At 31.7% G+C, this 72,089-nt stretch overlaps 3 protein-coding genes and 3 long non-coding RNA genes across 6 annotated transcripts; 5 read left to right on the top strand and 1 right to left on the bottom strand.

The window, feature by feature from the left end:
• Positions 1 to 22,730: 22,730 nt before the first annotated feature.
• LOC114195492 lies at positions 22,731 to 23,055 on the top strand. Its single transcript, XR_003606506.1, has 2 exons — positions 22,731 to 22,836; positions 22,972 to 23,055. It is a non-coding gene; the product is annotated as an uncharacterized LOC114195492 (long non-coding RNA).
• A 7,080-nt stretch (positions 23,056 to 30,135) lies between these two features.
• On the top strand, positions 30,136 to 30,605 carry LOC114191971. The gene is made up of 2 exons (XR_003606050.1): positions 30,136 to 30,241; positions 30,375 to 30,605. It is a non-coding gene; the product is annotated as an uncharacterized LOC114191971 (long non-coding RNA).
• A 4,639-nt stretch (positions 30,606 to 35,244) lies between these two features.
• LOC114181983 (uncharacterized mitochondrial protein AtMg00810-like) lies at positions 35,245 to 36,427 on the bottom strand. Its single transcript, XM_028068713.1, has 2 exons — positions 35,970 to 36,427; positions 35,245 to 35,449 (listed from the first exon to the last, which is right to left on the bottom strand). Exons 1-2 carry the CDS (start codon positions 36,425 to 36,427, stop codon positions 35,245 to 35,247), a joined length of 663 nt encoding a protein of 220 aa, XP_027924514.1.
• A 5,885-nt stretch (positions 36,428 to 42,312) lies between these two features.
• On the top strand, positions 42,313 to 42,763 carry LOC114171263. Its single transcript, XR_003601433.1, has 2 exons — positions 42,313 to 42,402; positions 42,534 to 42,763. It is a non-coding gene; the product is annotated as an uncharacterized LOC114171263 (long non-coding RNA).
• A 14,923-nt stretch (positions 42,764 to 57,686) lies between these two features.
• LOC114181970 lies at positions 57,687 to 58,181 on the top strand. Its single transcript, XM_028068687.1, has one exon. The coding sequence runs from the start codon at positions 57,687 to 57,689 to the stop codon at positions 58,179 to 58,181; it is 495 nt and encodes a 164-aa protein (XP_027924488.1).
• Positions 58,182 to 68,621: 10,440 nt separating this feature from the next.
• Positions 68,622 to 69,620, top strand: LOC114181941. Its single transcript, XM_028068630.1, has 2 exons — positions 68,622 to 69,259; positions 69,392 to 69,620. The coding sequence occupies exons 1-2, from the start codon at positions 68,622 to 68,624 to the stop codon at positions 69,618 to 69,620; spliced, it is 867 nt and encodes a 288-aa protein (XP_027924431.1).
• The last annotated feature ends 2,469 nt before the right edge of the window (positions 69,621 to 72,089 follow it).

Here is a 72,089-nt window from a genome sequence, read left to right as displayed (position 1 = left end):
CAATTATAATTTTTCATTCATAATAGTGACTATTTTAGTAAACAATAATTTTTATTCTATAAATTGGTAATTAAATTGGTCACTATAGTGGGTAACAACTTTTGGATACTAAAATGGGTTGCTAATAAAACATTTTCTTGTAATGAATATCGTTTAGAAGGTGTCATCATTTACTTATAAATAGGGATTCCAAAATCATGTTTTTCAACAAGATGGATAGCACAAAGAGGTGTAGTGTGGCACTACTTGCATTCTCATTAGCTTTCCTCATCATTGCATCAGGTTAGGAATCATCTTTTGACATGAACATGTATTTTCAAAAATTCTTTTATGTATGTCATTAATGTATTATTAACTCTTAATTTGTGTACACAGATATGAGTATGAAATCTGAAGCAAGGGGACCCGTTGTGCAAACTCCATGTGATAACGATCAAGATTGTGCACGTCGTCCTTGTGCATCATGTGGTTGCAAATGTATCAAGAATTGTTGTCATTGTCCCACAAAACCTTATTTTTCTGATTTTTGGTGTTGAGTAATAAGGTTTTCTCATGCGATCCCAATAAAGAATCACAACAATAAAGTATTGCAATTTCTTCTTAATTGTGTTTGAAAACAAAGGTCTGAATTTTGGCTTGTATATATTTTGTAAGATTTATGCTTTATGCACTTTTCTTAATTTTTTTTAATGCACAACAAAATTATAGTAAAAGAAGCATTACTGTTATGTTGTAATATAAAAATATGAATGGTGATAAAAATATTGGTACTAGGATATAAAACAATATTTTCATTTATTTAATACATGATACTGAACAAAATGAATCTTTGTTAAAAATATATATAATAATTCAAGAGCAAATCAAAGGTGGATTTCAAATTATGAATTCGATTATGACATGCAGTACAAGAAAATGGTAGTTGCAAAATAGTTAGCCACCAATTTAGAATTCAAGATCATGAGTTCTTGTAAATGTGTTGCTTAAACATTGGTTGCATGTAACGTGATTTTTTTCTCCAATCTTTACTTTCTCTCCTTAAAGTAATAGACGTTTCAAAGTTTTTATTTCTAAACAAAGAAAAATATTTAGTTCTTTTGTTTTCAATACAATATTAAATGAATTATTTATTATACTTCTTTTAAGTTTCTTTCTTCAAAATACTAAAAGGGAAAACAGGGGTATAATTACAAAAAGCAATATTATATATTATCTAAAAATTAAAAAAAAATAAATGAAAAGGAATAAATTTACCTCCAAAACGTATCCACATATAAGAAAGAGGAAATAAGATTAGTTTACAAATATGTATTTGTTATAATATAAAAATTTAAGTGAAAAAGCTTTATAAATATTTCATTAAAACCTAGGAGACGTTAGTTTTTCTGGATTCCTAAAAAAGGCAAGTAATATGTATTTAATAAGGTTGTACGAAATCACATGTATATTTATTAATAATTTACTAACTTTTAAAAATAAACTACATTTTAACAATACAATGTTTAATAATACTATTAATTTTATCACTCATTTATATTTATAATCAATTCATTTAATATTATTATTAATTACAGATTTATATAAAATTTAAATATAAAATTCAATGCGTATTAATTATTTATTAATTATTAAACACACTGATGAAAAAGACTCATTCATTTTGCACCAATCACACGTGCTTTTGCAATCCACCACCTACCTGATCATACTCCAACATTCTGAGTATGCTGTGATTGTGATGTAATCAATTTTAATCATTATAATGAAGGATTATGAATCTTATTTATAAACACAACTTTTTATTTATCTTTCTCCATTGATACTTACAATTTATTTTCGTTATACAAGAAAAGAAAAGAGTTAGAAATTTAAATATGAGTTTAAGTATCATATTGATTAAAAATAAAAAAAGTGAAATATTATATAAAGATAAAGACCCATAAATTGATTGTTTTAAGATTTTGGATTGAGAGTGGTCACAATTTCTTATGTAGTTGAACTCAAGTTTTATCCCGTAAAACTTCCTCTTTAGAACCTGACAGTAATAATAACACAGAAGAAAAAACTTAATTGTATATATTTTATTAGAAAAGGTTCTAATATCATCTTAATAAAAAAGATTTATATATTTAACTTAATTTTATAGAACTATCTCTTAAAATTATAAACATTATATACATTTATTTATATAATATAATTTAGTCAAAATTTATCTGGTGGACGTTGAGAGCTCTAAAGCATCTAATAAAATTGCATTTCAAAATAATAGAATCGTGGATAATTTTGCTATCTGAAACAAATTTCATGCATTTTTTTGTGTGGTAACTATGATTATTCTTGCATCAAGATGGAAAAAATTGGTGTGTTTTATGAAACTATCTCATTTCATATATATAAAGAAATCGAGGGTAATTTTCTTGTTGAAGTGATCATGAAGATGAACTTGCAAGTTTTTTTTTTTTTTTAATCTTGTATGGAAAATATGGCTGGTAAATTCATACATAAATTTTCTAAAACAGAAATTATTTATATATTTTTTAATTTAAGATTATTACCAAAAAATTGGCTATGATTAAATAATTAATAAATATACTACTATTTATCTATAATATTATATAATGAAATTTCCATCTCATATATTACTTTACCTTAATTTTATTTTAAAATTATAAAAATTGTAATATATAATATCTATAACAATATATATTAAAACAATTTAACATTTCTGTTTTACTCTTAATTATATTTTAAAATTAAAAAAATAAATATAAAAATAAAATACTCTATAATAATATATAAAAGAATTCTTCCTTTTAATGTATATATTTTAAATTTCTAATTATTATATTTTAAAATAAAAAAAGTCCATAACAATATAAACGAACATGTTTTATATTTTTCATTTTACTTTTAATTATATTTTAAAATAAAATATAAAAAAACCCATTGAGATATTGATTAACTACCCATTATTTATTCATATAACCATCATTATTAATATTGTTTTTTAAAATTATATAGAGACTAACAGTGTGTAAGGATGATAACTATTGTAAGAACTTGAAAAATACTAAGAGTCGGAATATATAATATAAAAGTAAATGATATGAATAGACGAAATGAATAGATAATATAAGTTAAACTCGATTAATTTATTATTAAAAAGTTTAAGCAATAAATAAAAAAAAGTAACTAATCAAAATGTATTTTATAGAAGTTATTGTTTCTCTAAACTGACTCATTTTTTCTGTTTTTAAATCATTTTTAAATGTTTAACCAATTTATTCATCCTTTGAAGATTTGTGTGTATTAATTTATTGGAGTTGTAATGAATTCGTACTAAATTAATTTAGTGGATACTTTATTGTTTTTCAACTATTAACTAATAATTTTTTCTTATTCTTTCAAAAGAAAGACGTTAAAATAAAATTATAAAGAAATAGGAAAACAAAACTTGGTAACACATTTCTAAGAAGTTGGAAATTGATAAAAATGTTGACTGCTCATAAGTGTTTCATCAAGAATAAAATAAGATAAGAAGAGATTGGGCTTACCATTTTCTTTTTTAGTTTAAACAACAAATTACAAAAGTTTTGTCTTAAATGAAAATAATAAACTACACTTTTCAACCAATGTTTAAGCAACACATTTACAAGAACTAATGATCTTGACTTTCATACCAATTATTAGATCAAACGTTTAATTTTAGACCAAAAGCTATAGTTAATAGTCAAGGTACAACTCTTTCCAAGTACCATGATTCAATTGTGACTTGACTATCAATACTCCTTACAACAATTTAATTATTATTGGATAATATGCTATTTTAAAGATAAAGTACCCACAATTTTGTAGTATAAACTTTCCACACTTTAATAATTGTTGCCTTTAACTATCTATATTTTCTAACACATTGCTTAAAACAAATTGGCCAACGCTTTATCTATGCACTATGTATTAAAAGAAAATAAAACTTAGTATATAATTAACAAAAAAAAAATTGTGGCTTATTCCTGTTTTAGAAATCGATTTTTGAGTCGTTGCCATGTAAGTGTTGCCTAATCTATGTACGTGTTGCCTAATCTATAGGTGTTAAGAATATTCAAAGTGTTAGTGTATATGAGAAGGATATAACACAATGAAGATGTCATTATTTTATTGTTTAGCCTACATTTTCCAAGGGTAACATTGAAGAAAATGTTGTCTATTTAATGAACAATTTATAAAATGTGGTTTTTAGTTTTTTTTAAGCCACACCTATATCATCTTGACCTTTCGTATATGGGTTAAATATGTTTTTGGTCCTTCAAGTTTCAGTGAATTTTGGAATTAATCAATCTTCGAAACTTTATACCAATTTAGTCATTCATCTTTAGAAATACGTGGATTTAGTCATTCTTACCAAATTTTATTAAGTTTATTTGACATTTTAAACGCATTTTATGATAATACTTGAGTTAACATTAAAGCGAAAATGTGTCAAACAGTGTAAACAATTCAAATATTATTATGAAATGCACTTAAAATATCAGATAAACTTAATAAAATTTGGTTAAGATGACTAAATTAACGTATTTTTAAAGATGAAGGACTAAATTGGTTGAAAGATTTGAAGAAGGACTAATTCCAAATTTCACTGAAACTTGAGGGACCAAAAACTTATTTAACCCTTCCTATATTTAGGCAATAATTTTATACATGTGGGCTAGTTAAGTGTGGCCTAAAGTAAAAAATAGTGTCATACCTGTGATTTCATTTTATTTAATAAACACTTAGTTAAAGACATTCCATATATCTCCAATGTGTTGGTGTATAAATATATTTGCAGTCACACAATAAATTATTATTTACCCTATTATTAGGAAGACCATTTCTTTTATACCTTCTTTTTTTCTTCATGCACTCCCACAAAACTCTTAATCCTCAAAATACCTTTTAACTCTATCACGCTCCCCTCGTCAGCCCCTCACAAAGTTTTCATTTCTCTTATGCCTCACCCCTCATCGCTCCAACATCACAATCTCCATTCAATTTCCAAAGTTCCACAAAACCAATGAAAAAAAAGGAAATTGCAACATAGAAAAAGAGGGAGAAGGTGGTTAGTAAGAATCGAAACCCCTCTCTCGTCATTTCTAAACCCTTATCCCAACACTCAGAAGTTCAACAACTTATGATGATTCTAACACTCGATCCTAGGAGAAGTTGTACATTCCTCATGTCTCCTCTGACTTAACATATTACAATAGAAATTAAAGAAAGAAACTCTAGAGAGAGAAACTAAGTCTCTAGATATAATTTTAAACGAAATCCGGATGAAATACATGTGGACTGCCCCTTAATTTATAGAAAAATGTGGGTTAGTTGTAGCTCCAATCATGGTGGTCAAGCTTGTGAGCTTTCCTTCCATGGAGGATTTCCTTGAAGCTTGAGTGTTGGTTCTGACATTTGATCACAAATTTTTCTTCAATGGTAAGTTTCCTCCATGGTTGAGCTCCAAAGTTGGTGCTTGAAGTTACTTCATGGTAAAGTTTTCTTTGTATGGCTTAAGCAACAAATCCTCTGCTTGAGTTATGGAGGCAAAATTTTGAATTTTCTTGAAACCGCCTTAAAGTTGCTCAAGCCATTATACTCTCTTTCTTTAAATACTGTAAAAATTTCATCTAAAATACATTAATTTGCTAGACATGATCATATCCAAATGCTTTAAGTTAAATCTAGAAAAAAAGGAGTAAAGTTTTCAAGATATTCAATGAATGCAATCAAGATAAGTGCTAAAATGCATGCGTCAAATAGGTAAAATGAGCCCTTATCAAGTTACTTCCCTCATACATGATGAGATCCTCCTTCTTCCCAGGACACAAAATTTTTTGTGATGCCATGCTTGGATAAGCTCCTCAATCTTGTCTTTAAGGGTTAATCATTCATCAGTTGTGTGACCGAAAATTTGATGGTATCGACATTGAGTGTTGAGATTTGCATTAGGTAGAATCCGCGTTTTCCTTAATGCCACTACAATGTTGGAATTAAGAGTCTCCTCTAAGACACATGATCTCGTGACATTAAGAGGTGTATACCACGTAAATTTGGCAGCCCTTTGTTCCTGTAGTCAAGGTCCCACTTTCAGGAAACTATCTCAGTCAGGTAGAATCTTCTATATCTAAGGTTCTTGTATCTTAGGTCCCCATTTGCTTTTAAAGTCTTCTAGCTCTTCAAGTTGCATGATATTGGTTGTCTTTTGCCCTAAATCATCCAAATCTACGACCAACATCTTACACAAGTTGTCGATAAAAACCTATGGGCGCAAGTCTGTGACCATGTGACACAAAGAAACTTTGGGATTGAAATTTCAGACGTTGAGCCTTATCTTGTCGAAACATTTCATAAACGTTCGTACATACTCTCTCTTCTCCTGCTATATGTTGACAAGGGTTATCAATGTGAGATGTTGTGGTCGACTTGTAGCAAACTGAGTGCAAAACTGTGTTACCAACATGTTAAAGCAATCGATGGTGTACATCAATGGTGTACAAGATAACTGGGTGACATCGTACCTATCCACTATCATAGCCTTCTAGTTACTAGGAAAAGGGGTTTCCATGATACTATCCAAAAAAAGATCATTCTTGCTTCCCAATAATGTAGTGTCGGCCATGTGTTGACGATGTGGTAGGATGTGTTTCAGTAGGCCTATGTTGGACTTTCTCCAGGTCATCCTCCTCGAGTTTTATTTTCATACTAGCATTTTCCTTCCTTAAGGAATCCATTTCCTTAGCATTCCATTTTTTTCAAATTAGCTAACTCCTTCTTTAACTCCATCAATAAAGCAATCTCGCTAGAGCTATTAACCAGTAACTCCATCTATAGTTGTCTGTCGTTATTAATCAAGTGGACACCATGCATTCTTTTGAAAAGTACCTCGATCCAACGGTGAGTGTCAAATGTTCTTGCGGGAATGTCTCCCTTTAATCCAATTGTAAGACCCAGGGAATTTAAATAATTAAATAAATAATTATTTAATAAATGCGGGTAGTGGGAGCCTTTATGGCATTTAATGCAGACTTTTATGATGTGGAATAATACTAGCTCAAATGGTTGAGAGTACTTGGTTATGTTGAAAGGACTTGGATTAAAATGTTGTGTATGCCAAATTGAGTGTTATTTTAATTATGTATTATTTTTATAATATGATTGATCATGATGAGTGATAATATAATCCTAGATTTAGAAGAATTATCACGAAACTTGCTTTGGAATTGCATAGTTGTGTGTTGAAACCTTGCTAAACAAGAATTAAGCTTTCTTTTTGCGAAAATTTCTTTTTGGCATGAATGCGAAGAACCAGAAACCCTAGCTATTTGGGGGGAAGCCAAGAGGGCTGAAAAAAACCCACTAATGAATCTTGAATGGCAATTAAACCCATTTTAATGTCAATTTTCGTTTTATGGCCATTAACCTTAATTAAGACATGATTAAGAGACCAATTGAGAAAGAAAGAGAAGGTTTTGAGACTGCCAAGAATGAGTGTTGTGAGGAGAGTGTGTTCTGGACTAATTAGAGAGGATAGCAAGACTGAGAATAAACTTAGAAAGGAGACAAGGCCTGGAATTATTATGGTACACAAGGACTTGAGAATTCCAAGACTTAAGCAAGCAATCCAGGTTAGGGGAGTTGTGATTGTTTGTTTTAATCTACTGTCATTGAACTGTGCATTATATAATGTGTATGTGAACTTTGATATTTGAGAGTTCTAATTTCTATACAATTTTTTGGATTTTTCCAGAAACCGCTTAGCGACGTTGAAGGCTCGCCAAGCTACACATGGGAATTACACTGGATTTCTAGATTTTCTAGAAACTGCCTGGCGGTACGAACTAACCGCCAGGCGACACAACCTTTCTAACATATTTTTTGGGTTTCTGTATGATCCGTCTGATGGGGATGAACAACTGTCAGGCGACACGAGCTATGTTGGTGATATCTGGATGGTTCTAAGGGAAAATGGGAACTTTATATATGGATTAATTTTTGGATACCAATATTTGTGGAATTACACTGGGATTGGAAGTAATTGGGGAAAATGCTTTGAACCTTGACTTAGGGTTTGGGAATTGGGGGTTTGGTGTTTTGAGATTAATTGTCAGTTGAATTGGAGTGGAAAAGTTACTGGAATGGTTGGGCTGAGAGATTGCACAATAGTAAGTGGAATTTCTTGCAGGGCTGGGAGAACAGGCTGAGAAATGAAATTGGGAGTTTTTGGGAACCTTCGCAGGTGCAGAAAAATACTTGGTTTACCCAAAATTATATGCACCGCCTAGCGGAACCTAAATTACCACCAGGCGCCAACTAGAGAAGATGATTCTGCGTGACTGTGAGGTGCGATCTTGGGTCTGGAAATCATTTTGGGAAAATTTTAGTGAGTAAGGTGGATGTATGAATTTTCTGGACAATGGGCTGAGGGCTAGAGGAATAAGAAAGGTATGAATTATTGATGTAAATGAATTTATGGGTTCACTTATGAGCTGGATACTGTGGAATCAAATGAAACATGAGAAGTGGATTGGCGATATACTAGCTAGAGTTGAATAGTAACAAATAATGCGTGAATTAAGGTCATTGTAAAATCCTTAGTTTGATAGGAATTTTGGGAGGAATTTTGGTGAGAAAATACACATTTAACTTGAGTGCTTTCTTTCATAATTGATTGTCTTGTGAATTCAAAAGATTAACTCATGTGTGAAAAATAGAACCTTTCCGTTTGTATATACATGATAATTTTATTTCTAGAAGATTGATTTGTCTCCAATGATGTTCATTCCTTTGATCCAGTGTTGATGTGAAATAAAATACCTCAGAACAAGTTTTGAAATTACTCAATTTTGCCCAGGAGTGCAAAAGGATAAGTGTGTGGGTATGATAAGTGCATATTTTTTCCCTCATTCAGTGTTTAATTCTGGGTATTTAATTGAATTTGTGTGTTTAAAGATTGATTTAATTGGGATTTCCTATAATTGGGTTTATTGAGCATGAGATACAAAAACATGTTAAAAATAGCTTTTTAGTTGCATAAATGTTCTTTGGATATTTTGAGGTGTGTTAGTGCAGCTGCAGCTAAGTTGAGCTCATGGAGGTGTGGAAATAAATTGATTAAAGTTTCATGACACCTTAAAGATAAATCTAAGAATAAGAAATTATCAAAAGCACAAAACTTCAAGCCAAGCATTGCATGAAGACGACAAGAAAAACTTGAAAAAGTGAAGAAGTTTGGCTAAACCAAGAAGAGAGGAACAAAAAAATTGGACCTTGCAGTTTTCTTCATCTTTATGATAGAAGATAATTTGGGAAAAATATATCTTTAGATATTTTATTTGATATTTTTAAATAATTATCTTATTTAATTATATCATAAAATATTAAAAGATAATAACTACCAAATTTTTTTAAATATGACAAGATCTTTTTGAATCTTTTTAGTTCCACAACTAACAAATATATCTTGAAGATATTGGATTATTTAGAAGATAATTTAAGGAGATTGCAAAGGGTTGATTTGGAAAATTAATACAAATACTAATTGGTGATAATTTATCATATATCTTTAATTAATTAATTAATTTAATTATATTAGATATTGATATTATCAACCAATTATATTTGTCAAATAGTCTATATCTCTCCAAATATTTTTAAATATTTATCTTTATCTTTATTTTAAAGATATTTGAGAGATTTTAGCAACAAAAAAGCCTAGTCCAATTCCTATATAAAGAGACCAAGGGAGAAGTAGAAAGAACAAATTCGGGACTTCGGAGTTCAGGAACCCTTAGGGGGCCTAATTTTGTTTCCTTTCTCTCTCTCCATTCTTCTATTTTTATTTTGTATTCATGGAGTTCTAAACTTTTTGGGTTGATTCCATTGTAATTTCTTAATTGGATTCTGAAGTTAGATCAATTAATTTCTTTGTTCTTTTTATTATTGTTGAGGTTTTAATTCATCTATGTCTTTTATCTTTGAATCACGTAAAAAGTAATGATTTTAAATCTATATGCATGTTGATCATATGAGTTCATGTGATTGAACGAGTTTTTACCAATAATTGAGACTTTACTTTGATTAAAGGTATTTACTCTAACTAAAATTAATTGAGACTTTACTTTGGTTAATTAAGCTTTTTATTTGGTGAGGAGATAAAAGACTAGACATGATTAGGCATAGTAAATTTGATTGAGACTGTACTTTGGTTGAATTTACCGTGGATAATCTAAAAGTTCTCACTTTTAATTGAGACTGTACTTTGGTTAAAAGTGAGAACGCCAACAAATTAATTGAGACTTTACATTGATTAATTTGTAAATCTACAATAATAATTAATCGAGCAATAATCTTTAGATAACCAATGATGAATCTATTTTGAAAAAAGTAATGGAATCAATCTATTTTCTTACTATTGTTTTTATTTCTTTTTATCTTTTAAATTTTATTTCTATCTTTGTTTATCTTAATCCCCTATATTTTTTATTTTATTTGACTAACTCATTTGTATAGATTTTATAAGAACTAACTTGTGAAAAATCAATTCCGTGTTCGTTGGGAGACGACTTTGGGTTACTTTACCCTTTCTATTTTGTTGACTACTTTCTTAACAATACTGAAGTTGTTATGGATAAGTAGTATTAATTTGATCGCGTCAATAGGAGATGAGATTTGATGATTTGGAAGTAGTATGGATAGTAACCAGCTAAACTTGTGGTATCTGGGATGAGTGTAGTGGCTAGCGATGAGGTTGGAACCGCCAAGGGATAGCTACAATTCCAAGGAAATGTTGGGATGCGTGGCACTTGGCAGTGAGTGTCATCATGCCAAAAGATATCTGTATAGGCAGAGGCATAAGAGGCGTGAGGTGCCTGGCGGTAGAGAAGTTCTGTCAGGCGATCTGGAACTGAATTTTGCCTAGCGACTCTAGAGAAACAACAGGCGATATTGCAGGTGCAGAATGTTGTATGCTTTGGATGTGTGTGGTCTACAATGCTTAGGATGATATCTTGAAGATCGACTTGCTGGAGTGTTCCTTGAGTTGTGGCTCAGAACGGTATCCCTTGATTTGTGGCACAGGATAGAGGGTAAATACGTGGCATTCCTTGAGTTGTGGCTCGGAATAACATCTCTTGAGTTGTGGCTCAGGATGACGGATGAACATGAGCATTCCTTGAGTTATGGCTCAGATTCGCGAGTATTGTCGATGTGAGTGTGCAAGTTGTGGCTCGTACGAATGGGTCCAGAGAGATTTCCCTCTTTGACCTTAGTCGACGAGTTTGGTAGTTTTGGGACATTACGAACTATGGCTCATATCGGGAACTCCACCTGACGTTACGAAATGTAGTCCGTAGCATGTTTCCCGCACGTGTTCTACAAGTTTTTGCAGCAAAGGGGATCTTGAGGTATTCATCTAAAGATGTAGAACATGGATAACATGGTGGTGGTCATGTGGTAGTGAATCAAAGGATAGAGTTCCTTTGATGAGTGTATGCTTATATCTATTTGAATGGTTATATGTGTTATCTCTTAGCTCACCTTATTTGCTTGTGTTTGTTGGTGATTGTGTAATTTGTTACACGGGAGCAAATGATGTTGTAGGTGGTTCGAGTGAGGCATAACATTAGATAGGGGCTAGCTAGGAAAAGCTTTATCAGAGTTTTTATTATTTAGGGATTTTGGATATTTTGTAAACAATTACTTTTATCTAACTTGGAAATTGTGATTGATATTATGTTGTGTGGATTTTGAATTAACGGAGATGTAATAATGATTTAATTTTCCCACGTTTTGGGAAAAGGCATTATATTAAATGAGATTTTATTAATATGTTTTATTTTATTTTATTAAAATTAGTAATATCTGACCAGGATGTTACACCAAGTACCTCTAGGTCTGAAGCATATGGGTAACTGCAATGACACTCGAAAGCCCAACTTAGATATATGCGTAAGTATGCGATAAATGCAGTATTGAATGCGTAAATATTATCTCGTGAACAATGTTATTTATAGTGTTATTACAGAGTTTTCCCTGAATGAGCCTAAATTACCTAAATCAAGTCATCTTCCCGTTAATCTTAAGATTTTATTGACCTAGCTTGCTTACTTAACCTTTGATTACCTAAAACGACATGATCTAGCTATATGGCTAAAATGTTTTCAGCTGAAACAATGTCATATGAGACTGGTGAGATCATTTCACACAATACACTCATCAAAGTTACCAACTTCATGGACCACTCTTCATTTATTGCCATTAATAATCACAAATTTTTTCTTTTATATGTACAATTAATGGAGTTTAACTTGTATTAAGAATATGTACAAGAATATCATTTAAAAGGTGTCACCATTTACTTATAAATATGCATTCCAGAATCATGTTTTCCAACCAGATGGATACCACAAAGAGGTGCAGTGTGGCACTACTTGCATTCTCAATGACTCTCTTCATCATTGCATCAGGTTAGGAATCATCTTTAAACAAGAACATGTTATTTTCAAAAACTTCATTTATGTATGACATTAATGTATTATTAACTCTTAATTTGTGTATACAAATATGAGTATGAAATCTGAAGCAAGGGGACCAATTGAGCGCACTCATTGTGCTAGAGATTCAGATTGTGCAAAACGTCCTTGTGCATCGTGTGGTTGCAAATGTATCGACACTTGTTGTGAATGTCACTCAAAACCTTATTTTTCTGAAAATTTTTGTATTCATGCACCCACAAGTTAAGTAATAAGGTTTTCTCATGCAATCCTAAGAGAGAATCACAACAATAAAGGATTGTAATTTCTCCTTAATTGTGTTTGCAAATAAAGGTCAAGATTTTGGTTTGTATATGTTTTATAAGATTTATGCTTTATGCCATTTTCTTAATTTTTATTATTACCCAACAAAATTATGGTAAAAGAAGCATAATTGTTGTAATGTAAAGAAAAGAAAACTGATCAAAAATATCGATATTGAGGTATAAAATAATAATATATTTTTTTTTATTTATACGTGATGTTGAACAAAAAGAATTTGTTAAAAATATATATAAGAATTCAAGTGCAAATCGAAGGTGGTTTTAAACTTATGAATTCAATTATGGTATGAATAAGAAAATATAATTGAAGAATATTAATTTTAGCTATTTAAAAGTGATGAAAGTGAAGCTTAAAATGAGAAAAAGATTATCAAAAGTGGTGAAAGGTGACATTTGAAAAAAAAGTGCCAAGTATTTGATATGCACATTGTTAAGAAAAAACGCATCATCAATTAAGAACATTACTGTCTTTATCCTCAAGAATCACCCTATTAACATAAAAATAAGATAAAAAATAAGAAATACAAGAATATAACGTGGAAACTCCAAAATCGGAGAAAAACCACAACCACCAGAGAATAATCACTATGTGCAAATTTATACAACAGACATAAAACACTCATAACCCTTTGACCCCAAGCACACTCACACCCTCTAGAACAAAAATTTAGCTACACCTCACAACATTTTATTACAAGAGAATAAAAAAGTCAAACACTAGCTCAAAGTGTCTTTGACCTGGGGCAAGAAACATCATGGACTTAGAGCCCATTATATAGTCACTAATACTCACCCCTAGGTTATCCTAGGCGAAGTGGGACTTTTCAAGACGTATTATTTTTGTCAGCCCAACATTTCCACCCTAATTAAAATAAACACGTCTTCATTGCATATACCAGCAACCATACTCCCATTAAGAGCAACACTTAGAATCAAATCGTTCCTAGAATTTTCTCTTGGAATAAAACTATCCCAAGAATTTCACTTGGAATCAAACCATCCCAAGGATATCCACTCAAAATGAAACCATCCCAAGAATTTTCACTTGGAATTAAACCATTCAAAGAATTTTTACTTGGAATCAAATTATCCCAAGAATTTGCACTTGGAATCAAACCATCCAAAGAATTTTCACTTAGAATCAAATCATCCCAAAAATTTTCACTTCGAATTAAGTCATCCCAAGAATTTCCATTCACCCTACACCAATGCTAACTAATGCCCGTGTAAAATCACCACACACCTTGCATAAATATTAGTCAATGCCCGCGCATAAACATCATACACCCTTCATTAGAACAATGTTGCAACCCATGATGCAAAACCATTGAACCTTGCGAAAAGCCATAGATTGAACATTCGCACTTCGTAGCCACCGTGCCATTTGACTCCCTCGCCGGAGATGCAATACCTGTCGACATAACACCTACTGACGTAGAACCACCATGATTCTCGTCAAAGTAGATCTGTAAACCGTAGAACACTTCCTCCACTCACGTGTTGCAAATCGTGATTCTACAGATAACATCTCGATCGTACATAGTCTCGAGCCATGCGAGCACCAACTATGATGTCCTCCGCAGATCCAAGAGCATCTCACCACACACGAACTCCATTATAGATCCAGCATGACTCACAACCCTTGCACATCCACGAACCCAACTGCAGATTCACTGCGTCAACATAACATTCACAATGATCTTTCCATCAAATTTTCTCATTACAACTTCAACAACCAAAAATGATTCTCCAATAACAAGGAATTAATCTTTTCTAATGTGGAAGATCAGACTACGCTTCAACCACATAGCATACTAAGAAAAAATCCTACCGAACCATAACTCTCCATACCATTTTTTCGGAAAAATGCATCATGAATTAAGAACATTACTGTCTTTACCCCCAAGAATAATCCTATTATTAGAGAAATAAGATAAAAATAAGAAATACAAGAATATAATGTGAAAATCCCAAAATCGGAGAAAAACCACGATCACCAGAGAATAATCACTATGTACAAATTTGTACAACACATAGAAAATACTCTCAACCTTTTGACTCTAAACACACCCACACCCTTCAGAGCAAGAATTTAGCTACAACTCACAACACTATATTACAAAAGAATAAGAAAAACCAAACTAGCTCAAAGTATTTTTTGTGTTGGGGCAAGGAACATCATGGACTTAGAGTCCATTATATAGTCACTAACACCCACCCTTAAATTATTCTAAACGATATATGACTTTTCAAGACATATTATTTTTATCAGCCCAACACACACCAACACATGTGGGAAGAAGGAAGGTGCGTTATGGGGATGGTGTCATTTCAAAACTAATTGTAAGAGAATTAATTTTTCTCTTAATTATTTGTTTATTTGAAATATAGTAATTCTAATGAATTAGTAATTGCAATTTTAAAGAAATGACGATAAAAATATAAAGTAATCGGCGTTAATTTTATATATATATATATATATATATATATATATATATATATATATATATTAATAAATAAAATAAGTTACAAGAAGTAGTGGAATTTGGATAAAAATTTCAAGGTGTCAAATTAGATTTTTTTATTTATAAATTATTTCTTAAGTTTAGTTGACGTCAGTGGCGGATCTTGACAAAAAGTGTTGGAGGGGCCAAAGTAATATAATTTTGAGATCATTAGATTCGATAATTAGTATAATGCTTCAAAAAATGACTTCTCTAACTGAACATTTTTTATGATTAGTATAATACTTCAACATATGTGAAGAAGTAGAATCTATCTTGGTTTAGTCAATAATTTCCTTTTCATCACTCTTAAACGATTCATTTATTCTTCCATTCTTTATCAACATACCGTTTTTGTAAGCAATACTAAAAAATAATTGATCATAATCTAATAAAAAATTAAGACATGTAATTATTAAAACAAATATATATTCATTATTATTAATACATAATACATTATTATTTTTTCTATATTCATAAAAAAATGAATATACAATAAAAATTATGTCAATAAATATTTGGTTTAATTACTCTTTTGATTCATGCTTTCCTTTAAAAATGTTAAATTGGTCCTCTAATATTTTTTTAATCTCAATTTGGTTCCGATTTTTGAAAAACTGATGTAATTCGGTCTTTTACGATAAATTTCGTTAAATTCCTCGAAACAAATCAATGATCTTTTCATTAAAATTGAGATTCTTAATATGAATAATTTACTTTATTGGTGTAATTAACCTAATCCTAGTATCAATTTTTAAATAAAAACAGGAACCAAAAGAAAAATTAAACCTGAATATTTTTATTTTTTATTATATTTAATTTTATGTTTTATTATGTATTTATATTAAATGTTATGTTTAAATAAAAGAAATAAAAAATAAAAAATTTAATTTTTATTAATTTCTAATATGCATTACCTACAATTTAAAAAAAAATTATATTTTTATATTATATATATATATATAAACTAAAAAAAATGAAAATTTTGGGGGGGCCAGGCCCCTCCCTACCCCATGTAGATCCGCCATTGGTTGACGTAGATATATTTTTTCCATCTTCTTCCCAAATATTCTTCTTGAAAAAAGAATAAATTATTTTACTCTTTATCATAATTTTTTTAATACAAAATTTATCACTTTTTACCTATTTAGAAAATAAAATTATTCATAAGAAGAAATTGATGGGTCTAAAATATTCCTTAATCACGTATACTTGTATAAAATTTAATATCATCATAAAAAAATATCTTGAATCACGTATACTTTTCAAAGATTTATATATACCTTATGCGCATTTCTAAATTTTCTTCCACTTATATTATTTCAATTTCAGTTCTCGCAACATTTATCCGCATAGTATTTCTCTCAACCTCTTCTTCCATTAAATCAATCAAAAATACACTACATAATTAAAAAATATCTAATACTACAAAAAAAATGATTTTTTTTTCATAGACAAAATTTGTATACAATGCATAAAGTTCGTTGGTAATTGAATATTATCCACGGATTATATACACACTTACATATTGAAAAAGATTCGTTAATAATATTATATGTAGATTTTATTCGTAGATAATGAAATTTGTAGAAAATTACATACGTATTTCATATGTAATGCTAGATAAATTAAAACGAAATAATTCATAAGTAAGTTATATATGTTTTAATCTGTAGGTAATGTTAGATGAATAGATAGTGTACAAATTACATATGGAATAATCCATAGGAAATGTTGGATGAATTATTTGGCATTTAAATTTGTGTCATATGTATTGTTCAAATTAAAAATTATATTTTGTTTTTTTTTTCCAAATTTTTTATTATTTACTATCAATTGCAATGAAATTTAAATTAAACGAAATAAAATTTTGCCAACACAGCGTTGACACTAAAATTGGATACCATAAAAGTGCTAACAAAATTTAGAAGTGCAAAATTTTATATACTTAATATTTAGAATAGTTATGTTTATGTTGGTGTTGATCTTTGATAACTTTGTTGTTGGTTATTTTGTTACGATTGCTCTCGGTTTTTGTTGAACTTGGCCTATTATAAATATTCGATTAATATTTTTCTATATAAAGACAATTTCAAGAAAAATGTTAAAGTTTTATATATTATATTCAAGAAAAGTTGTGATTACCTAATTCTAAATTCCATCTATATGTTATTAAATATGTACTTAATCCGAATGATCTTGAATCTGAAAAAAGAAATCCAATTCCAACCATTAAAATCCACATTCAACACATTCTAGGATTGTATGTATAAAATTTGTACGTAATTTACAATTTATCTACATATTTTAATATACATGGTTAGTTAATCATCAAAATTTTTAGAGCAACATAAGGTTCAAACTAACAATAGATTTCAACTTTTTCCATCTTTTACATATTTGTTAATTCAAAAATAAACTTAACAAATTAAGTTAGCTTTTCTTATTTTAAATCTCTTATTCTTCATAGCAATAACTATGTATCCAAAAGAAGAAAATCCAAAGATTTGTGGAAATAAAAAAATACCAAAACAATTTGTTTATACAAAAATGTGATTTTATTTTGAAAAGGATGGAACAATTTAAAAAAAAAAATACAGAGAAGGTTCGATCATTTCACTATTTTTGAAAAACAAAATAACATACGCATCCATTATGCAACATTCTCAACAATGTATACATTTTAAAAATTTAACAAGAAATGACAGTAGAAATCTACTGCACCAGATTTAAGTGTTAAAAAAATCGAAAAAGAAAAGTAAGAAAATGAAATCATATTCGATATGGCAAAAATATAAAAATTAAAATCACATGAAGTTATTTTTAGTAAAGTATTCACAATTTTCCGTCACATTCTAATAGAGGCTAATTTTGGAGCTACAAAACAACTTATTTGACCTTTGAATTATTACTATGAGTTTATTTAAATTAGATATTTTTAATGAGTTTTTTAAAATATATTAATAATTAATTATTGAAGTTTTAGTTGTTTTTTATGGTTATTTATTTTAAAATACTATGCATATTTTCTTTGCAAATGACCGGTAAGTTACGTATTAAAAGTGTTAGTATTTGAAATTAAGAGAAAATAAAAAATTTAGTTAATATTATATTATAAATTATAATAATAAAACAGAGAGGTGTTTACAAACATTTAATATAATATATTTAATAAAGATAATAAACAACGCCTATTTAAATATCAGACATACCACTGCTATTTTGTAATCAATAGTTAAATTTTATTTAACATTTTCTCTGTATCTTTCTAATCGTTGGATTTCTGTAAATAAGAAAAAAAATGCTTCCGTTTAATATTTTCCTTTTATGATAAGGCCATCGTAGGCCTCAACGTGTACTCTGACATCTAGCTGTCATTCCAAAGTCCCACATGAAAATTTATTAAAAATTAAAATTAAAATAGAATATACAAAGCCTTAAAAAATCAGACTAAAGTTATGATAAAATATATATTTCGCGGAACATGGATATACTGTAAATTTTATGAAAAAATATCTAAATAAATAGAGATAAAATATCAAATTATTTATATTATTTTTTATAAATAAAAACTAAATTAGTTAATTTATCAACACAATTATTTTTTTCATAAAAAACATAAACTTTTTAACTTACATATATGGATAAAAAATGTAATTATTATCCTCTTCTACGATTCTATTCTAAAAAATTGTTCATTGATCCAAAAAATATGATGGACTAAATAAAATCACTTTCTGATCAAATCCTCAACCCTCTCCCACCAAATTCAAAATAAATAATGTATCCTTATAAAACAGAAAAATTACCTACAAATTCATTTTAATATTCTCTAAAAATCCAAAGTTAAATCAGGATAATTTTTAGTTACATAATGAATATTCACTTTAAATCAATCAATATATGAAACTTGTTACATTACATCCATACTCTATCCGATTTAAATATTAAAAAAACTCAACAAAAAAAATCAAAGACATTTTTTCCAAATTCAAAATAACAGTAATTGCTTTTAATCTATTTTTCTTTTCGCTAATCCTTACTTTCTCTACCTAAATAAGAGTTGGTTCAAAGTTCTCTTTTCTAAATAAAGAAAAATATTTAAATCTTTTGTTTGCAGTACAAATTACAATATTCAAAAAATTATTTATTATTCCTCTTTTAGGTTTCTTTCTTCAAAATACTAAAAGTGAAAACAAGGTATACTTACAAAAGGGAATATTATATATTATCAAAAAATTTAAAAAAGATAAATGAAACGGGACAATTTCACCTCTAAAACGTATCCATATATAATAAAGAGAAAATAAGATTACTTTACATAAATATAAAAAAGTAAAAGAAAAAGCTTTATAAATATTTTATTAAAATCTAGAAGACGTTTGTCTTTCTGGGTTTCTAAAAGAAAAAACATTTAAACAAATCCTAAAAAACCAAGTAATATGTATTTAATAAGGTTGTACGAAATCACATGCATATTCTTTAATAATTTACCGACTTCAAAAAATAAATGCTACATTTTAACAATACAACGTTAATAATACTATTTGTTTTTATCACTGATTTAAATTTATAATCAATGCATCAATCAGTTAAGAGGCATGATAGTCGAAGTTTTGAACATACTATCATCATTTACTTATAAATATTCATCTCAGAATCATGTTTTCAGGAGTCGATCAATCCGGTTTACACGAGTTGATTCATCATGATTTTAACTCATCACGGTTAGTGGATTAAGTAGGTAAGCTCACCAACTCACTTGAAAAAATATTTATTTATTTATTTTGAAGTATTCAAATACTTAAATATTTTTTTAGCAACTCATGAGATGACAATCACAGTAAAATCAATAACCAATGTCTTCATCATGCTCACCACTAATATATGATGAATTGTTTTCAAGAAAGTATCATATAATTCAAGAAAACATGATTAATATTACACATTTTCTGTCATGCTATTCAACAAAATATAAATAAAAAAACCACACATTTTGTCATGCTAATATAGAAAAAAAAATGTTTATAAGACAATTGCTTGTGTATTTACTATGAAGATTATAGTTAAAGATTAAAGTATCACAGTATATAACTTGACAATCAAATTAATTAAACATTCAAAGTATCTAATATTATTGAGCAACATTCTAATATTTAAAAATATGAAATTATGAACCTATATAATTAGGAGTAGTAAATAATTATTAAAAAAATTAAAAAAAATTGTAAAAAAATGTTGTGGGTTAAGTGGGCCAACCCACCTCCAACCCAACTTGAACCCGTTTAACCTGTGGGTTAAGTGAGTCAGGTTGAATTCAATCCACTTTTGAAAAAATTGATTTTTTTCTCAACCCAACCCGGCTCGAACCTGTGATGAGCTGGGTTGGCTCACGGGTTGAAATTCATTTTGACATCTTTAGATACCACGAAGAGGTGTAGTATGGCACTACTTGCATTCTCAATGGTTCTCTTTGTTATTGTATCAGGTTAGGAATCATCTTTTGACGCAAACACGTTATTTTCAAAAAACTTTTTTTATGTAATGTATTATTATCTCTTAATTTGTATACATAGATATGAGTATGAAATCTGAAGCAAGGGAACCTATTGAGGGCACTCATTGTATTAGCGATCCAGATTGTGTACATCGTCCTTGTGCATCATGTGCTTGCAAAGGTATCAACAATTGTTGTGTATGTGAATCAAAACCTTTTTTTTTATGATTTTTGTATTAATGCACCCGCAAATTGAGTAGTAAGGTTTTCTCATACAATCCCAAGAGAGAATCACAACAATAAAGGATTGTAGTTTCTTTTTAATTGAGTTTGCAAATAAAAGTTCGGACTTTGGCTTGTATATCTTTGGTAAGATTTATGCTTTATGCACTTTTCTTAATCTTTCTTATTATCCAACAAAATTATTTTAAAAGAAGCACGACTGTTGTAATATAAGGAACGAAAATGCTGATAAAAAATATTAGTACCGAGTAGAGATATCAAAACGAATTTCAACCCGTGAGTCAACCCGACTCGCCATGGGTTCGAACGGGTTGGGTTGAGAAAAATTTAATTTTTTCAAAAGTGAGTAGAACTCAATTCGGCTTACTTAACCCACGGGTTGACCCACTTAACCCCCTAACATTTTTTTACAATTTTTTTTTAATTTTTTTTAATAATTATTTACTACTCCTAAATATATAGGTTCACAATTTCATATTTTTAAAGACTAAAATGTTGCTTAATAATATTTGAATAGTTTTAATGTTTAATTAATTTAATTGTTGAGTTATATACGTCAATACTTCAATCTTTAACTATAATCTTCACCGTAAATTACTCAAGCAACCATCTTATAAACATTTTTTTCTAAATTAGCATGATAAAAATGTGTAGTTTTTTTATTTATATTTTGTTGAATAACATGACAAAAAATGTGTAATATTAGTCATATTTTTTTTTGACTATTTGGAGACTTTTTTGGAAACAATTCATTATATATTGGTGATGAGCATGGTGAAGACATTGATTCTTGATTTTATTGTGATTATCATCTCATAGCTAGGTTTCTTAAAGAATTATTTAAATATTTGAATATTTAAAAATAAATAAATAAATAATTTTTTTATGTCGGTTGGTGATTCAACCCAATTAACCTACAAATTCGTGGTGGATTAAGCTGGATTGCAAAATTTTTGGCTCACTTGGGTTCATTCATTTTCAACCCGACTCATGATAAGTCAATCCGTGTGAGCTGGATTGGTTCACTTCAACATGTCAGGTACTAGAATACGAAACAATATTTTTATGTATTTAACACATGATGCTGAACAAAAAGAATCTTTGTTATATATATATATATATATATATATATATATATATATATATATATATATATGAATTAAAGTGCAAATCGAGAGTGAGTTTAAAATTATGAATTCGACTAATTTTAAGAGAATTACTTTTTCTCTTGATAATTCGTTTATTTGAAATATAATAATTGTAATAAATAAGTAATTACACTTTTAAACAATTGGCGATTAGTTTACACATATGTATTTATTATAATATAAAATGTAAATGAAAAAGCTTTATAAATATTTCATTAAAATCCAGAAGATGTTTGCCTTTCTGGATTTCTAAAAAAGACATTTAAAAACTCCTAAAAAAGGCAAGTAACATGTATTTAATAAGGTCATACGAAATTACATGCATATTTATTAATAATTTACTACCTTCTAAAAATAAACTACATTATAACAATACAATGTTTAATAATACAATTAATTTTATCACTGATTTATATTTATAATCAATGCATCAATCATTAAGAAGCGTGATAGTCAAAGTTTTGAACATACTATATATGATCATTCATTTTGTATATAAAGCAAGGTTGAAGATGATGTTCTATACCAAAATGGATTCTTCAAGAAAATATTCTCTGACATTGGCATTCTTATTGGCTTTTTTCATCATTTCTTCAGGTCACAAATCACACTTTCTTTCCATTCTATGTTTCACCATGATTTATTTTTTATAATGTTTAGTATTTTTTTTTCTCTGGAATCAATTTATTTTGGCTTATATTTTGATTTGTTGTATTATATATTTGCATGCAGATATGATGATGAAATCTGAGGCAGAATTGTCAGAGATTACAGATGCGCGTTGTAGCAAAGACTCAGATTGTAAAAAATATTGTCCAAAATGTGTTTCATGTAATTGTATGAAAAACGTATGTTTCTGCGAAAATCCACCTTTACCTGATGATACTCCACCATTCTGAGTACGCTGAGATTGTGATGTAATCAATTTTAATTAGAATAATGAAGGATTCTGAATCTTATAAACACAACTTTTTATTAGAAATTTCCGTCTCATGTATTTTACTTTACTCTATCCCCTAACATTTCATCCTCACAAATTGAACCAAAATTTTGATAATAATTAATTCGAATTTTCACTAAAATTTAAAAAGCCAAAAATATATTTAATCTATGACGTAAAAAAATCTGAATTGAATGGAAAGGAAAATGGTAAAATAGAAAAATCATAAAAAAAAATATGACTTACTATGACGTAGTTTGCACCGCCTATCATAGTAATTTGGACTTATTATGACGTACTTTGCATTACCTGTCATAGTAAGTTGGACTTACTATGATAGGTTTAACAAAAAATTGTTATAGTAAGTTCATTGATTATCCCATCATCGTCAACTTGTACAGTGGTAAGTTAGACTTATTATGATTGTTAATCGGACACCTATCATAGTAAGTCTGACTTACTATGACAAGTTTCTGCAGTGTCATAAAAAGCGTGCATTTTCTATGACTTATGAAACTATGACACCAGAATAGGTGTCATAGTAAGCTTGTTTTACCTATCATTATAAGCCCATTTTCCAGTAGTGAATAATAAAGGAGAGAAGCGTTTACAAATATTTAATGTAATATAACTAATAAAGATAATAAACAACTCCTATTTAAACATCAAAGACATACTACTTACTGCCATCTTGTAATCAATAATAATACTTAATTTAAAATTTTCCCTATATCTTTTTAATTGTTGAATTTATGTAAAAAAGAATTGCTTCTCTTTAATATTTTTTTTTTCAAATAAATTCATTATAGACATCAATGTGAACTTTGATATCTTAGCTAACACTCCAAAGTCTATCAATCATTTGTTATCATATAAAAATTTATTAAAAATAAAAAATAAAATAAAAGCATACAAAACATGTGGGACCACACTAAACTTATAATAAAAATTATACTTCATAAAACATAGACAAACTATAACTATTATGAAGAAAAAATATAAATAAATATATGAAGGTAAAATATAAAACCATTTATGTTCTTCTTTGTGAAAGAAAGCTAAATTAGCTAACTTATGAGCACAATGATCTCTTTTACAAAAGAATATGATAAACTTTAACTTGCATATGCATACAAAATTGAAACATAAATGACCCCGTAAATACAACATAAATAGAAGTTTGTGCCCTTAAAAATACTGAAAAAATTACCTACATATTCACCTATACTTTCTCTAGAAATACCCACTTAGAGTCAAACCATGACAACTTCTGTCTGCATTATTAATATTTACCTTAAGTCAATTAACACATAAAACTTGTCATATTACGTTCATAAATGGAATCATGCTATCAATGGCAGATCTTCACCAAAATTTTTTGGGGAGCCAAAATAATATACTTAAAATTTATATATTTAATATTATTGTGACTAATTCAATAAAAATGAATACATAATCTAGTATATTTATAATTATCAAAAAAATTACACATATCTAAAGGAATGTCTATCTTTTTTCATATTTTTGAACTCATGGTAATTGAATCATAATAAAAATTTTCAGTTAACTTTTTTCGATGTAAATAACCATATTATCTGCAAAATATTCATCTTCCATTTTATTAACGTGCATTTGATTCAAAAAGTATTCACAAGCTTTCATTTCATTGTTATGCAATAAGCAACCATATTATCATATTTTCATCTTCACTAGTAGTTTCTCTATCAATTTAAAAAAAATAAATTTATTCTTTTGTTTTTCATCAATATACCTATTTAAAAAATAAGTTTAAGACTAAAAAATAATTTATCATAATCTAATCAAAAGTTGAGAGACATAATTACTAAAAAAAACCTATGATAATTAAGTTACAATTAAAAATCGACTATGAAAAATCACATAGTACATTAATTCTTCTTCTATATTAATAAAAATGAATATACAAAGAGGTCATGAGATTAAAAATAATGCTAAATGTTAAACAAATAGTTCACTATCAAGTGAGACAAAAAACCATTACCTTATTTATTTATTTATTTAATAATGGAAGAGAAAATATGAAAAATAAAGATAGAAATACTGAGTTTATGTCTAACTTTTTTAGTAACAAAAGAAAATAAATAAGATGAGAGAAAAATACAACATATGAAAAACTCAAAAGACAATGGAAGAGAAAATAAAAAATATCTTAATAATTTTTGTTTCTTTATATATTTGATTTTATGTTTTATTATTTATTATTGTACTTTATAAAATAAAAAAAATACTTAATTTAATTTTTACTAATTTTTAATATAATATTATTTATTTTAAAAAAGTGCATACAACTTAAAAAAATTAAAAAATATATATAATTTTAAAAAAATTAAATATAAAATAAAAATAAAAAAATTGGGGAGGGAAGCCATGGCCCTGTAAGGCCCAATATTTTATGCCCTTATGTTTAAGGGCTACCCCAAATCTAATTGGGCCTAAGGACTGGCCCATAGGTAGGGATGACAATTAGGGTCTGGCCCGCAGAAAAAATGCGGGGCGAGCCAACATAGTGAGCCTGCAGACCTGCGGCCCGCAAGCCCGCATAAAATTAAAAAAAAAACTTGCACTTGTGTATATTAATTACTTCTTTTATGGACTCTTGCATTAACATTTCAAATTCTTATATAACTGGAAAAGACAAGTATTATGTAATTTTAATGTGCTAAAATTTAAAGAATACATTGTGTATGTCATAGTATGAATATGATGAAAATGTTGAATTATCAATTTATCATCTAATTCCCCAAAGTCTTTACTTAATTTTGTGAACTTCTTAAAGTTTCCCAATTTTTAAACATTGAAAGTTTTATCATAAAAATTTAAAAAAAATTAAAAAAATTAAAAGAAAAAAAAGCGGGCCGACCCGCGGGCCAAGGAGTATGCGGAGCGGGTCAGTGTTTTCAGCTCGCATAAAGTATGCAGGGCGGGGCGGGCCAGCCCGCGTTGTGCAGGCCTTATGCGAGCCCGGCCTAAATGGGTCGGGCCGACCCGCATTGCCGCCCCTACCCATAGGGTGTCAAAGGCTCCTAAGGCAGCCAAACCCCTATCTTTCTTGCCATACTTGCAAAAACAACTCCCTCACACTCTTTTTTTCCTTTAGAGCTCTGCTAGGGTTTTGAAGTTCAGCCAGATCCAAGTTTAGCTCGACCTCGTTCCTGCTCACGTAAGTTATTCGTCAAGCCATACTTTTTCTCTCTGGTTGGGTTCTTCATGTTTTCTGTTGGGGTTTTGTGTAGTAATCTCGTGTCTCATATGCATTAGGGTTTTCAGCTCCTAAATCTGCTTCGGGAACTCTCGTACTCATTCGCTTCAGTGTTGGAGTCGTTGGCTAGATCTATCCAGGTAAGGGGAGCTAGGGTCTACAGGTTTACCTTGATTTTTGTTTACCTTGCTTTGTTTTTGTGATTGTATGGCTGAAGTGCTACTGTTTATGTATGAATGATGTTGTATGGCTATTTGGGTATGAATGTGTGGCTGCTGCAGGTACGAACAATGGCGAGAACTGATAATCTCACCCAAGCGAGCTTGTTTCGCCTAAGCGAGACTGGCAGAGACTCGCCTAAGTGAGACCAGAGACTCGCCCAGGTCTTTTGCATGAGCTGTCGCTCAAACGACCAAGCTTTGTTTTGAGCGAGAGAATGCCTCGCTCAGGCGAGGAGATCTCGCCTAAGCGGGCTAGTGCAGAGGGCCATTGTTCCTGATTGTCGAGCTCTCGCCTAGGCGAAAGGAGCTCACTTAAGCGAGAGTCCCTCTCACCTGAGTGAAACCTTTCTGCCCGAGCGAGAAGTTGGGCGAGAATGCGACCTGTTTTGTTGTTTCTCTATTCTCAAATGTCGGCTATATGTTTGGATTGATCTTGATTTTAAACTATGAATTGGGTGATTATGTATGAATGAGTTGATCTATAGTCTATGATGAATGAGTTAATCTATATTATGTGATGAATGAGTTTAACATGATTTGGGCCTGTCGCATGTATGAATTGATTCATGGATTGAATATGACAAGTTTGGTATGGATTGAATGTGGGATATGAATGAAGAGTGGTTATAAAGTTTGGCATGAGTTTGGTATGCTTGATAAATGTTGATTTGGTTGTTGAAGTATGAATGGCATGAGGTTAGGACGTAATTCCACAAAGGTGTCGTGGTGGTGCCTCATTGGTTAGGATGTAATTCCATGAGTCTCTATGTGAGACTTCATGGTGATGCCTCAGTTGGTTGGGACGTAATTCCATGGCCCCTGTTAGTGGGAGTTCATGGTGGTACCCCATCTATATAATTTAGTAAGGATTCAAGGTAAGGTTGCATCCTGACACTCTAAGGAGTTAGTTAGTCTCACATAGAGCGGACTGACTCTTGTGATGAGAGTAGTAGGAGGCCTGAAACCCATTAAGGGCTAACTTTGTGTGTGGGAGTTGAGACATTGTAACACTTAGCTCGGGGGAGAGCAGCTTGGTAGAGCAGGGAAATCCACCACAAGTGCAAGCATCCGCTGAATCTGACTAATTATATGTATCCGGATGAGACGTGTCTCGAGTCTTAGTGTATTGTTTGGAAGGTCATAACATGCTTGGATGATGTATGTATATTTGATTGTGAAAGTGTATATGATTGTATGATAAATCTCTTTTTCGCTCTAGCTTACCCCTTTGTTGGTTTGGTTGTTATGTGTGTGGTTTTCTCTTTTGCGATGATCATCAACTTGTTGATGTGAGCAGAGGTGAGAAACACCCATGGTCATCAGGGTGATGGAGGTTCCGCTGCGTAGCTTACCCAGGCTGGATTCTACTGTTTTGGGTTTACTTTAGGGCTATGACCCATCTATTGGCTTATCTTTTAAAATATCTTTTTGATTACTGTTGAACCTTGTATCTTGTCTTGTTTTGGCATCATAAAGTGCCTTATATATCGTAAGGAGTAGTGTTTATACTCTAGGACTGCACTACTATATTATTCAGTGTGACACCTCTTTAATTAGGATTATTAATTAATTGGGATGTTATAGACCCCGCCTGTCCCTTCCAACCTCCGCCTTCGCCGTTGCATGTTACCCTTCTTAGTTTGAATATTAAAATAATTCAACACAAAAAAATCAAAGGGATATTTTTTTCAAAATTCAAAATAACAATAATTGCTTTAACGGAATTTTTGTTTACTAATTTTACTTTCTCTACCTAAATAACAGTCTCGTTTCAAAGTTCTTTTTTTTATTTTCTAAATGAAGAAAATATTTAATTCTTTTATTTTCAATACAATATTAAATAAATTATTTATTATACATCTTTTAGGTTTCGTTCTTCAAAATAATAAAAGTGAAAACACGGGTATAATTACAAAAAGGAACATTATATATCATTTCAAAATTAAAAAATAAAAAATAAATGAAAAGGGACAATTCTACCTCCAAAACATATCCATATATAAGAAAGAAAAAATAAGATTAGTTTACATATATGTATTTACTATAATATAAAAAGTAAAAGAAAAAGCTTTTTAGATATTTTATTAAAATCTAGAAGACGTTTGTCTTTCTGGATTTCTAAAAAAAAAATCATTAAACAGCTCATAAATATGTATTTAATAAAGTTGTACGAAATCTCATGCATATTTATTAATAATTTATTAACTTTTAAAAATAAACTACATTTTAACCGTCCAACGTTTAGTAATACTATGAATTTTTAAATAATGGTAACGGTAACGACTTCAGATGCTAATTAAGGTATAATTATTGGTTTTCTATTTCATTATTTTTATATTAAAAATTAGAATAATTAATCTATAACAAATATATAAAGGACATTCTCATTTTTTATACACATTTCAAAATACCAATTTTATCCTTTAAATATAATAATTTATTAAATTTTTAAAAATTAATCGTTATTTTTACAAATTTTTTATAAAATCTGCTTTTTCTCTTCTTTATAATATATTTCACTTTATTTTTAATAAATATAATTTTAGTTTATATTTATATATTAATTTAATAACATTACAATATTATTACTTACTAATATAATATCATACATATTTAAATAATGCATACACACAGACGCGATAGCGCCTGTGTTTATGCTAGTTAAAATAATATAAATTTATATAACATATTTTGTAAAAAAAAATATCTTTTTAAATTTATAAAGTCTCTACTAAAACAGTTTGTGGAGATGCAAATTTAAATTCACTATTCCATCTAAAAGTTTAAGTAATTAATCTTTTTATATTGTTAGTTTTATGTTTCTATAATTAATAATTTCAGATATTAAAAATTGTCTATTCTTTAATATAAGAGATTTTGTTAACTTAACATGAATTTTGCAAAAAGTAATGGAAAAATTATAAAAAAGAAATTCAATGAAATCTCAAATTCGTATTTAATTTTTTTTTGTAAATATTTTAGATATTTAACATTATTTTTGGTTGGTTTGTATGTTAATTTAAACTTTTTTATATTTAATCGTATTTTAATTCTTAACAACATTAAAATATAATTATTTTATTATTTAGTTATTTATAACTTTTTATTGGTGTGCATTAAATAAAATATTAAACATAGTTGTACAACACTTATGTACATCTTTATCTTCTAAATCAAGTAAAATTATGTTAATGATTATTAAATCAAAATTTATTTAATATCACAATTAATTATGAATTCTTATAAAATTATATATGTATTCATTATTTTTAACCAATGTCCTATGAGTTAACAAGACTCTTAAATAAAATATTAAACATAATTGTACAATACTTATAAACACTTTTGCTCTCTAAATAAAATAAAACTACATTAATAATTATTAAATCATTCATTTAATATTATTATTAATTATAAACTTATATAAAATTTAATATGTATTAATTATTTTTAATCAATGCTATTAAGACACTCCTAAGGAAGACTCCATTCATTTTGTATATAAAGCAAGGTTGAAGATGATGTTGTATACCAAAATGGAGTCTTCAAGAAAATATTCTCTGACATTGGCATTCTTATTGGCTTTTTTTATCATTTCTTCAGGTCACAAATCATACATTCTTTCCATTCTATGTTTCACCATGATTTATTTTTATAAGTTTTAGTATTTTTTTTCTCTGGAATCAATTTATTTTGGTTTATATTTTGATTTGTTGTATTATATATTTGCATGCAGATATGATGATGAAATCTGAGGCAGAATTGTCAGAGATTACAGATGCGCGTTGTAGCAAAGACTCAGATTGTAAAAAATATTGTCCAAAATGTGTTTCATGCAATTGTATGAAAAACATATGTTTCTGCGAAAATCCACCTTTACCCGATGATACTCCACCATTCTGATTATGCTGAGATTGTGATGTAATCGATATCAATTAAAATAACTTTTCATTGATCTTTCTTCGTTGATACTTGTTATTTCTTTTGGTTATACAAGTAACGGTTAAATATGTATACATCCTTTGTCTTTAGACGAATTTTAGAATTCGTTCATTTCAAATTTTTAAATCAATATAATCTTTATTTTTTAAAATAAGTGAATTTAGCTTTTTTATTCAAAAGTTTATTTAACATTTCAAGCATTTTTTATAATAATATTTAATTTAATATCGAAATAAACTAATTTCAAAATCCACTATAAATTAAAGAATCTAAAACATATTTAACTCTATAAATTCTATAAGTAACGGTGGAAAAAAGTTTATAATAATAACACATAAACAGAAATTTCTTATTATTTTAATCATTACTATTTATAAGCAAGTCAAAACTAAAATTTAAATGGTAAAATGATAAGATCTTACGATTTACATAGTATTTATGAGTTAGATTGATCGTTGAACCAAATCGTAAAATTGTGTAAATCGTCATTTTTTCTTTTTGAATCTTTTTGCTGCATTATATGTTCATAATTTTTGGTGAATAATTAAAATTTTATATTGTTAAATGTGTTCTCAATCACATAATCACATTTCACCCAATTAAATTAAATATTAATACAATTAATATTTATTTTTCAATCAAAAATTATTACAAATAAAATCCATGTGTAACACACCAAACACATATCAATTAAAATTCAAATACAATTATAATTTCTTAATTTTGCAGCAACAACTTTGAGTACATTAGTATTCATTTCTCAATAAAAAATTAATACAATTGAAATCTAAGTGTAACACACAAAAACACTTTACAATTAAAATTCAATATAATTATAATTTCTCAATTTTGCAATCACAACTTTGTATAGACTCCGACCGCAATAATGTTTAGTATTTATTAATTATAATGTTAATATTTATTACTTTAATTTATTTTTCCTCTATTATTTTGTTTTAATTCTTTTTGTATTTTTATATTTTATTATATTAATTATTTTTATATATATTATTTAAAATTTCAAAAAATAAAATTGGATTAATTTCTTTTTTTTTATAAAATTATATATATATATATATATATATATATATAAACTCCTTATGATTCTATTCGTAATTTCAACTCTAACTATATTGCTCATGGATCGAATTTATAACTTATTAGTATACACAAACTTATATCTTTTACTAATATTTCTTCGTTAATAATTACTATTTATGTCTTATATATTTGAGTATAATAACATTATACAAACACAAGTATTTTGTATTAAACTTTATTTATCTATATATAAAAGAGATTTTTATTTTTTTTTTCACCTTTATTTTCTAAATTTATCCTTTAAATACTTCTTTTTAAATTAAAATAATATTATCATTTCTTTAAATTTAATCATTTTTTATTTATAATTTTTTAAAACTTAACCATTATATACCTATAAAATAAATAAAAATTATTTACAATTAAATTATAAAATTTATTTATATTTAATTTCATAATTATAATAATAATAATAATAATAATTACTTTATTATTTTTTATTACCATACAAAAAATAACCACGCATCACTAATATATTAAAATTTAATTATATACATTAGCGTACACAAATATTTTTTAAATATATGTGATGTTATATTAGTAGATGGTGATAATGTAATGTTATTAAGTTATAATATATAAAATAAAATTATATTTATTAAAAATAAAGTGAAATATATAAGAAAAAAGAGAGAATAAATGTTGATAATTAGAAAAAAAGAGAAAAGCAGAAATAGACGATTTTATAAAAAAATTTATAAAAATAACGGTCAATTTTCAAAATCTTTATAAATAATTATATTTTAAAGGGTAAAATTGGTATTTTTAAATATAGACACAAAAGAGGAAATTCTATTTATATATTATTATAGATAATCTGGATAGAGTTTATAATGCATTCCCATTCGATAAAAAATAAACATTTTGAATATAACATTAAACGATTATAAATGGTTCAATAGAAATTTAATAATAATATAGTTCTACCGAATTTTGTTAGAAAAAAACTATAATACAATCTTAATATACAGATTTATATTTAACTCAATTTTATTAAATTATCTTTTAATATTATAAACTTTATACTTATTTATGTAATATAATTTAGTCAAAATTTCTCCGGTGGACGTTGAGAGCTCTAAAAGATCTAATAAAATTTCATTTCAAAATAATAGAATCATGTATAATTTTGATAAGCAAATTTCATGAATTTTTTCTGTGATAACTATGATTATTCTTGCATCAATTTGACTGACGACGTAGGTGTGTCTGTAAAAGACACTCTGATGCCTAAGTTAGTGCGGGTGATGTCAGAGGACTCAGAGAATATTTAATGCGTAATCAATGCATAAAACATTGTGTTATTTATACCTTTTTACTTGTGGGTCCTACCTGAAATGGGTTTTTTGGCCCAATATTCCTTTTCTGGTCACTTCTGGATCTAGTAGTAAGGAGAGAAATTACCATGAGGCCCTTCGAGGGTTGGTGGTAGTCGTTCGTGGGCCTCCATTGCCGGTTATCGTATACCTGTGGGAATGGATTCGATGTGGGCGGCACTCGGTACTCGGTCATGAGGATCTCCATGGTTGGGCACTTCTTGTCCGTCTCGACTATCTAAGTGGTAGTTGGATTTAGGTTGCTTGCCTCTTGGTCTTTGGTGTAAAACAAGTGGTTTGGGGAGGGGTACTCAGTGCAGGGTATGCGGCCCACGAGGCTATTGGTAGCCGCATACTGTAGAGGAGGACTAATACAGGGTATGCGGCCCAGAGGGTCGCTGGTGGTCGCGTATTGTAGATGGGGGCACCTAGTACAAGGTATGCGACCTAGAGGATTGTTGGTGGCCGGATCCTTCAAGGGGGATATCTGTTATAGAGTATGCGGTCCAGAGAGTCGCTGGTGGTCGCATACTCGTAGAGTGTGGTATACTGAGAGGGTAGTATTCGACATAAAGTATACGGTCAAGGGTTTGCTGGGGCCGTATACGTAGGTGTGTGGTTGGGACATATATAATATTATATAATGAAACTTCCATCTCATATTTTACTTTACCTTAATTTCATTTTAAAATTATAAAAATTGTAATATATATATATATATATATATATATATATAATATCAATAACAATATATATATATATATATATATATATATATATATATATATATATATATATATATGAAGGACAATATATATGAAGGGATTCTCTTTTCTAGTATATATATTTTATATTTCTATTTATTCTCAATAATATTTCTAAATTGAAAGAATGTAAGAATAGATGAAAACAATTTAATATTTCTGTTTCACGCTTAATTATGTTTTAAAATTATAAAATAAAAATAAACTATCCTATAATAATATATAAAAGAATTATTCCTTTTAATGTATTTGTTTTAAATTTCTAATTAATATATTTTAAAATTAAAAAAGTGTATAACAATGCAAGAAATATATGTTTTATATTTTCATTTTACTTTTAATCATATTTTAAAAATAAATAAAAATAAAAATAAACTTTCAAATATTAACTAACTATTTTTTTTTATATAACCATCATTATTAATATTGTTTTCTAAAACTATATAGAGGCTAAAAGTGTCTATTTTCCACTAGTAAGGATAATTATTAAGTTAACAGAAAATGTTAACAAGAATTCATTCAAAAATTAAAAATTTTAGAGACGCAATCGAGAGTTTCTAAATTTATGAAAACTTAAAACATAATTAAGTCTATATAATTTATAAAATATAGTTTAACATTAAAAAAGTCAAAAACATAATTAATTCTATATTATTTATACAACATAGTTTAACATTAAAAAAAATCAGAAACGATTTATTAAAATATTCAAAGGTTGTAATTAATTATTTCCACTCAAATTTATTAATTTTAATTATTTAAAATTATAATAAACGGTTTCCTCAAAATTTAAAGATTTTGAAATATTTATAAATAATATTTGGATTTAGTCACTAATTTTAAATTTTATTGTTTTAAAATTATTAGAAAACATTCTTAAGATTAGAAAATAATACAAACATCCTTGTGTTCTTATATTATATCATTTAGAGCATAATAGAGGACCATCAAGTTGATTTTAACCTACCATATTTTAGCGATTGGGATACTATGTTTAATGAGAGGTTACAACAACACACGTGTTGTAAACTAGTTACGACGGGCGGTGAAAATTATTGTAAAAAGAAATTATTAAGGAAAGCTATAGAATAATTTAAAAGTTATAGGTTTTAAAATTAAGTTTGGATTTAGGAGTCGATTAAGTATAAGAAAAATATTAAGGAGTCGATTAAGTATAAGAAAAATATTAACATGTCCACAACATTCGTACAAAGATAATTTTTTTAAACTAATTATGGATAATTAATGTAATTTTTAAAATATTGATTTTTCTTAAAAAAAATCAAACAAACATACAAATATAATATAATATAATAAAAATAATATTATTAGAATTGACATGTTAGATTATAGATTTAATTATACTTTTCATTCTTATTTTCGTTCAAATATATGGATTTGTTCCCTTTATTTTTATAAGTATCCATTAGATCTCATTTTCTAAAAATGATATCATTGCTTGTCGTGGTGGTGGCCATCACCTTCAATGTTCTCGGCGCTCGGTGTTTCTGCTTGTCGCGGCCGGAGGTGCCACTAAAGCTCCTCTTCCTTCTTCCATGGTGGTTTTTCCATTGTTGCCACAAAGCCAAAGTCGCCATACTATGCCGCCACTGCCACTATGACCATGCATCACCGGTGTCGTTGTTGTCGCCAACGGCATTCCCCTTTCTCCTCTTCTCTCTGTTTCTCTGTTTGAATTTGTTGGCTGATGAAGATTATGGGAAAAAAACGCAATGAAGATGAAATGAAAATTGTTGTAGTGGTGTGTGTGTGTGTTTGTTTGATTTTCTGAATACAGGTTGAAGTGGCATGAAGATGAGAAATGGTGGAAGTTGAGCATGGAGAGGGTTTGTGTCTTAGTGTAGGAATGAGTTGATGTGATGGTGATGGAAATCGTGGTAGCGGTTCTTGATGATGGAGGGAATGAAATGATGAAGGAGAACTGATGATGGAGAAGATGCACACACGACACGAGATAAAAAAAATTGGGACGAAATGCACACTGCATCACTGTTTTCGATCTTTGATCAATACAAAAACCCTTTTAAAACACTGTTTTTAATAATTTAATTAATAAACAACACTAAATCCACATCACTCTTTTTCACTTTGCCTGGTCACTATTTCTTTGACGTTGTGGATAATGATACCACAAACTACTTCTTAGAACTCCAAGCAAATATTCTATTTGACATTTTAAAAACATACCTAGAGGTGTGTTTTCTGTCATCCAAATCACCAACATAGTTGCTGTCACAATATGCTATCAAATTCTCTCCTCCTTCCCTTTTATAAAACAGTCCCAAATCTATAGTTCCTCTCAAGCAGCGTAGAACTCCTTTTGTGGCTTGATTATGCAAGGTTGTTGGTGCATCCATGAAACGAGCTAGTAAACTCACAACATACATTGAATCTGGTCTTGTGGCAGTTAGGTACATGAGACTGCTTACCATATGCTTATATGCGGTAGCATCAACCTTCAGTCCTCCTATATCCTTTGTGACTTTACATCCTGGAACAATTAGATTTTTCATAGTTGAACAGTTTTGTAATCCAAATCTTTCCAATACTTCATTGACATATTTCTTTTGACAGATGAAAATACCACTAGGAGTTTGTGTGACCTCCACTACAAGAAAATAACACATGGATCCCAAATCAGTCATCTTGAATTTCCTCTTCATTGAATGTTTAAATTCTTCAAACATGTTATTACTATTACTTGAGAAAATAAGATCATCCACATATAAATTAATAATAAAAACATTAACATTATCTTCCCTTTTAACAAAGAGAGTGTATGATCAGTCATGCTCCTTTCAAATCCTTCATTGATAAAGTATGACTCTATTTTTCTAAACGAGACCCGAGGGACTTGTCTAAGTCCATAGAGAGCCTTTTTGAGTTTGTAGACTTTTTTTTTCAGCACTAGGTTGTTGTATATATACTTCTTCTACTATTTCTGCATGTAAGAATGCACTTTTGACATCAAGTTGATGCCATCCCCTACCAGCTGTAATAGACAAAACCAGTCGAATAGTGTCCCAACGAGCAACAGGTGCAAACACCCCAGTGTAATCAATACCAGTTTGTTGAGCATATCCTTTAACCACAAGTCTGTCTTACACTTGTCAATTTCACCTTTTTCATTGATCTTAGTCTTGAAAATCCACTTGACACCAATCTTCTTTGCTCCAGGTGGTAGATCAATGAGCTCCCAGGTGCCATTTCTTTCGATTGCTTCAATTTCATTTTTCATAGCATCTTTCCACACTCGACTTTTAGCTGCTTCCTCAAAGGCGAGAGGATCATTGGTCACAATCATAGCGAGTTGTTGCATTTCCTGGGTGAGATGCTCAACATCATCAACTTCTTCTTCGGATAATCCAGCTTCATATTCATAATCATGCATCCATATTGGTGGCTTTCTGATGCGTTTAGGGACTTTGCTGCTTCTTATAATTTTTGAACTCTCGGCAATTTCAGGATCTGCTTTGCTGGTCGTTCCTAAGTCAATATCAGTTGCTTATGGTTCAGCACATATAAGATCATTAGTGTTGCTGCTTTCTCTCGATATGCTCCAATCCCATGTTTCCATTTCATCAAACACAACATTATAGTTGATTATTAATTTTCTTTGTTTCTGGATCATACATACGATAGACTTTGGATTCTTCACTAACTCCCATGTGCACGCATTTGATACTCTTCTCATCTAACTTTTTGAAGGTTGCATCAAGAATATGCGCATATCCTATGCAACCAAACACCTTGAGGTGACTCACTATTGGCTTTCTTTCTTTCCATACTTCTTCTGGTGTCATATATGTCAAAGCTGAGGTAGGACATCTATTGAGAACATAGGTGGCTTGATTTGCTGCTTCTGGCCAATACTTCTATGGAACCATACGATCTATAAGCATGCACCTTATCATATTCATCAGTGTGCAATTTCTCCTCTCAGCCACTCCGTTTTGTTGTGAGGAGTAGGCAACAGTGTGTTGTCTAGTGATGCCATGAGCACTACAATAGTCATTAAATTCTGATGAATAGAATTCTCCTCCTCTGTCAGTTCATAAACACATTATTTGGTATTCTGTTTCGTTCTCCACACATGAATTAAACCTTTTCAATTTGTCAAAGGCTTCTGACTTTTGAATGTGACCATGCTCCATACCCTTGCTAACTCTTCTCATATCATTTACAATAATCATTACTCTAGAGATGCAATCATTAATGCATTCACCACCTTGCATCTCAAGGAGTTCAAACTCCCTTATAAGCCGCTGAAGTTGGGCTCTTTGAACACGTGCATTCCCATGATATTTCTTGGACGTTGCTTTATTGGTGATTGTCTTCAAAATATTTTTATCAATAGACTGGAATAAGTAATTCTTGGATCTCGGGTCCTTTAGTCGTTGCTCTTCCAATGTGCGCTGCTCTGCTCTAGTGAGTTCAGCCACCAGTTTGGGCTCCTCATTGCCTTGCTCCACTACTGTCCAATATTTCTTTGATCTTAGTAGATTTCCATTAGCATGGACCAGTGATCATAATCACCATCAAACCTAGGAATATTAAAGAAATTGTTGTTGTCAGCCATGGTGTTTTGGTTTCAGAGTATCAGGGTTCTGAGAGTGGTTCTTGATAGCAGTGTTATATTCTAATACTGTGTATAGAAACTTTGTGTAGAAACATAGCTTTCAAGCTTGGATTATTTTAGTGATATGAATGGCATTAAATAGCCAGTACAAAGAGAAACATAAAAACTAATTCATACTTAAATCAAGGCTAGATATCAGGGACCTCTATTCCTAAAGAATAGGTATTATTCAATCAAGTCTCTTAGTAGTTATGATTTTTCAGTTTCTGTTTTTCCCCTAAATCAGTTTTGGGTGTTTCCCCTTCTATTTAAAGGAAGGGTTTTATACAAAATAGAGAGGTATTTACCGGTTTGAATGTTATCTTCCTTCTCGCACCTTTTCTCCATGATTTTCCCGCATATACTGCTTTGAATCTCCATGGCTGTAGGGTTCTCAACCAGATACTACCCACAAGAAATTTAATCTATACAAAACACTCATCAACGCAATTAAATTCTGAAATAGAGAATGAGGTGAAAACTAAAAAAAAAAAAAAAAAAAAAAAAAAAGGAAGAATGATGCAGAGGAGTGGTGCAAGTTTTTCTTTCTCCTTTTTAATTATTTTTTGGATTAAATATCTTTTTGTCTTTCGATCTACAGGGAAAATGGGAGTTATTGAAATCTTGAACTAATTTAGTCCTTCAACTTTGTAAATATGTGAAATTAGTCTTTCTAACCATATTTTATTAAGTTTATTTGATATTTCAAACACATTTAATTATAGTATTGTAGTTTGTTTACACCATTTGATACATATTGGTTTTAGTGATAGCTGAGGAATACGTTTGAAACATCAAATAAACTTCACAAAATTTGGTTTAAGAGACTAAATCCATGCATTTCTAGATATAAGGGACTAAATTAGTTCACAAAATTTGGTTTAAGAGACTAAATCCATGCATTTCGATATAAGGGACTAAATTAGTTTAAAATTTTCAAGATGGATTAATTTCAATTTTCACTAAAAGTTGAAGGACAAAAAGCATATTTAACCATTATTTTTAAACACGTCACACTTATTATGTTATTTAATTAACGTCTATTAATAAATATTACTACCTCTATTTGTGTCATTATTTTGAAAATGATTAATAATTATAATGTGTGATTTTATTTTAGAAAGTTTTTAATTTATAAATTAAATTAAACAAAAAAACACTTTAAAAAACAATTAAGAAAAATCTAGTAATTATAAAACGATGTAAAATAGACGTCACCATTATTCTAGTAGAGATCTAATATTACAGTTAGTAATGACCAAGAATTGTCTTTTTCTTTTTGAATTTGCAGTATATATTTGTTCATTATTGAAAATCATAACTTCCAATATATATATATATATATATATATATATATATATATATATATATATACTTATTTAATATGTTTAGTGACGGAATTTGGACACAAAATTTATAAATTTTACAACTAAGAGTTATACTAATTTGGAAAAAGTTATAATTAGGGTTCATACCAATTTCATAACAGAATCCCTAAAATAATAATTAGGATTTATACTAATTTAGGAAACATCCTAAGAATAATCATAAATCTAATCTACATAAATCATAATAAGATACTAACCTTGACCTTTGAGAGATAATATGAGAATGTATATTTTAATCTCTCTAACATCTGTTTTCCAATCTATCTCTTTGTATTTGTTTCTCCTCACACATTTTTGTGATAACTTACATAATAGAAAATCTTATAACCAAAAATAAAAGTCATAATCTCTTTTATAAATTAATGTCTCCATTACATTTTTTATTTTATCTTTGGTTCATTTTTTATTATTATTTTCCATAATATAAACTTAATATAAATAATATATAAATTTCACTTTAAAAATTGTAAAAATATATATAAAAAATAAATTTCAAAAAATTTGGAGAGCCATGACTCCCGGTGGCTTAAATGTTCCGCTACTGAATATGTTTATGAGGCATTACACCAATGCATTACCAATGCATGTACCATATTCTTGGAACGCCCAGAAAAAAAAAATAAATAAAATATATATATATATATATATATATATATATATATATTAATTAGACTTATTTAATCCATTAATATAATATATTTTATGAGACGTTACAACAACGCATGTAACATATTTTTGGAACGGCAAGACAATAAATAAATAAATATATATATATATATATATATATATAATATAAAAAATAAAAATAAAAGAATATACATATATCTCTTTTATTGTATTAAATATTTAAAATTTATGCAGTGAATTTTGTTATTTTTACAAAATGTTGTTAAGATTATTTAATATTTTAAACATATTTTATGATAATATTTGAGTTAACATTAAAACGGAGACGTGTCAAACAGTATAAACAATTCAAATACTATTTCATATTCTTGAAACGTCAGATAAACTTAATCAAATTTGGTTAAAAGGACTAAATTCACCAATTTTTAGAGATAAAAGATTACATTGGCCAAAAATTTTAAAAATTAACTAATTTTAAATTTCACTTACATTTTAGGAACAAAAAATATTTAACCTATTTTAAAAATAAACTTGTAATCCTTTAAAAAAAATACATAACTTTTTCTTTCTAATCTCTCTTTCCTTTTTTCTTTTCTCTCCTTTTTTTCCTAAATTTTCATTTTCAATCTTTGTCTCTTTCAGGACTGATCCTACGTTACAATAGTTGAGGAGTTGAAAGCATTTCTACCTCATTCGATTTTTAAACAAAGTAAATTTTTATTTATTCTATAAATTTTTATCCTTTTAATTTTCTTATTATTTTGAAAAAAAACTTATGACTTTTTTATCTTTGTATTTATTGTCTGTATAATGATGAATGATGGCTTAAAGGTTTAGGAGACTTAAATCAAATTTAAGAACAGGATTATTTATTTATTTTTTTTGAGTTTTTTTTATATCAAATTATCTATTAAATTATGGTAATTAATTTCATTCAACTCTTCAATTTTAAGTTTCACCGCTTATTTCATTAGAAATCTCATTTCCACTCTTTATCAAAAGGTTAACTCCTAACATAATTAATAGTTTTGCAATTCAATAAAAAAAATGTCAATTTCTTATCAAAATATATACATAAAAACTCTTGAAATCCATAACTAAAAAATTAGAATAAATAGATGAAAAGTCAAAAATAAATAAAAACAAGAAGAAAATAAAATAAAAATTAATTATATTATGTCCGTATAACTGATCATTATTTTTTTTCTAAACAAAATTATAATTTATTAAAAAATAATAATTAATCAAATATCATTTTTATCATCAATAAAAATTAACAGAGAGTGATAATAAATTAATTGATTTTCATTCTGAAACATAAAGATATAACTAATTTAATTTAATAAAGATATATTATTACTAAAAAAATTGAGTTTTTTTTAAATATAATTTTATAATTTATTTAATAAAGTTATATTAGTACTATTTTTTTAGACTTTTTTTAAACATAATTTTGTAATTAATTTTAATAGAAAAATATTAGTCTTAAAAGAATTTTTTGAAAATTTTTCCTTTAAAAATTTAAAATTAATGTTTTACCTGCTTTGTTATTGAGTCACTGATTATAATTATGTAGGGACAAGTGTAAGAACACACCTCATAAAAGACAATAAAGACTTTATTTTTTACTTTTTTGTAAATATATATTTATATTTTGCTTTTGTTCAAGTTGCATTTTAAAATACATTATTTATACCGTATAAACTCTTAATTATGGTTTATATTAATGAATAGTTAGTTTTTGAGGTGTTACACATTATCTTTTATGAATGCAACATTTAATAATATCATGATTTATATATTAGCAATTAATGCATCAGAATTTAATAATATTATTAATTTTATCATCCATTTATATTTACAATCAATTAAATTCATTTTGTATATAAAGGTGGGTTGAAGATGATGTTCTACAGCAAGATGGAGTCTTCAAGAAAATATTCTCTCACATTGGCATTCTTATTGGCTTTCTTCATCATTTCTTCAGGTCACGAATCATACTTTCTTTCCATTTTATGTTTCACCATGATTTATTTTTCATAATTTTTGTATTTTTTTTTCTCTCAAATCAATTTATTTTTGGTACTTTTTTATTTGTTCTTATATATTATCATGCAGATATGATTATGAAATCTGAAGCAAATTTCGCACAACATTGTAACCATGACCGAGATTGTCATCACTATTGTCAAACATGTAAATGTAATTGTTTTTACAAAATGTGTCACTGCCATAAACCACCTTTAGCAGATAATGCTCCAACATTTTGAGAATTGGTGAGATTGTGATGTAATCAATATGAATTAGAATAATGAAGAATTATGAATGACATAAATATAGTTTTCAATGATCTTTCTTCATTGATACATTTTGGTTATATAAGATTGGATGAGATCAAGATTTTAATAACAACATAGGAAAAAGGAATTTTCTTTTGCCTTAATAAGTGAGTTTATGATTATGTCCCATAATATAAATTAAGAAATAAAGGATTTTATAGAGTGAGTGAATGAATTTGGAAAAATTTAAAGGAAAAATTTGTATGATTTGTCTTAAGAAATTTAAAGGTGGAAGTGAAGAGATTTGAAAATAAAATTTATGAGAGTAAATGATTTGATGTATGTTATAAATTAAAATAAGATTTGATAAATAAAAGTTCTAGATTACAATTTTGACCTTATAATTAAAAGTAACATAAAATAAAAATGTGATGATGAATTTAAATTAATTTTGTTAAATATTGCATAAAAATAAAACAAATATTATGATAAAATAAATATTAAATATTAGGTTGAATTATGTTATGAATTCATGATAAATTTGAGAATTTTCACCTGAGTTCTTAATAAACTTTTATAGTATATTGTGTTCTTAAAATTTTTAAAATTTTTCAATCACCAACAATTAACTGTTGTTCTTTCCTATCTGATGTGTCAGTCATCTTAATGGAGTACATACCACTAAATGTTGTTCTTTACTTTGTGATGTGTCTCACTCTTCTTAAATATCGCTACATAATAGTTTGTTATAAGAGATTATGATGACGATATCTTTTCCAAACATTTATTATATTTAATGAAAATTATTTTTAAACTTAATTAAAATTATAAAATTCAAAATTAAAAACTTAAAAAATATAATATTATAGACATATAAAATTATAAAAATATATAATTTCATAATTACAAAATTATAAAATATAAAATAATAAAATTATATAATTATAAAAATATAAAATTACAAAATTAAAAAATTATTAAATTTTAAAATTATGAAAATAATTGTATAACATTTCATAATTTTATATAATTATTTTCACAATTTCATAATTTTATAGTTTTATAATTATATAATTTTATATTTATATATTTTATAATTTCTTAATTATGAAATTATATATTTTTCTAATTTTCTAATTTATAATTTTATAATTTGTAATTCATATTTTTATAGATACCTTTTATACTTTTATAACTTTTTTTTTTAATTTTATGATTTCAATTTAAAAATAATTTTCATTAAATACAATAAATATTTGAAAATGATCTCATCATCACCATCTCTTGTATCAAAATATTATGTGCCGACATCTAAGGAGTTGATAGTACAATATAACTACTACATCACAAAGTTAACTGCAACATTGAACTACAGGTACTCAGTTGAAAATGTTTTAAACTTTTAAGGACGTAATAGATCACAAATATTTATCAGGGACTCGATTGAAAATTTTCAAATTTATCAGATATTCAAAACATAATTAATCCTAAATATTATTATGATTATTATTTTTATTATTATTTTATTTATATTTTGTATTATCTTTTCATTAATATTTATTTTAAAAGTTTTCTATTTGATTACTATTAAATGTGAATGTATTATTTAATGAAATTATAAGAAGATGAACTTGGGTGTGATGGATAAAATTAAGTTAGATAAATTTTTATTTTTTATAAAATATAATATATAATGCTAATAAATAATAAAATATAAAATTAAATACAATAAAGATTAACAAGATTTTATTGAGATATTTTTTATGTTCTCTCTAGAGATGGCAAATAAACCCGTGCCCGTGGGTATCACCCGAACCCGTCCCCGTTTTGACGGGGAATCCCCGCTTTGACTGGGTATGGGTATAGGTATGGGTAATACCCGAAATTTTCAACTGGGGATGGGGATGGGGATGGGGATGGGGATGGGGATGGGGATATATATATACCCGCCCAAATACCCGTCCCCGCTTAAATTACTAAACTATTTATAATTTATTAAATAATCTAAAAATATATATAAATAAATAATATATTTACACATAAAATATAATATAATATAATATAATATAGTATATATACATATAAATAAAATATACTTTTATATATATATATATATATATATATTTACACATATACATGTAATATAATATAATATAATATAATATAATATAATATATATACATAATAATATAATATAATATATATAATATATACGTATAAAACAAATTAATCATTTAACTAGTGAGATCTTTTATAAACAAATTTATAACATTACAAATTTATAAAAATTTAAAAGAAATATATATATATATATATATATATATATATATATATATATATATAAAAGCATAAAATAACTACGCATATACATATAATATATATACATAATAATATAATATATATTATTATATAATATAATATAATATATACTTAAAATAAATATATATCTATAAAATATATATATATATATATATATATATATATATATATATATATATATATATATATATATATAAACATAAGATATCCACACATATAATATATATACATAGTAATAATAATATAATATATAATATAATATAATATATATAAATAATTATATATATATATATAAACATAAGATATCCACACATATAATATATATATACATAATAATATAATATAATATATAATATAATATAATATAATATATATATATATATATATATATATATATATATATATATATATATATATATATATATATATAACATATTTCTCATTCTCTTTGTTTTTTGTTATATAACATATTGGCAATTGCTTCAGTTTTAGATCCAAGGTACAAGATGGACATGTTAGAATATTATTTTTATAAATTGTATGGTAATGATTTTGATCTGAAACTTAGTAGGATTCGTTAAATGTGCTATGATTTAGTTTTGGAATATCAATCAAAAAAGAATGAAACTTCTTCTTATAGAGCTACATCATTGGAGTTGGGAAAGGATGTTGATAATGATGCGAATGAATTTTTAGAGTTTATGGCAAAAAATAAAAAATCTAGAACTACAGTTATGAAAACAGAGTTGGATTATTACTTGGAAGAAGATAATTTGTCGGTTACACAAGAATTTGATATCCTATCATGGTGGAAAACAAATGGGTTAAAGTTTCCAACCCTTCAAGCAATTGCAAGGGATGTTTTAGCTATTCCAATAACAACTGTAGCTTCTGAATCTGCTTTTAGTACTGGTGGTCAGATATTAACTTCTCACCGTAGTCGACTTCATCATATTACTATAGAGGCTTTGATGTGTACAAGAAGTTGGATATGGAACTCAAACCATCTAGGTAAGTTACTCAAATTTATTAATATTTTTTGTTAGTATTTTTTGTGAATTCTCATCTAATATTCTACATTTGGTGTTTGTAGGTGTTAAAAAATTAAAAGGAAAAGATGTTCTCATGAGTGAAAATGAATCTGATGAAGAAGGTACATGATATTCTAGTAATTAAAATTTTCAATTTCAATTATTATATCATATCTAATTTTTCATTTTTTTTCTATGTGTAGGTGGATCGAATGCAAATGAAACCACTGATCATTTGTAAAATTAATAAATATTTTGGTTATTATAAAATTTTAGTAATGTGTAATTTTTTAGCTTTTATATAATTATTTGAATTTTATTTAGTTGTTATTTGATACTTTAATTTGAGATTTATACTATTATAATATTTTTCTTAATATTTGACATCATGAAAATCAAAAAGAGTATGTTATTTTAATATTGAATATTTTGATAGTATCATGATTCCGTTGGTGTGATTTTTAAATTTTTTTTATAAAAAATATTTAATTGATATATGGAACAATAAAAAAATGGGTATGGGTATGGGTATAAGAAAATACCCGTTATCCGGTGGGGATGGGGATTGGTCAAAAGTTGTATACCCGTTGGGTTTGGGGATGGGGATGGGGATGAATTTTTATTATGGGGATGGGGATGGGATCATGATACCCGTACCCGCCCCGCCCTGTTGTCATCCCTAGTTCTCTCTCAATGTCTTTTAAACTTTTCTATTCATTTTTCACTCTTGGTGTGTTTTATTTTGTTTCGAAAAAAAAAGTTAGAGACAAATTTATTCTTTCTACTCTCATTTCTCATGTGTCATCTTCCTTTTTTGAAGATAAAAAACGCAATTCTCCCCTCATACTAGTTTAACCGTTAGTATTTTTTTCATGAGTTTTTTGTATTTTTTTTATGAATATAGAAAGAAAAATGATGTGTTATATGTTTTTTCATAACCACATTTTAATTGTAATTTGATTATCATAGGTTTTTTTAATAATTTTGTCTCTAATTCTCTATTAGATCTTGATAAAAAAAAATTAGTCTTAAACTCTTTTTTTCAAACAACGTACATTGATGAGAATACAATAATAGATTTTGTTAAGAGATAAAATGGAAGATATAAACAATACAAATATACTTATTCACATATTTTCAAACATAATACTAAGGATCAAATTGTTGAAGTAGAGGAACCATTTTTTAAGATTCAAAAATTTATAGAGATGGAGATTCATATTAATTCTTTGGAATTTATTCCAGAAAAATGTTCGTAAATATGAGAATATCCGATAAAAGAGATGAAATTAAAATTTTTTATTTAAAATAGATAAATACAACTTCAAATCTATCATTTTTCTTAAAAAAAACATAGAAGAAGAGTTCGATACTAAATTATATAAACATTTATTATATTAGTGAGAATAATTAAATATATAAATTTTAAATATATTATGTTGACTTATTTTCAAAGATTCGTCAATGTGCATAAGATCCAAATTCTTAGAGAATTATGCAACCACTTTGAGGACACTCAAACACAGGTGATTCTTTGTTATTACCAAGGGGCTACCCCAAATTGTTTTTATATTTATATAATTTAATATATATATATATATATATATATATATATATATAAAATTTTAACTTTTTTTAAAATTTAATATTTTTAATATATTTTATGTTTTTGATATTCTAATTTTTTTTTTTACATTTATATCTATATATAAGGAAAGATTTTGTTTTCTACGTCTATTTTTTAATTTTACCTTTTAAATATTTTTTAAATAAAATTAATTATTTTATTAATATTATTTTTTAAATGATCATTTGTTTAATTTAATCTTTTTTCCATTTGATTATTTTTTAAAGTTAATTATTATAAATAAAAATTAATTGTAGTAAAATTTTAAAAGTTATTTATATTTAATTTTATAATTATAATAATAACAATAATTATAATTTTATTATTATAAAAAATAAATAATATATTTTTACTAGTTTATATAAAAATTATATGTCGGTTATTAATTTTGTTTAAATGTTTATACTAAAATTATATATTTTTTAATTATATTGAGAACAAAAAAATTAACAGTTATTATATTAGACCAATAATTTATCTAAATTTAATATTAAACTGAAAGCAAGCTGACTGCAGTCACACAGGTCACGTGTTATGCATTCTCATCTTATTCTCCTTAGTTGTATCACTTAATGTGATGGGTAGGAATGAATATTTGAAAAATATAAATAAAATGTTTAATTTTTTACTTTAATTGAAATAATGAAACGTAAATTTAAACACAAATCTGTTTATTTAAAAAAATAACAGAAACTTAAATAAAGACATGTAAAAGTAAAAGGTCAAATTTTCAATTATAATATTTTCTTCTTTGACCATCACAGTTTGATTACATTTTTTAAATTTTAATCAGTCTGGAAAACCAAATTCATTAAAATATCTATTAACAGAAACTTAAATAAAGACATGTAAAAGTAAAAGGTCAAAATTTCAATTATAATATTTTCTTCTTTGACCATCACAGTTTGATTACATTTTTTAAATTTTAATCAGTATGGAAACCTATTAATTGAAATTTTTAATAAGAAAAGTTAATTTAATCATTTTAATATTAAAATCTCTTATCAGATGTTGACTGTAGACATTTTCCAATTATTAAATACTAAATTCAAAGAATAAAATTTTAACAATACAACTTTTAGTAATACTATTTGTTTTTATCACTGATTTAAATTTATAATCAATGCATCAATCAGTTAAGAGGCGTGATAGTCGAAGTTTTGAACATACTATCATCATTTACTTATAAATATTCATTTCGGAATCATGTTTTCTAACAAGATGGATACCACAAAGAGGTGTAGTGTGGCACTACTTGCATTCTCAATTACTCTCTTTATTGTTATATCAGGTTAGGAATCATCTTTTAATGCGAACACGTTATTTTCAAAAAACTTTTTTTATGTAATGTATTATTAACTTTTAATTTGTATACGTAGATATGAGTATGAAATCTGAAGCAAGAGGACCTATTGAGGACACTCACTGTCTTAGCGATTCAGATTGTGCACATCGTCCTTGTGCATCATGTGGTTGCAAATGTATCAACAGTTGTTGTGTATGTCAATCAAAACCTTATCTTGTTGATGATTTTTGTAATATTAATGCTATTAATGCACCCACAAATTGAGTAGTAAGGTTTTCTCATGCAATCCCAAAAGAAAATCACAACAATAAAGGATTGTAGTTTTTTTTTAATTGTGTTTGCAAATAAAAGTTCAAACTTTGACTTGTATATGTTTTGTAAGATTTATGCTTTATGCACTTTTCTTAATCTTTCTTATTATCCAACAAAATTATGGTAAAAGAAGCATGATTGTTGTAAAATAAGGAAAGGAAATGATGATATATCAAAATGAATTTCAACTTGTGAGTTAACCCGGCTCACCATGGGTTCGAATCGGGTTACTACAACAAAACAGGTAATTTGCAAGGGAAATTAGCGAGGGAAAATATTTCTTACTAATTTCTCGCTATTTAGCAAGGGATTGGCGACAAAAAATTTTGTAGCTTATTTGCGAGGAAAATTAGCAAGGAAAAATATTTTTCACTAATGTCTCGCTATTTCGCAAGGGATCAGTGACAACAAGGTTTCAGAGCTAATTTGCGAGGAAAATTAGCAAGAAAAAAAATATTTATCACTATTTAGCGAGAGATTAGCAACAAAAAAGTATCATAGCTAATTTGCGAGAAAAATTAGTTAGGAAAAATATCTCTCACTTTTTAGTGAGGGACTAATGACAAAAACAAATTGTAGCGAATTTGAAGCTAATTTACTATGTCTTAAAAGAGGTAGATCAATTTATCGCTATTCTCTCATTAAAATTCAAATTTATTTAATTATGAAAAGTTTTGCCACAAATCCATGACAAAAGAATAAAATTTGTATTAATAAGTAAATAATATTCAAAGTATTCACACTAACAAAGTTAAATATATATAAATTTATTATGCAAATTTCATGAGCTACGAATATTTTAACAAATTGTTAAAAATATGTTTTATTATTAAATAAATTAATAACTTTATTATATCTTTATATGTTAATTTACTTTAAATAAAAATATTAACTAATTTATATTGTTATATACTATTAGAAATATTTTAATTAATAATTAATTTTTTTTAAATAATGATTAATATCAGTATGCAATTTTTTATATCTACATAAATTAAGGTTTTCATAAATAACTATTGATATTAATTTATAACATTTTAATATCTATATAAAGAAAATACTGACTTATAAAAAAATAACATTGAATATTACATAAATACTTCCTTATAAAGAAAATACATTGAATATGAAATAAAAATTAATAAATTAAAAGCACAAATTTATGTACCGTAATTTTGGATAGATATGTTCAACACACGTCCCCAAATCCTCAAATCACTGGACAAATAATATTAGAAATGATTTAAAACCTTGAAAGTTTCGTTTTTTTTTCGTGAAAATTTTGAAATGTTGGGTCTATCAGATGAATTAAAAAATTGAAAGAAAGTGCGTGTAGAAGAGAGTGACGAGAAGCATCAAAGAGAGCTTGACTATGTTGTCGACATCCAGTTCAGTTCCTTAGAGCAGGTTAATTACATCTACTTCTATCTTTACCTTGGGTTTTATCGAAGCAAAGCAGTAATTGATTAATCAATTGGTTGTTCTTGTTGTTGTTTGGTAATTCGTGATTGAGACGATTTCATATTAATTTGGCAAAATTCTGTATTTGAACGGAGGATGCAGCACTGTTGCGTTTCATCGAAGCGAAGGAGACGGTGCTGTTGTCATTACTATGTGTATTGTATGTCCCATCGGACCATCAGCAACGCGCAGTCCCTCGGTCCATCGAACAAGGCTGGAGGGTTTGCCTATGGAACAAGACCATCGGTCGAGCGGCCCCGTAGAGGAATCACAGGAGACTATCGGTCGATCGGTCCCCCAGATGAATCACACATTACCACACAAAGGACCATCGGTCGATCGGTTCCCTAAATGAATCACACATTACCTTAGAGGACCAGCGGTCGATCGGTCCCCCAGATGAATCACACGCTACCTCAGAGAACCATCGGTCGATCGGTCCTATAGACGAACCACACGTTACCTCGTAAAGGACCATAGGTTGATCGGTACCTAGGTTAATTACACATCAACTCATGGAGGCCCATCGGTCGATAAGCCTCATAGATGATTCACGTAGTCTTACATATGATCATCGATCGGCCACATATATTAAATATTCACTTAAGGTTATTAAAGGCAGAGAAGATAACCCACCCGGTCAAACGGCCATCGGTCGATCGGCCAAACTAAGCCAGTCAGCTGGGTTAATTAACATTAAACAAGTCAGTAATCTTGATTAAAGGATCATTGGGTCGTGATTAAGGAACCCTAATTACAGGCCCACATCGAAAACTATAAATAGGGCCCAAAGGTAGGTTGGTGAGCACCTTTAATTCACATTTATTACTGCAGTTATACCTATCCACCGATCGGTCCATCAACTGACTTAAGCATCAGAGCCTTTTAGACAGGTACCCCGATCGTCTGTTCAACCGATTGAGCGAGGAGGAAGATTTCTTAGTGAGGAAGTTATCGTAGATTACGAAGAGAGGAGATTTAGAGAAGGAAGGAGTAAAATTGAAGTGGTTTTTAGTAGGTGCTTGGTCCCTACACCTGAAACATTTTGGTGCCCACCGTGGGGCCGAGCAGTCGCCTATAGACCATACACCCTTATGGTGACCACAAGAAACCGAACCAGCAACGCTGACGGAGGAAGGATGACGGACGATCAGGCAGACACAACGGAGATGATCAGGGCGATGCAGCAGAGGATGGATGAGATGCAAAGAAACTACCAAGCGCAGATGCAAGTTCTGCGACAGGAAAATGCTGCCCTTCGGCAAAAGGATGAGGCCATCCCTTCGACCCCCACTATGCTCGACTCGCTTCGACTGAGCAGGGTGCAGCAACATCGGGAAGCCGAGAGGATAGAAAGCCGACTCCCTCCCACTGGTCAAGCACAATCGCAGCCCCCGCGGGTGGAGAGGACACAGGCGTCAAAGGGGAATGTTTCCCATGTGATGGCCGAGAGTTCCGGGGCCAATGAGGGGGGACACCCTTCCCGACAACCGATCCACGCTTCGGGGAATTTCCCCTTCACTCAGTTCATACTGGGGACCCCGTTGCCCGAGAGATGGAAGATGCTAACCTTCGACAAGTACGACAGAACGACAAACCCCGACAACCACATGCGGGTGTTCACCCACCAGATGATGTTCCATGCGGTGAGCGACCCGATCTGGTTTTTCGAGATGCCGGCCAACAACATCGACTCCTTCGCCACTCTGAAGGCTAGGTTCAACACGCAGTTTGCCCCCCTGAGGCCGGCTATACTGACGGTGGATAACTTAGTCAACATCCGCCAGGAGGACGGGGAGGAGGGATGGCAACGGGGCGGGGCGGGGACGGGTTTCGTTATCCCATACCCATCCCCGCATCAAAAATTCATCCCCATCCCCATACCCAAACCCAACGGGTATCAAACTTTTGTCTCATCCCCATCCCCACCGGGTAACGGATATAATCTCGTACCCATACCCGTACCCGTGTTCTAACTAATATTAATTTTTATAAAAGAAAAAAAATTACGGTAAAGAAAACATAATATTATCAAATATTTAATATTAGGAGGATGATTGTTTCTTCCATATCAAATACTTTAAAATAAATTATAATTGTCTACATTTTAAATTAGAATACCAAATAAAATTTTATAAGAACCAAAACATTCATTAAATTTGTAAACTACAACATTGATGAACTTAGTTGATAAAATTAAAAAATATTTCAAAAAAATATAAAAGGAAAACAAATATTCAAATTAAAATATATTTTAAATGTTTGTTTACTTCAATTATTTAAATTCTAATGAATCTCTTTTTTATACACTAATAAAAGTTATAATACGTCACTTGATCAAAATGACACAAAGAACAAATAATAAATATAATAATAAAATTTTGACATAGATTTTGTATCTTTTGAACTTCAATATATGTTGGATGGTGACAAAAAAATATTCATAGCAATTACATTAAATTTTTATATTGTAGTAAATAAAAGTTATTTATACAATTAAAGTGAAAAAAATTACAGTATGATTAATAATGAGCTATAAAATAACAAATAATTAGATAGAATATATCAAAATATTATTCTACATGATGAAAATAAACAATAAATAAAAATATTAAAAAACTAGCAAATGTGTGTTTTAGAAATAATTTGAGAGACTATTGAAAGAAATCGCATAAAGGAAATCAAATGTATAATTAAGATATGATAAGATGAAAAATACCTTAGAGAACTAATTATTAAATTATGTTTGAAGTGGTTAAAATTAAATAGAAATATCATTAGTGACCAAAAAATTTGTCATCAAATTACAAATAAATTAGTAATTAAATTGGTCACTAAATCAAGTACCGATTCGATCATTGAATAGGTCACTAATTTAATCACTAATTCAGACAATAAATCAACTACTACCACCAATGACGAAAAATAGTGACTGATATGGGTTAATGAATAAATTAGTCACTATTTCATGTTTTTCTTGTAGTGAATTATCATATACTATTCCTAAATATCATTATATATATATATATATATATATATATATATATATATATAATTCTAACCACTTCAAACATAATTTAAAGTGAAAAAACTATAGTATGATTAATAATGAGTTATAAAATAAAAATAATTAGATAGAATATATCGAAATATTATTCTACATGATGAAAATAAACAATAAATAAAAATATTAAAAAACTAACAAATGTGTGTTTTAGAAATAATTTGAGAGACTATTGAAAGAAATCGCACAAAGGAAATCAAATGTATAATTAAGATATGATAAGATGAAAAATACGTTAGAGAACTAATTATTAAATTATGTTTGAAGTGGTTAAAATTAAATAGAAATATCATTAGTGACCAAAAAAGTTGTCATCAAATTACAAATACATTAGTAATTAAATTGGTCACTAAATCAAGTACCGATTCGATCATTGAATCGGTCACTAATTTAATCACTAATTCAGATAATAAATCAACTACTACCACCAATGACGAAAAATAGTGACTGATATGGGTTAATGACTAAATCAGTCACTATTTCATGTTTTTCTTATAGTGAATTATCATATACTTGATAATGTTAATTTTTACCATTATCCAAGCTATATTTCATTAGCAAAATCATCTCTTCCAAAGTTTTTAACCTACTTAATCCTCAATTTTACCTTACTTTTGTAAATAAATACATTGTGGGTTACATTGATCTAAATATATCACTAATCCCCATTTTTGTGTCCTTTTTGTAGATGGGAAGCTTTGTTCCTAAAATCCAGACTAATGAGTGACCCGAAATAGCAAAGAGAGAAGAAAAATGTCAACAGGAAGCGCCTGGCGACGCGAAGCCAGCGCCAGGCGGAACAGACCGCCAGCCAAGCGCCAGACAGGCGCTACTGTTAGTCATCGCCTGGCGGCACTTAGTCACCGCCGGGCGGTAGCGGGAAGATTTGCCCCCTGTTTGGTGGCTTGCGCCTGGCGGTGAGACCCTTCCGCCAGGCGCCCTTTTTCGCTGATGTGTCAAGTGACCCCTTTTTCTTCTGTTTTCGCGGAGGAAAACGGATCTTTGGCATTTTGGAGGCACGAAGAACACATTTGGAGAGCTTGGAGGAGTGCTAGGGCTTGTGGGAACAGCTCCATCTTCCTCTTTGTATCTCTTTCTCTTCCATCTCTTCCATTTTTAAGCTTGAGCTCTCCATGGTAATGGAGAGCTAAACCCATTTTTGTTGGGGTTAGATGTAGCCACGAAACTCTTGTGTAAATGCAAATGCTTTGATTATATATGACTCTTTCATTAATTGCTAGTCTTCTTATTTCTTCACGTAAAGCTTGCATTGATTTAGCCATCTCTTGCATGATTTTTGGTTCATGGGGTGTGAAAATATCTTTTGAAACCTAGATTTGGAATAAGAGAACTCAATGGAGCTTGTACCTAGGAATGGGGCTTGACCCATTGGTTGTCTTAAGCCTTTGTGCATAAAGCAAATTTGCTTATTAAGAGTTCAAGGAATTGACTTTTAATAAGGAAATTTAGGCTCAATCTTTTAAGGAATTAGGGTTTGAGTAATATTGTGGGTTGGCATTAGCATATTAATGAAGAGGATGTTAAATTGTAGTTGCATGAGAGCATAGTTGGTGAATTCTAACCCCGGCAATATCAAGTCATATCATTTCTAATCTTTTCCATTCACTAAGTGCCTTTAACTTCCAAAGTTCAATTTTAATTATTTATGCAAAGTTTAATTTCATACATTAAAACTCAAAATATGGATTTATTCGTTAGTTTAAATTAGTCACTAATTTCGCAAATATTTAGTATACACGAGTCTCTTGGGAAACGATATCCCGGTCTTACCGGTTACTACTTGCGCGACTTCGTACACTTGTCAAAGTCATAACAAGTTTTTGGCGCCGTTGCTGGGGACCCGTGTCTAATACTAGACTTTTGTGTGATTTCTGACTTATTTAGACTTAAATTCTTTTGTGCATATTTACTGTTTTTGTTTACTTTTATACGCACATTAATTTTGGGCTAACTTGTAGTTCGAGCTTGCTTTTGTTATTGCTCTATAGTTTATGCAGGGTAGGATCCGTACAAGGAGGACTGCATCTTCAGAACCACTCCTTGTTGATCCCGAGATAGAGAAAACTGCCCGTAGAAACAATAGTGCCACAAGGAGAAGACGAGCTCAAGCACAACAAGTTGTCCATCACTCTTCTGCTTCAGACACTCTTTCATCTACTTCTCAGAATCCTGATCCTTTGCCAGAAGAAGAAATGGCAGACAATCCTCATGGTGATGGTAGAGGTCGTGAAAGACGCACTTTGGAAGATTATGCAGCGTTCACAGGCCATGTTAACTTCAACAGTATTGCTAGGCCAACTGTCAATGCCACCAACATGGAGATGAAGCTAGCTCTTATTCATCCGGTGCAGAGTAATCAGTTCAATGGCCTGGCTCATGAGAATCCCTACACTCATCTGGCCACATTCTTGGAGATATGCAATACTGTGAAGATCCATCAAGTTCCTGATGAAGCCATACGCTTGAGTCTCTTCCCGTTCTCACTAGCAGGACTTGCAAAAGCCTGGTTGAATTCCTTTCCTGAAAATAGCCTCACTAACTGGGATGATGTGGTTGCAAAGTTCTTGAGCAAATATTTCCCCCAGTCCAAGGTTAATAAGGGAAAACAGGAAATCTCGGCATTTCAACAAGATATGGATGAGTCCTTGGGCCAAGCATGGGATAGATTCAAGGGACTGCTGAGGAAGACTCCCATTCATGGGTTTGATCAACCTACACAGCTTACTCTTTTCTTGGCAGGTCTTAAATCCCAGTCAAAGTTGATGTTAGATGCCTCTGCCAGTGGGAGTATCAAGTGGAAGACGCCAGAGGAAGCTTATGAGTTAATAGAGAATATGGCCGCCAATGATAATGAAGCTTACACTGAGAGAGCCCATTCTCAAAAGAAGGGTATTCCAGAGCTTCAATCTCAAGATGCTCTATTGGCTCAAAACAAGATTATGACTCAGCAGCTGGAGACCCTCATGAAGAAACTGTCACAACTTCCTCAAGAGCTTCAAAATGCCTCTATAGCTCAACTCCAACAAGTGCAAAGTTGTGAGTTATGTGGAGGAAACCATACTAATGGGCAATGTGCTATGCCAAGCACATCTCAAGAGGAAGTTAGTTATATGGGCAATCAAGGCCGACCACGGAATTATAACCAAGGATGGAGACCTCATCAAAACATGGGCCAAGCTGGACCTTCCAATAGGCCCCCACATCAACAAACTTACCAACATCCTTCTTTGTCTGATAGAACATCCAAGCTTGAAGACATGATGCAGCAATTCATACAAATGTCAATTCAGAATCAGAAGAACACCGATGCCTCAATTAAAAACTTGGAGGTGCAAGTGGGGCAATTGGCCAAGCAAGTGGCGAATCAACAAAGTAGTTCATTTTCTGCCAACACCGAAGCCAATCCCAAAGAGCAATGCAAAGCGGTGGTCACAAGAAGTGGTAAAGAAGTGGGGTTGAATGCTAAAGGAAGTGATGAAGCTAAAGCCAAGCCCAATGATAAAGGAGAAGAAAAAGATGAGGAAGAGATAGATGAGGAAATTGTTGTAGAAGAGGAAGAGAATAAAATTGAAAATAGAGAAAATGAGAAAAAGAAGGAAGTGGCATTAAAACCACCACCAGTGAAAATTCTCCCATATCCTCTCAAGCCTTCAAAGAAAGACAAAGAAAGGCAATTTGCAAGGTTTCTGGACATTTTCAAGAGGCTTCAAATCAATATTCCCTTCTCAGAAGCCTTGGAGCAAATTCCAACCTATGCAAAGTTTATGAAGGAAATCCTCACAAAGAAGAGAAGATTTATTGAAGAGGAAACCATAGGACTAGAGGCTGGATGCAGTGCTATCATTTAGAAGATGTTGCCTCCAAAGTTTAAGGATCCTGGCAGCTTTACACTTCCAGTCACAATTGGGAGCCTAGCTGTGGGGAAGGCCTTACTTGATTTGGGTGCTAGCATCAACTTGATGCCTCTTTCTATGCTTAAGAAGATTGGGGAGTTGGAAATCAAGCCCACTCGAATGACATTGCAACTGGCGGATAGGTCAATCAAGTACCCTCACGGAGTAGTGGAGGATGTGCTAGTTAAAGTTGACAAGTTCCTATTCCCAGTGGACTTTGTTATAATGGAGATGGAGGAGGATGTTGAAGTTCCTCTCATATTGGGGAGGCCATTTATGAAGACTGCAAGAGTGCTAATTGATGTTGATGATGGCAAACTCACAGTGAGAGTTCAAGATGAAGAAGTGAACTTTAATGTCTTTGAAGCCATGTCTCACCCAAAAGATATTGGAGGATGCTTCAGAGTTGATATGCTTGATGAAGTGCTCATTGTTAAAAACAGATATGTCTAATTATCTTAACCACAAAGGGATCTGAGTTGATTAACAAGCTTTTATATGGTTTAAGATGATTCTTGAATAAATCTTTAGGTTTTAAAGCTCAATTAATCAATTTCGCAGTTTTGGGTTAATGGACTGTTTAAATCAATCAAGAAAGATTATGAGAGAGAAGAAAGAAGCAAGACACACAATTTATACTGGTTCGATTCAAAAAGAATCTACATCCAGTCTTCTCCTAAGTAACACACTTAGGAGGATTCCACTAAACAGAAAGGTTCCAAGAATTACAAGCACACCTATGTAATTCTAACTCCCAAAACCCAAGAACTTGATTTAACAATCAAGAACTCCCCCTAGGAGCAATGCATCCACACAATTGCACCTAGGTCCACACTTCAAACACTGAAGCTACTGTAATCAGAAATACAGAAAACAAAACAAGAAACGAATACACCTAAGTTGTGCAGATTTGACTTGATGCTCCTTGAATCAAGCAAGATCCATCATGGTAGAATCAACCATCAACTCTTCTTGGATCTGTACTTGAGTTATTGCAGAATCTTCTGAAGCTTTTGTGTCTCTTAGATGGCTCTATCTCAGATGAAGACTGCGTGATCTTTCTAAAATTCTCCGACCCAAAACAGATTCCAAAACAGCTTTTATACAAAGGTTTTTGCTGTCACTAATTTGATTAGCAAATTACCTAATCGATTATCGTGAGTACATTTTTACTCATTTTGTGCCAGACTTCACAGCTAATCCATTAGTTCAGAAACTAATCATGTGCAGGATTACACAGCAGGCCTGAAATACATTTGATAAAGAGAAACTATTTGTCTAATGCATATCCTAACTGGACCAAGCTATGTTTTATCCCAGATTAGTAGACATCATCAAAATTGTTCTTCATTTATGGATGAAAGGCTCCCCCTTTCAACACTCATGAGCTCCAAGAAAGATTTACATGCCTCATCTCCTCTAGAGAAAGCTCTACTTGATGCCTTTGAGACTCTCAATGATGAGGAGGAGAAAGAGATTGATGAGTGCTTAGCCAATCTTGACGCTTTGAAGGAAATCCCTCCTCATGAGGCGAAGATGGAAGACTTGAAGGGTGAGAATGAAGTCACAGAGCCAAAAGTGGAGTTGAAGATGTTGCCCCAACATTTGAAGTATGTGTTTCTTGAAAGGGGTAGCAACAAACCTGTGATTATCAGTAGCTCCTTATCACCCTCAAAAGAAGAAAAGTTGATTGAGGTGTTAAAAGTCAACTCAGGAGCCATTGGTTGGTCCATATCTGATCTGAAGGGAATCAGTCCCTCCTACTGTATGCATAGAATCTTCATGGAGGAGGATTTCAAGCCAGTGGCACAACCTCAGAGAAGGTTAAATCCTGTGATGAAAGAGGAGGTGAGAAAGGAGGTATTGAAACTCCTAGATGCTGGGATTATCTACCCAATCTCTGATAGTGCATGGGTGAGTCCAGTGCAAGTGGTTCCCAAGAAGGGCGGCATGACAGTGGTTCGTAATGACAAGAATGAGTTGATACCCACACGAACCGTGACCGGCTGGAGGATGTGCATAGACTACAGGAAGCTGAACAAGGCCACAAGGAAGGATCACTTCCCTCTTCCTTTCATGGATCAAATGTTAGAGAGATTGGTGGGTCAAGCTTTCTATTGCTTTTTGGATGGCTATTCTGGTTATAACCAGATTGTGGTGGACCCTAAAGACCAAGAGAAGACCGCCTTCACTTGCCCTTTTGGTATCTATGCCTACAGAAAGATGCGATTTGGGCTTTGTAATGCACCAGCCACGTTTCAACGATGCATGTTGGCTATTTTCTCCGACCTTGTGGAGAAGTGCATAGAGGTCTTCATGGATGACTTCTCGGTGTTTGGAAGTTCATTCGATCTTTGCTTGGCAAATTTGGAAGTTGTGCTCAAGAGATGTGTTGAAACCAATCTCATTCTCAATTGGGAGAAATGCCATTTCATGGTGACTGAAGGGATTGTCTTGGGCCACAAAATATCTTCCAAGGGCATTGAAGTGGACAAAGCAAAGGTGGATGTCATTGAGAAACTCCCACCACCAACAAATGTGAAGGTAATCTGGAGCTTTCTTGGACATGCGGGTTTCTACCGACGCTTCATCGAGGATTTCTCCAAGATAGCCAAGCCATTGAGCAACTTGCTCAATAAGGATATTTCCTTCAATTTTGATGTTGAATGTTTAAATGCTTTCAATCTTTTGAAAACCAGCCTAGTCTCCGCACCCATAATCATTGCACCTAATTGGGAACTTGATTTTGAACTTATGTGTGATGCAAGTGATTATGCGGTTGGGGCTGTTTTGGGGCAAAGAAAGAATAAAATTTTTCACTCCATACACTATGCTAGTAAAGTCCTTAATGAACATCAAGTGAATTATGCAACTACTGAAAAGGAGTTACTAGCAATAGTGTATGTCTTGGAAAAATTTCGTTCTTATCTCATTGGTTCTAAAGTAGTGGTTTACACTGATCATGCTGCAATCAAATACTTGCTTACTAAACCTGATTCTAAACCTAGACTCATTAGGTGGATTTTGTTGTTGCAGGAATTTGATCTTGAGATTAAAGACAAGAAGGGTTGTGAAAATCAAGTGACAGACCATCTGTCAAGACTGGTGAATGAAGAGGTGACCACACTGGAGCAGGAAGTGTTAGAAGAATTCCCTGATGAAAAGCTGCTCCTAGTATCTAATAGACCTTGGTTTGCAGAAATTGCAAACTTTAAGGCTGCTCAAGTTGTTCCTGAGGATATGAGTTGGCATCAGCAACAGAAGTTGTTCAGGGAAGCAAAATACTATGTGTGGGATGATCCTCATCTTTTCAAGATTGGGGCAGACAATTTGTTGAGGAGATGTGTGTCTGAAGAGGAGGCAAGAGATATCTTGTGGCACTGCCACAATTCACCCTATGGAGGACACTACAGTGGAGAAAGAACAGCTGCAAAGGTTCTACAATCTGGGTTCTATTGGCCGAGCATTTTCAAGGACTCTCATGCACACGTGAAACACTGTGACAAGTGCCAAAGAACAGGGAGTATCTCCAGAAGGAATGAAATGCCTTTGCAGAACATACTCGAGGTTGAAGTGTTTGATTGCTGGGGTATTGATTTCATTGGCTCCTTGCCTTCCTCATTCTCTAAGGAGTATATTTTGTTGGCTGTGGACTATGTCAGCAAATGGGTGGAAGCTGTTGCCACGCCCACAAATGATGCTAAGACAATCATCAAGTTTCTCAAGAAGAACATATTCTCCAGATTTGGTGTCCCAAGAGTCTTGATAAGTGATGGAGGTTCTCACTTCTGCAACACTCAATTGAAGAAAGTCTTGGAGCACTACAATGTCAGACACAGAGTTGCCTCTCCCTACCATCCTCAGTCAAATGGACAAGCAGAGGTGTCAAATAGAGAAATCAAGAGGATCCTTGAGAAGACAACTTCTTCCTCAAGAAAGGATTGGTCTATTAAGTTAGACGATGCTCTGTGGGCCTATAGGACTGCATTCAAGACTCCAATTGGGTTGACTCCATTCCAATTGGTATATGGGAAGGCTTGTCATCTTCCGGTGGAGTTGGAGCACAAAGCCTATTGGGCCATGAAGTTCTTGAATTTTGATCCATCCTTGTCAGGGGAGAAGAGGAAGCTACAACTTCATGAGTTGGGAGAAATGCGACTCAATGCCTATGAGTCCTCCAAGAGCTATAAAGAGAAAGTAAAGGCCTATCATGATAGGAAGTTGGTGAAAAGAGACTTCAAAACCGGTCAACAAGTGCTTCTGTTCAACTCAAGATTCAAATTATTCCCAGGGATGTTGAAATCCAAGTGGTCAGGCCCATTTACCATCAAAGAGGTGAAAGCTTATGGGGCAATTGAAATTGAAGACCCTTCCTCACAAAGGAGTTGGGTAGTGAATGGCCAAAGGCTCAAGCCTTATTTGGGTGGTGAAGTTTTGAGGATGACCACCGTCATGCACCTCAGTGAAGCCTAGAGTCCTTACCCGTCAGGCTCGTGACGTTAAACAAGCGCTTTCTGGGAGGCAACCCAGTGCTCTAAACTCATCTTAGCTTTTAATTTTCGTTTTCAATTCAGTATGATGTTTGTATGCATGTGTGAATTGTGTTAGTATGATTGTTTTGTGTTTGAATTGATGTTTGAACTTTGTGCTAATTTTGTTGCATGCATTTGTTAATTTGTGGAAGTATAACTTAGAATGTTGTTAAGCATGTTTAGTTTTAGGACGTGATAGCATGTGCTTGTTGTTGCATTTTAGATGGAGTTCAATCGTTGTGCATCATAGAATGTGGTAGTCTAAAATTGGTTGTTTGTGAGAATAATAGTAGCATAGCTTGTGTAGTGAATTTGTGTTTTAAGTTAAGTGTGCATGTGTTAAGTGAATTGAATGTTTTGCTTGAGTGTGAATGCTTGGTTTGAAGTTGAAAAGCTTGAAAAAGTATGTTGCAAGAGTGAAAGGTTGGTGGGAGCACAATAGAGTCAAAACCAACCCAACCATAGCCCAAAAACACAAAAATTCCACCCCTGCAGCTTAACCGCCTGGCAGTGCACACTCTCCCGCCAGGCGCAGTCTGTAAATTCAGCCCCTGGGAGCATTCCAGGAGCTAGCCGCCTGGGGGCCCCCTAGCGCCCGCCTGGCGCCACACCAGAAAAACTGGTGCAGAGGCATTTCACTGATACGCCGCCTAGCGGCTTGTGACCTCCCGCCAGGCGGTACCACTGCGTCAGCGCTGTTGGCCCTTTTTAACGTGTTTTTCAACTGGCCCAACCCCTCACCTTAACTTCCACTCACGCCTGGCGCCGCTGCCCTCACACTCTCACCTTGCAAAAACCCTAGCCCCCATTTTCTCTCTCAAATCCCTAACTCTATTTTCCCAATTTCTCTCATAATTCCAAAATCCTAGCCTCCAATTTGACCCTTCTCGTGCCCTAACCACTCTCACTCACGCTGCCGCCACATTCCCGCCAGGCGAAACCCTGCTCTTCCTCCTTACCACGCACCCACTCACCTTACACACCCTCCAATCTCACTTCTTGCAACATTCACTCGTGCATTCCACTCAAGTAAAACATCCTTCTTGTGCTATTTTCATTCTCGCGTTGTATGATGTGGTGCTGTTACTCCACTGTTGATTCATTAGTTAGGGTTTTACTTTGATTTGATTCTCGTTTTTTATGTTGATATTCTGTTTACAAGCTTGTGTTGATGTGCTTTGGCTGCCATTGTGCTTGTTTTACTTGCTTTCTGTGCCGCGCTGTTACTACACAACCATGGCTGCAGTTTTGTACCGCCTGGCGGTGGCAATTTTGGCCTATTTTTCCACCAGGCGGCGGAGCCTTGCAGAGCCCCTGTATCAGCTGGCGCCTGGCGGCCGTTTTGGAGGGGCCAGGCGCTGGCCCCTGTTTTTGCCTCTTTCTTTGATTTTCATGTGATTGTAGCTTGGGTTGTGAGGCACCAATGCTACAAGGGTTTTTGCATATGAATGACTTGACATTTTGTTGTTCTAGTTTAGTCTTTAGATGCAATTAACTCTCTTTTTGATTGAATCTCTCACTTCAATGCTAACTCTAAATTGCCTCTTTTTACCAATGTTTATTTTGCAGATGGCATCCTCCTCAAATCCCAAAAGAATGAAGACCACCATGGGCAACCCTTCGAAAGGGCAAAAGCGAAAGGAGAGAATTTACTCTCATTACTTCCTCACAAAGGATAATGAGGACCGCTTCCAAGTGGTCATGCAACGAAAGTTGGTGGCAGAGAGGAAAGTGATTCTTAAGCCCGAGGAGGTCAACGAATTTCAGCTGGAGTTGATCAGGCGTGGCTGGGAAAGGCTAGGTAGCTATCCTAGCACTTTTAGTGTAACCTTGGTGAAGGAATTCTATGCTAACGCCAAGGTTACCACCTCAGCAGCCCCCACCTTTCTCAATTATGTGCGGGGGAAAAGGGTGCCCTTTGATGCTGACACGATCAATGAGTTTTTGGGCACCCATCTGGCTGATGATGTGGAGTGCCAGTTTTCAGTGTTGGATGATGAGGGCGTGGCTCGTGGAGAGCTGATCCAAGCACTCTGCTTGGCGGGTGAAGGATTTCACAGGGGTACGATTCAGAGAGGTTCCCTTCACCCATTGGCCCGCTTCTGGTCAGCATTTGTGCACGCCAATATCTCCCCGTGCTCCCATGTTTCTGATCTTACGGAGGGACGCGCCACCATTCTATACACCATCCTGACAGGTCGGGTGATGGATGTAGGGCAATTCATTGCCAATGAGATCCACCGGTGTGCTAACGCCGCTGGCAAGGCCGCTCTTGGCCATCCCTCTCTCATCACCCATCTTGCAGCCTGGCAGGGGTGGATATTTCTGTACCCCCGTTGGAGAAAGCAACGCAGGACCTGGAATTTTCATATTTTCAGAGGTACTGCTCAGTTGCTCCTAGACCCAGGAGGCGCCATCAGCCACAGGCAGAGCCAGAGCCAGAGCCCGAGGCAACACCCATCATTGACATGCGGTTGCAGGCTTTGGAGGCCAAGCTCGACCACCTTCAGCTCCTGGAACCCCAGATGCAAGCCTTATACCGGATGGGGATGGCCAATGCTGACATGCTTAGGGGCATCTCCCTAACTATTCCTGAGCTGCACACCCCATCAGCTGAGGAGTTTGCTGCCACTGTTGCTTGGCCTAGGGCCCAGGCCACTACTACTGGGGGAGGTGGAGCCTCAGCTGCTGCAGAGGATGAGGATGAGGATCTAGACGCAGAGGGCGAGGATGATGCCTGAGCACTTGGAGAGAATGATTCACTTTTTGCAGGACTTGTTTTGTTGATAGTCCTGATTTATTTTATGCTTTTAGTTTTCAGTTTTAACTTTCTTTTGATAGTATTGATCTTTTTAGCATAGTGTAGAACTTTGTAACTTGGTTGTGGTGAACTAATCTTTTGCATTGAATTACTACTTTTCATGATTATCTTTTGTGCTTGTTATGAAATGATGTTGAATTAGCTTGTGAGCATGAACTTGAGGTTGTTCTCATTTTGATATAGTGATGCTTGAGTTTAATTGTGATCAATGATTTTGGCATATGTTGACAATTGTGGAACCCAAATACCCTGTGAGAGGTTGTGCCCCAGAGTTGATTTGTGTGAATGCTATCACTGTGGACTCATAATTGACTTTGCTTGAGTTCAATTGTTATTCATTTACTTGCATGCTACAGGTGATCAAGGCCATCTTTCTTTTTCTTGTTACATAATTGAGCCAATCCTTTTTAAGTTGATTTTTTGTGCAAATCCTTTGAGTCTTCTTTGAGCCTTAAAGATAATATGTGCCATTCCTTGAACCTTGAGCATAGTGAAGATTTTGACTACCTTACTTTGAGCTTGAGAGAGCAAATGATTGTTAGTCATGAGTATGGTTCAAGTTTGGGGGAATTATTGCTAATACAAGGGAGCATGGGAAAATTTGTAAAGTTTTTGGTTCAATTCAAAAAAAAAAAAAGAAAAGAAAAGAAAAGAAAATTGGTGCAAGCAAGTTGGGAATTGGTTTCATTGGTTCAATAGAGAAGGGAGAAAAATACTTTCATGATTTGATTAGTTGCTCTCTTAGCTCAAGGTACTTTTGTTATCCTGAAAAACCAAATTTCCTTCTTAGCCTAGCCACGATACAAGCCATAAAAGACCTTGTGATGATAGCATGCTTGTGAAAGTCTTAGACATTTTGAACAAAAAGCAAAGTTAAATTGTGTGACATTGTGATGGTAGAGAGAATGTTGTTTATATCCATACACTAGTGGGCTTGAGTGAAACACTTGTTCTTGTGAGAAGTGGTTCCCATTGATCAAGGAAACATTTTGCCATGATTGTTGATCCCTTATAAACTCTTGCATGCACTTGTGATATTTTTATTTTGTGAACACCATAGCTTTAGTTTGCCTTGCTAATGAAACACATGTGCCACACAATCTTTCAAATAAGAGCAAGCACAATTGACATATGTTTTCTTGATTTGCTAGATCATTGCACTTGTGTTGTTCATCTAGGCCAAGTTACCTTTTTTGCTTGAGGACAAGCAAGGTTTTAAGTTTGGGGGAGTTGATAATGTTAATTTTTACCATTATCCAAGCTATATTTCATTAGCAAAATCATCTCTTCCAAAGCTTTTAACCTACTTAATCCTCAATTTTACCTTACTTTTGTAAATAAATACATTGTGGGTTACATTGATCTAAATATATCACTAATCCCCATTTTTGTGTCCTTTTTGTAGATGGGAAGCTTTGTTCCTAAAATCCAGACTAATGAGTGACCCGGAATAGCAAAGAGAGAAGAAAAATGTCAACAGGAAGCGCTTGGCGACGCGAAGCCAGCGCCAGGCGGAACAGACCGCCAGCCAAGCGCCAGACAGGCGCTACTGTTAGTCACCGCCTGGCGGCACTTAGTCACCGCCGGGCGGTAGCGGGAAGATTTGCCCCCTGTTTGGTGGCTTGCGCCTGGCGGTGAGACCCTTCCGCCAGGCGCCCTTTTTCGCTGATGTGTCAAGTGACCCCTTTTTCTTCTGTTTTCGCGGAGGGAAACGGATCTTTGGCATTTTGGAGGCACGAAGAACACATTTGGAGAGCTTGGAGGAGTGCTAGGGCTTGTGGGAACAGCTCCATCTTCCTCTTTGTATCTCTTTCTCTTCCATCTCTTCCATTTTTAAGCTTAAGCTCTCCATGGCAATGGAAAGCTAAACCCATTTTTGTTGGGGTTAGATGTAGCCACGAAACTCTTGTGTAAATGCAAATGTTTTGATTATATATATGACTCTTTCATTAATTGCTAGTCTTCTTATTTCTTCACGTAAAGCTTGCATTGATTTAGCCATCTCTTGCATGATTTTTGGTTCATGGGGTGTGAAAATATCTTTTGAAACCTAGATTTGGAATAAGAGAACTCAATGGAGCTTGTACCTAGGAATGGGGCTTGACCCATTGGTTGTCTTAAGCCTTTGTGCATAAAGCAAATTTGCTTATTAAGAGTTCAAGGAATTGACTTTTAATAAGGAAATTTAGGCTCAATCTTTTAAGGAATTAGGGTTTGAGTAATATTGTGGGTTGGCATTAGCATATTAATGAAGAGGATGTTAAATTGTAGTTGCATGAGAGCATAGTTGGTGAATTCTAACCCCGGCAATATCAAGTCATATCATTTCTAATCTTTTCCATTCACTAAGTGCCTTTAACTTCCAAAGTTCAATTTTAATTATTTATGCAAAGTTTAATTTCATACATTAAAACTCAAAATATGGATTTATTCGTTAGTTTAAATTAGTCACTAATTTCGCAAATATTTAGTATACACGAGTCTCTTGGGAAACGATATCCCGGTCTTACCGGTTACTACTTGCGCGACTTGGTACACTTGCCAAAGTCATAACAATACTATTCCTAAATATCATTTTATATATATATATATATATATATATATATATATATATATATATGTATATATATATATATATCATTTTATATATATATATATATATAATTTTAACCACTTCAAACATAATTTAAAGTGAAAAAATTACAGTATGATTAATAATGAGTTATAAAATAAAAAATAATTAGATAAAATATATCGAAATATTATTCTACATGATGAAAATAATAAACAATAAATAAAAATATTAAAAAACTAACAAATGTGTGTTTTAGAAATAATTTTAGAGACTATCGAAAGAAATTGCACAAAGGAAATCAAATATATAATTAAGGTATGATAAGATGAAAAATATCTTAGAGAACTAAGAAAACTTTTCAAATATCAACATATATACTCAGTGGTTGAAAAATAACGAAAATTATTTTAATGAAACAAAAGAGTTATTCAAATTAAACAAAAATTAATAATAATAATAAGTAAAGAATTTTTTTTTATATTACCTTAAATGGAGAGTATAAACATTCTCATGTGAAAGGAAAATATACAATAAATAAACATATTAAAAAAATAATAGAAATATTGTGAGCATAAATTTTTTTAATTAATATACATCATTTTAACATAATTACATAAAGGTTATGATAAGATAAAATTTATTTTGGAAATGTGAATAAGTTTCATGACAAACCAAATAATTAAAAGAAATAAAAAATAGAATATATATATATATATATATATATATATATATATATATATATATATATATATATATGGTTACTTAATTAATTGTAGATATTTTAATAATTTAAACGAGAATAGAGATATGGCGGGGACGGGTATTGTGGCGGGGATATGTACATCCCCATACCCATCCCCATACCCAACTGAAAAAGTCGGGGATTCCCCATACCCATACCCATACCCAGTCAATGCAGGGATTTCCCGTCAAAACGGGGACGGGTTCGGACAATACCCACGGGGATGGGTTTATTTACCATCTCTAACGGGGAGTCGCTGAGGAGTTACCTTGATCGGTATAACCGTATGTCGATCAAGATAAAAGACCTCAGCGACGAAATCGATAGGCATCACTTTTCATACGGACTGCAGTCGGGCGTGTTTGCAAACAAGATAAGTCGCAAGAAGCCAAAGACGATGGAAGAGATGAGGGAGCGAGCGGCCAAGTTCATCCGGATGGAAGACATGCAGGAATTTAGGGTGAAGAAGAGGGAGAAGGAAGATGCAGCATCACAAAAAAGCGCCCCCCGACCGAGCAAACCCCTTGCTCGGCCCAACGAGAAGAAAACGTACAAGTTCACCACGTATACCCCCTTGGCTGTTTCCCGGGCGAAGATCTTGCAAGAGGCCTTCAGTGCCGACTCACTTCCACCGTCCAGAAAGAAGCCTCCACCTCCCGACGCCGATCGCAGCAAGCACTGTCAGTACCATCGGACGATCGGCCATACCACGGAGGAGTGTCATACGCTCCGCAACAAGATTGAGGAGCTGATTTGCCAAGGGCACCTGAAGAAGTACATTCAGCAGGACCGCCCCCAGCGAAGCCCGATCAGGAACAGAAGCCCGGCACGAAGACAAGCCCCAACCAAGTGGGAGAAGCGGTGAGAGCGAGAGCCTGATAGGCGAAGGAGGGAGCCATCTAGGGCACACCGAAGCCCGAGGAGGAGTCACAGTCGGAGCAGGGATAAACCCTTAAGGGGTTACATCAACACCATCTCGAGGGGATTCGCCAGAGGAGGATCGAGCTCATCTGCTCGAAAGAGGCATGTCCGGGCGCTCAAGTCGGTCCACCTGGTGGAGAAGAAGGTGCGATCGATGCCCCCTATCACCTTCACCGACGAGGACTTCAAAGCCCTCGACCCCGATCATGACGACGCGATGGTCATCTCCATCGAAGTAGCAGAGTATGGGATTGGGAAGGTCCTGGTAGATCAGGGAAGCTCGGTCAACATTCTGTACTAGAAAACGTTCCAGAGGATGAACTTGTCCGAAGACCTGATCGTACCCTACAACGAACAAATCTTTGGATACTCGGGTGAGCGGGTAGACACGAGGGGCTACCTGGATCTCCGCACCTGGATCGGCTCGCAGAAGGACGGTCGGGAGGTAAGGGTTAGATTCCTTTTGGTTGAAGCTAACACTTCCTACAATGTCTTGCTAGGAAGACCTTGTCTAAATGCCTTCGGAGTGATCGTCTCCACCTTGCACCTGGCCATGAAGTTCCCGTCGGATAGGGGAACGATATGCATCGTGCAAGCGAATCAGCAGATCACGAGGCAGTGCTATGCAGCTGGGTTAAGGATCACCCCTTACAGTCGCCCTAGAAAACAGCACCGGTCGGAAGTCGCCATGACTGATCTGGACCCTCGAACGAACACCGAGGATCGAATCCAACCTGGTGGAGATACCAAGGAGATCTTGATCGGGGCGCAGCCGGGCCAAGTCACTAAGATAGGGGGAACTCTGAAGCCGGACGAGGAAGAACTCTTGGGCGTGATCATCCTGGAGAACCGAGACCTCTTTGCATGGTCATCAGCCGACATGCCGGTAATCCATCCCGATGTTATGTCCCATAAGCTAGCGATTTTAAAAGAAGCACGACCGGTCGCCCAGAAGAAGAGAAAGATGGGGGAGGAACGTAGACGAGCGATCGAAGAGGAGGTGAAGAAGCTGGAGGGGGACGGGTTCATAAAGGAAATCAAGTACACCACGTGGCTGGCAAACGTGGTAATGGTGAAAAAGGCAAGCAGGAAGTGAAGAATGTGCACGGACTTCACAGATCTCAACAAGGCATGTCCAAAGGACGCATACCCTTTGCCCAGCATCGATTGGCTTGTGGATGGAGCTTCGAGGCACAATTTCTTGAGCTTTCTGGATGCATACTCAGGGTACAATCAGATCCCTATGTATGGTCCAAACAGATCTAAGACAGCGTTCATCACCGATCGAGCCAACTTTTGCTACGAAGTCATGTCGTTCGGCCTGAAGATGCTGGGGCGACCTACCAAAGGCTAATGGATCGGGTCTTCAGAGGGCAGATCGGTCGAACCATGGAGGTATATGTAGACGACATTGTTGTAAAATCACAGACGGCTGAGGACCACGTTCGCGACCTTAAGGAGGTCTTCCACCAAGTACGCAAGTACAACATGCGTCTCAACCCGGAGAAGTGCGTATTTGGAGTGCCGACCGACAAATTCCTTGGGTTCATGCTCACCGGCCGAGGGATCGAAGCCAACCCTAACAAGTGCACCGCCATCACGGAGATGAGGAGTCCCAAAAACCTTAAGGAGATCCAACGGTTGGTCGGGCGTCTAACGTCTCTTGCGCGCTTTCTACCCAACTTAATAGAGAAGATCAAACCGATCCTCAAGATCATGAAGAAGCAGACCACAAACAAATGGGACGACCGGTGCGAGGAGGCATTTCAGCAGATAAAGGTGATGATCAGTAGCCCCCGATAATGAGCCGATCAGTAGAGGAACTGCCTTTGCAGCTATACCTATCAGTCTCGGACGACACGATCAGCGCGTCCCTAGTGCAGGAAAATTCGGAGCAGCGACCGGTGTATTTCATCAGTTGGGTATTGCAGAGCGCGGAAACCAGATACCAGCTGATAGAAAAGATAGCCCTAGCGCTATTGACAGTCACGCATCGATTATGCCAATACTTTCAAAGCCACCAGGTGATCGTCCGCACCGATGGGCCTCCATGTACTGTATGTCCCATCGGACCATCGACAACGCGCAGTCCCTCGGTCCATCGAACAAGGCTGGGAGGGTTTGCCTATGGAACATGACCATCGGTCAAGCGGCCACGCAGAGGAACCACAGGAGACCATCGGTCGATCGGTCCCACAGATGAATCACACGTTACCTCACAAAGGACCATCGGTCGATCGGTCCCCCAGATGAATCACACGTTACCTCAGAGGACTAGCGATCGATCGGTCCCCCAGATGAATCACACGCTACCTCAGAGAACCATCGGTCGATCGGTCCTATAGACGAACCATGCGTTACCTCGTAAATGACCATAGGTTGATCGGTACCCAAGTTAATCACACATAAACTCATGGAGGCCCATCGGTCGATTAGCCTCATAGATGATTCGCGTAGTCTTACATATGATCATCGATCGGCCACATAGATTAAATATTCACTTAAGGTTATTAAAGGCATAGAAGATAACCCACCCGGTCAAACGGCTATCGGTCGATCGGCTAAACTAAGCCAGTCAGCTGGGTTAGTTAACATTAAACAAGTTAGTAATCTTGATTAAAGGATCATTGGGCCGTGATTAAGGAACCCTAATTACAGGCCCACACCGAAAACTATAAATAGGGCCCAAAGGTAGGTTGGTGAACATCTTTAATTCGCATTTATTATTGCAGTTATACTATACACCGATCAGTCCATCAACTGACTTAAG

Source organism: Vigna unguiculata, chromosome 1, assembly GCF_004118075.2.
Source record: "Vigna unguiculata cultivar IT97K-499-35 chromosome 1, ASM411807v1, whole genome shotgun sequence".
NCBI lineage: Eukaryota > Viridiplantae > Streptophyta > Magnoliopsida > Fabales > Fabaceae > Vigna > Vigna unguiculata.
The sequence above is the reverse complement of the archived record's forward strand: the minus strand, read 5'-3'. Positions and strand labels throughout refer to the sequence as shown.

Bases quoted from the DNA above. Each gene is read 5' to 3' on its own strand.
- LOC114181983 (XM_028068713.1), bottom strand. From the start codon at position 36,427: ATGACTGATTTGGGATCCATGTGTTATTTTCTTGTAGTGGAGGTCACA. The intron at 35,450-35,969 runs GTATGTTTTTAA...AAATTCAAACAG, and splicing joins GACAGAAAACACACCTCTAG to AGAAACAGAGAGAAGAGGAG.
- LOC114181970 (XM_028068687.1), top strand. From the start codon at position 57,687: ATGTTGCCTCCAAAGTTTAAGGATCCTGGCAGCTTTACACTTCCAGTC.
- LOC114181941 (XM_028068630.1), top strand. From the start codon at position 68,622: ATGGGTTTATTTACCATCTCTAACGGGGAGTCGCTGAGGAGTTACCTT. The intron at 69,260-69,391 runs GTGAGAGCGAGA...GGGATTCGCCAG, and splicing joins CCAACCAAGTGGGAGAAGCG to AGGAGGATCGAGCTCATCTG.